General features: G+C 36.0%; 3 protein-coding genes, 1 long non-coding RNA gene and 2 pseudogenes across 7 annotated transcripts; 4 read left to right on the forward strand and 2 right to left on the reverse strand.

The window, feature by feature from the left end:
• The first annotated feature begins 14,407 nt into the window (after positions 1-14,407).
• LOC143589185 (F-box/FBD/LRR-repeat protein At1g13570-like) lies at positions 14,408-16,345 on the forward strand. Its single transcript, XM_077070018.1, has 3 exons — positions 14,408-15,239; positions 15,338-15,505; positions 15,606-16,345. The coding sequence occupies exons 1-3, from the start codon at positions 14,454-14,456 to the stop codon at positions 15,855-15,857; spliced, it is 1,206 nt and encodes a 401-aa protein (XP_076926133.1). The 5' UTR covers positions 14,408-14,453; the 3' UTR covers positions 15,858-16,345.
• LOC143589186 (uncharacterized) lies at positions 14,817-43,206 on the reverse strand. Its single transcript, XR_013145228.1, has 3 exons — positions 42,447-43,206; positions 27,442-27,656; positions 14,817-14,966 (listed from the first exon to the last, which is right to left on the reverse strand). It is a non-coding gene; the product is annotated as an uncharacterized LOC143589186 (long non-coding RNA).
• Positions 22,268-32,798, forward strand: LOC143589183 (F-box/FBD/LRR-repeat protein At1g13570-like). Of its 3 annotated transcripts, none has more exons than XM_077070017.1 (4): positions 22,268-22,328; positions 31,305-32,091; positions 32,208-32,375; positions 32,450-32,798. In XM_077070017.1, exons 2-4 carry the CDS (start codon positions 31,309-31,311, stop codon positions 32,705-32,707), a joined length of 1,209 nt encoding a protein of 402 aa, XP_076926132.1. In that variant the 5' UTR covers positions 22,268-22,328; positions 31,305-31,308; the 3' UTR covers positions 32,708-32,798. The 3 variants fall into 3 exon arrangements, with proteins under 3 accessions (XP_076926132.1, XP_076926131.1, XP_076926130.1); XM_077070016.1 differs by lacking the exon at positions 22,268-22,328 and adding an exon at positions 29,677-29,761; XM_077070015.1 differs by lacking the exon at positions 22,268-22,328 and adding an exon at positions 29,683-29,761 and having other exon boundaries at positions 31,324-32,091.
• LOC143589182 (F-box/FBD/LRR-repeat protein At1g13570-like) lies at positions 23,666-26,268 on the forward strand (annotated as a pseudogene). The gene is made up of 3 exons (XR_013145227.1): positions 23,666-24,665; positions 24,746-24,912; positions 24,995-26,268. The product of XR_013145227.1 is annotated as an F-box/FBD/LRR-repeat protein At1g13570-like (transcript).
• On the forward strand, positions 38,574-39,536 carry LOC143589184 (F-box/FBD/LRR-repeat protein At1g13570-like; annotated as a pseudogene).
• Positions 43,207-52,256: 9,050 nt separating the features above from the next.
• On the reverse strand, positions 52,257-55,742 carry LOC143589193 (WD repeat-containing protein 26 homolog). Its single transcript, XM_077070026.1, has 3 exons — positions 54,714-55,742; positions 53,389-54,012; positions 52,257-52,761 (listed from the first exon to the last, which is right to left on the reverse strand). Exons 1-3 carry the CDS (start codon positions 55,578-55,580, stop codon positions 52,558-52,560), a joined length of 1,695 nt encoding a protein of 564 aa, XP_076926141.1. The 5' UTR covers positions 55,581-55,742; the 3' UTR covers positions 52,257-52,557.
• Between the last annotated feature and the right edge of the window lie 16,347 nt (positions 55,743-72,089).

The raw sequence follows: 72,089 nt of genomic DNA on the forward strand, positions 1-72,089 counted from the left end.
GGCGACAATAGTCTATGGACCGACTACTTTACTTCAAATGTGGTGTTCCCTTATAGTTAGCTTAGACGTTGGTTCCGTAAGCATCGTGTAGTATTCTGTATTCCTTAGAATTGTGAACGATTTATCAGCCAAATAACTATACTTATAACAAGTAGATGCGATCAGTAGAAAGAGGTTTTCCGTATTCAAAGATGCATACGCGTATATTTGTCGGTTATTGTATGTCACGACAACTGATCAAACAAAGGAATAAACACAGATCGGTGACAGTATGATTGTTGAGTGTGAACAAAAGTTTCACAGGTATGTTGTCAAATATATGCTAAACAATATCTTAAAAAGCCTAACAAAAGTGACATCAAAAGGTTAATATAGGCATATTCAACGTTCACGGGATCCCAAAATGCGAGGAAGCATTGATTGTATGCATTAGGCATGAAAAAACTGCCATGTTGATTGGAAAGGGAAATATACACGTGGTGACCAAGGCGTCTGATCATAATGTTCGAGGTGGTTGCATCGCATGGCCTTCGAATTTGACATGCTTGTTTTGGAGTTGCGCGATCAAATAGTGACATGGATGTCATAAATAAGTCATTAGTATTCAACAAAGTGTTAGTTGGCAACACATTGCCATATAATATTACCATGGATGGCATGGTACACGATAAACAACACTACCTAGCAAATGAAATCGACCCTGAATGAGCCACATTTGTAAAAAGCTTATTGTATCTACCGAGCACTAAATAGCAAAGAATTAAAATTTGTCATGAATCCGTTAGAGGATGTCAAGAGGGTGTTTAATGTCCTCCAAGCCGATGACATACGACACAATGTCAGGGGGTGGGTGGTGGTGGTGGGGGGGGGTGGTGGAGCATCAAAATACTAACATATATATTGTTCGGATGCATAATAATGCACAAAAAGAAGATGGAGGATACAATGTAAACTAATGGTCGAATTATGAGAAGGATGAAAAAGAACTGGCAAGCATTTCGAAGATTGGTTAAGGTTTAATCGATTTTGAGATTTTACAGATCAAAGTACTCCATAAAACGCTCCGAGACGATTTAGTCTAACATTTGTGGTCAGTTAGAAAATAAGTTTTGTTTTTATAATTTACTTTTAATCTAATGTTGTTTTATTAATTATGTAATTATTTATTTTCTATTTGTAATTTTTTCTTTATTAATTTAAATTTGCATTTAAATTTTATTACTTTCTATTTTAATTTAAGTTATATCCTATTATTTAAAACTAGTTGGTAGACCCCACGTTACGGGGGCGTAAGCCATAATCACGTAAGTCGAAGGCATCAATTCAGAGGAGTCACACCTCAATTGTTGCGAATCACATTATCAATTGCAAAACCATATTAACATAGTGAAAGCAGAAGAAAGTGGAAAGTGAAATGTAGTTCTGGTACGATCACTCGTTAAAGAAAAACGTGAGTTTTAAAATCAAGAGGTAGATGGAACATGGGATTGGAAATAGTTGGTTAATTAATTGTAAGAAATAGTGGGTTAACTAATTATGAAAAATACAAAACTAAAGTACAACTCACAATGCACATGGTACAACTAATGATGCAGCACAATCTTTAAAATTGTTATATATATAATTACGAACGATAAAAAAATATTAAAAGTAATTTCAAGACGACATCGATAGTGTTGCATTTTTTTTTTGACAAATTCTTTATTAGCCAAAATCAAATAGTTGCAATATCCTATTTATCAAAACGGTTTGAATATGCCAAAGCCTGCTAGCATTCCCAGTTTGCTTCAATTTCTTCATTTTGAACATCGGTATTTTACTACGCAATACGCATCAACTCAGTTTACATTTATTCTTCCTACCAGCTAGAGTTCACCAATAAAAAGCGAAAAAAAACATGATCAAATTATAAAGCATACTTTGATTGCCTCTAATCAATTCAAACTCCAAATAGTCCACAAAGCAACTTAAATAATCGCACTCACAATTCCTTTCTTAGCCACACATAAGGCAAATTCTCAAGTCACTCTTTAAGATCAGTTCGGAATCTCAAAGCCGGCAACTTAACATCAAGCCAACCTAGCTTCAACCAAATCACCAATATTTTTAATCCATTATATGCCTTGATTAATTTGCGTATGTTAACTGAGTTTGAATAGTTTCTGATAATTAGTGTCACTAAAACCAGCGGCATAAGCAAATAAATATATAATAAGGGGGTGTTTGGGATTCCTTATTTTACTTCCTTATAACTTTTCATTAAGTTTATAAGGAACTTTTCCTTTCACAATACAAGCAATCCCAAACATCTTATTACTTCTCAAAGAGTTTATAAGTTATAAGTTGGTGAAAATAAGCAATCCCAAACGCCCCCTAAGCTTAGAGGATTACTGGTTTCTTATGTTGTAACAAACAATTAAATAAAGTTCATATGTTCAGCCACAACTCCTTGCCTAATGTACTTAGAAGATCGATCACTTACAACGTATTTTTAGTAGTGCCCAACATTTCTACTTTGATGGTTGTCAAGTGGCACTTGGAGTTCCCCAAACACTTCAGTAGGAAATCGTACTTAAACATGATCCCAATGTAGTGTTCGGAGGATCCCTTAGGGACACTTGGCTTTTCCCTTCGTGTGTGTTCCTTAGTAGTTACTTTGCTGGTTGTCAAGTGGCACTTGGAGTTCCCCCAAACACTTCAGTAGGAAATCGTACTGAAACATGATCCCAGTGAAGTGTTCGGAGGATCCCATAGGGACACTTGGCTTTTCCCTTCGTGTGTGTTCCTTAGTAGTTACTTTGCTGGTTGTCAAGTGGCACTTGGAGTTCCCCCAAACATTTCAGTAGGAAATCCTAACAAAGCATCCCAGTGAAGTGTTCGGAGGATCCCTTAGGGACACTTGGCTTTTCCCTTCATGTGTGTTCCTTAGTAGTTACTTTCCTGGTTGTCAAGTGGCACTTGGAGTTCCCCCAAACACTTCAGTAGGAAATCGTACTAAAACATGATCCCAATGAAGTGTTCGGAGGATCTCTTAGGGACACTTGGTGTTTCCCTTCATGCATGTTCCTTTGTAGTAATTACTTGATGTGTGTGATTATTGAAAATGGCTTATGTTAATGTATATGTAGACGAGAGTTGTGGGAAATGTCTGATATATGAAGCTGCATGATGTATCGTAAGCGTGGACATGGTTGGCAATGAGTCTCTATTAAGAGTCACAGTTTTCATGTTCACATTAAGAGCAAAAGACATGAATCAAGAGGTCATACTTAATGAGGACCAGGTGAAGATATGCGTCATATACTTGTTTGTTCATGTATCCATAAAACATGACTAGGTTCACCTTCAAACTTTTGAAATTTTGGCATATGATAGGAGGGATAACGTAAAAAAAAATGAAGCTCGAATGGAATGGAATATACCCAAAGGCTAAATGAGGAATCCGCTAAAGATATGATGTAGAATAAGGGCCACTCCCACACTAGTTAGTTGGCAAGTAAGCTACTACATGAGTACATGGTATCCAAACCTTTGCTATGGTTAAAAATTCATTGCAAAAGAATACATATAATCTTAGCTTAGAGCTTCTCCAATATATATCCCCATGTTCTTTGACGCGCGTGGAGATCACGAACTTGGAAGGCAAGGACCAAGCTGCCTTGTGGAGTTGATGTCCTGAACCTACGTCCGACTATGCAAACGAACGTCGGAGCACGCGAGGTGGGACTCCCCGGCCAGCGGCTATTTATCAACTAAAATAAAAAAACAAAAAATTCAAATTCCAAAAGTAGCAACGCCTAATTTTCTGTTTTCTAAATGAAATTTCTGTAAATAAAATCAATAATATAACACCCGTACACGCATATAAATATTCATTCCAATATATATATATTTCAAACTCATGCCGACAGTATTTCTCTCTAAAGCACTCATTTATTTGGGAAAAAAATGAGCTCTAGTTATGATGATACTTGCATATAGCTAACTTTGTCACGAATTATTACAACAAATGGTGTCCAATGACGTTGAGAAAATGTACTTGATGTGAAAGCATCAACAAGGATCAAGTTCTGGGCAATTAGCCGGAAACACAAAGAAATAAAGAGGGGGCGTGAAGATGGCGCCAATCGTCTATGGAACGACTACTTTACTTTGAATGCGGTGTTCCCTGATAACTAATTTAGACACTGGTTCCGTATGCGTTGTGCAATATTTCTTAGAAATGTGAATGTTTTATCTGCCAATTATCCTTTCAACAACAAGTAGATGTTGCGGGTAGAGAGTCTTTCTCCATTCAGAAAAGCATCTGCCCAGTTCTTCGTCTGTTAGGCTATGTGTAGTGGATGGACTACAAATGAGGCGATTTTTGCCGCGTGGCGCCTGATCAGCAAAGGAGAGTTTTTTTGTTTAGGGGTGTAATAGTGTAGTATGTATATATATGCTACAGATAAAAGACTAAAATAATAATATTCTTCAAACAAGAACCGACGACAAAAACACATTGCCCCCCCCCCCCCATTCACCCCTATTATCACCCGGGGCGGTGTTCCTGTTGGGTTTAATACGGGTGTAGCCCCGGCCCGTCTTGGGTTGGGCAGTTGAAGACTAGAAGGGTTGAATGGGTTGGCCACCCACTCAACTTTAGTGGCCCGTTTTATATTATTTCTTGTAACTTATTGAGAAAGAAATAAACCCTAGTTAGCCTCCCTATATAAACAATGTTGTATGTTGTAATTTCTTGAGCACCTCAATAAAAGAAGAGACACTGTTCGTTGCCCGTGGACGTAGGTTACACACCGTGACCGAACCACGTAAATCCCGTGTTCAACTTTACTTTATTGCATTATAATAATATTATTATTATTAATATTGTTTGAAGTTGATTTGTGTTTGTGATAAGTTCACTGCCGCCACCACTAAAGTATTAATATATTGCAATTATTAATTTGGTTTTGCAATTGTTGCTGTGTGTCCCGTGAGATATTAAGCATACGCCAAAAGTCAAGAATATTGTTGACAGTTGCATGTTGTTGGTTTGTTTGATCAAGATTGAACAAGACGCAAGCAAGTCCAGGTTCTAATTTATATTCGGTTCTAGTTTGGTTGTTTGTTTAATTAATTTGAGTTCAGTATTACTTCTCGTTTGTTTCCGCTGCACGTTTTTTTTTGTTTTATAAATCAATTAGAAATACCGTTAAGTTCTTAAGGCCCGAGCCGTTGTATTGTATTGATTTCTTTAGCCCTATCCGACTCCTTTCGGGTCAGCCGCGTACACGTAATACCTAACAAGTGGTATCAGAGCCAGTGTTGGCTCTCACTCTTTGATCTCCGGTATTATAGCTGATGAGGGTAAAACGAAAATCGAGAAGTTCGATGAACAAAACTTTGGATGGTGGAAGATGCAAATCACGGATTTGCTAATACAGAAAGATCTAGATGTGGCTTTGGAGGAACCGCCAGAAAAGATTACAGATGAGTGGAAAGCTATTGACAAGAAGGCAAAGTCAACAATTAGGCTTGCCTTGTCTATGAACGTGGCGTACAACATCTTAGACGAAACCACGGCGCGTGGAATCATGGAGGCGTTGTCAAACATGTATGAGAAGCCATCATCTGCAAATAAGGTGTTCCTAATCCGGGAGTTGGTAAACACACGCATGAAAGAGGGAGGTTCTGTTACCGAACACATATACACCTTCAATTCTCACCTGAGACGTTTATCATCGGTGAAGTTCAAGATTGATGATGAATTGCAAGCTTGCCTACTTTTGTCTTCATTACCGTACAGCTGGTCAGGAACAATCACTGCAGTCACCAGTTCAGTTGGTTCGGATGCCTTGACTTTCAACAAAGTTCGTGACCTGATTTTGAATGAAGATTCTAGAAGGAGGAATAATGGAGAATCATCAAGCACTTTGCTAAGTGCTGAAGGTAGAGGGAGAAGCAAGAACAGAGGAGGCAACAGGGGTTTATCAAAATCTAGGAAAAGAAGCAAGTCTAGACCAAGAAAAGATATTACCTGAATTGCCAGGAGAATGGGCATTTCAGAAGTCAATGTACCAACCCTCCAGCACCTCAACAGAAAAAGGAAGTAAAATCTACTTCGGAAGTAAATGCTGCTACAAATGAAGTTTCAGATGATGAAGCCCTAGTCTGTTGTGTTGAGAACACAGTTGAGTCTTGGATCATGGACTCTGGTGCGTCTTTCCATGCCACGTTTATCACAAAGAGCCTAATGAATGTTAGAACAGGAAACTTTGGTAAAGTCCGTTTGGCGAATAATGAGGCTCTAGATATTACCGGGATGGGGGATATCGACTTGAAGACTTCTTTAGGAACTACATGGAGTCTGAAAGATGTCAGAATAATTCCTGGGTTAAGGAAGATGCTGATTTCTATTGGGCAGCTTGATGTTGAAGGTTATAGTGTTACTTTCGGAGGAGGGAAATGGAAGGTCATAAAAGGTAACTTGGTAATTGCTCGTGGGAAGAAAAGGGGTACGTTGTACATGGCAGAAATCTCAGCAGGAGAGGTGAATTCAGTGGCTAGTGGACCGAGTCCATCATGTTTGTGGCATCGACGACTCGGCCACATGAGTGAGAAAGGTTTGAAGATACTGGCAGAGAAAGAAAAATTCCCTGATTTGAAAAAGGTGGAACTTGATACAGGGTTCTGTGAACCTTGTGTGCTTGGCAAGAAGAAACGGGTCACCTTCATAAAATCAGGAAAAAACACTTAAAGCAAAGAAGCTTGAGCTTGTTCATACTGATGTGTATGGACCAACACTAGTATCATCATTAGGAGGCTCCAACTACTACGTTACTTTCATTGATGACGCTACACGGAAGCTATGGGTCTATTTTCTCAAAAACAAGTTCGAGGTATTTGAGATTTTTAAGAAATGGAGGGCAGCCGTGGAGATGGAAACGAATCTGAAAGTGAAGTGTTTAAAGTCTGACAATGGTGGGGAGTACATCAGCAAGGAATTCGTTAATTACTGTGCTGAGAGGGGTATAAAGATGATTAATACCGTTCCCGATACGCCACAGCAGAATGGAGTAGCCGAAAGAATTAATAGGACACTGAATGAAAGAGCTAGGGCAATGAGGTTAAATGCAGGGCTTCCAAAGACCTTCTGGGCAGATGCAGTCAACACTGCTGCATATCTTATAAATAGAGGACCGTCAGTTCCTCTTGGATTCAGACTTCCAGAGGAAGTATGGAGTGGAAAAGAGGTTAAATTCAAACATCTTAAAGTGTTCGGTTGTGATGCTTACATTGGGATAAAAGATACATAGAGGGACAAGCTTGACCCTAAGGCGAAGAAGTGTACTTTTACAGGCTATGGAGACGCAAAGATGGGCTATAGGCTTTGGGATCCAGAGGCCAGAAAGGTATGTCGGGCTCGTGATCCGGTTTTTAATGAAGCAAGACTTTACAAAGATAGAAAGTCATTCACACAAGAAGTTGATAAAGAACATGTAGAGTTTGAAGATTCAAGTGAGAAGATTGATAGTCAGAGCTCAGAAACATCAGAAGAGGTTTTGGAAGAAACTGCAGATGAATTTGAGGATTTCTCTGACAGTGGGAGTTCAGAGCCTAATACTGAACAGTCTCCACTAGAACAAGAAATGATTACACCTCAGTTAGAGGTTAGGAGGTCTTCCAGAACCATTAGACCTCCTAAGAGATATTCTCCTTCTGTTAATTACCTTCTACTGACAGAGAATGGTGAACCACAGTGTTACTCTGAAGTAATGAGCTTGAAAGACTCGTCTCAGTGGGAGAAAGCGATGAGAGAAGAGATGGATTCACTTAACAAGAACGAGACTTGGGTTCTTACAAAGCTTCCGGCCGGGAAGAAAGCTCTTCAGAACCGATGGGTATTCAGGATCAAGGATGAAAGTGATGATACAAAAAGATACAAAGCACTATTGGTAGTGAAAGGGTTCCAACAAAAGCATGGGGTTGATTATAATGAGATATTTTCCCCTGTGGTAAAAATGACTACAATCAGACTGGTGCTTAGTATTGTGGCTGCAGAAAACTTACATCTAGAGCAGTTGGATGTGAAGACAACTTTTCTGCATGGTGACCTTGAGGAGGATATCTACATGGCACAACCAGAGGGGTTTCAAACAGTTGGTAAAGAAAGCATGGTGTGCAAGTTAAAGAAGAGTCTTTATGGGTTGAAGCAGGCGCCCAGGCAGTGGTATATCAAGTTTGATGATTTTATGGGCAGGATGTGAGATGGACCACTGTTGTTATCTCAAGAAATTCGCCAGTTCTTATATCATTCTACTGTTGTATGTAGATGATATGTTGATTGTCGGTTCAGACATGTCAGAGATTAATAAGTTGAAGCGACAGATGTCTGAAGAATTTGAAATGAAAGATTTAGGTCCAGCCAAGCAAATTCTTGGCATGAGCATCACCAGAAACAAGAAGGACAGTTTTCTAACTTTATCTCAAGAGAAATACATATGGAAGATTTTAGAGAAGTTTAACGTGAGCGATGAGAAAACCGCTACTCGAAGTACACCTATGGGTAGTCATATTAAACTTTCTAAGGATCAGTCTCATAGTACTGATGGAGAAAAGGCAGAGATGGCAAAGATTCCTCATGCATCTGCAGTGGGTAGTCTTATGTATGCAATGGTATGCACGAGACTTGATATCGCTCACGCAGTGGGAGTTATTAGCAGGTTCATGTCAAATCCAGGGAAAGCACATTGGGAAGCAGTGAAGTGGCTGCTTAGGTACCTAAAGGGAACTTCAAAGATGGCCTTATGCTTTAAAGGCAAGAATGCAATTCTTAAAGGGTTTTCAGATGCTGACTTGGGCGGATGTAAGGAGACTTATAAGAGTACTACGGGATATGTGTTCACTATGGGGGATACTGCAATCTGTTGGAAGTCTAGACTGCAAAAGAGTGTGGCACTCTCAACCACAGAAGCTGAGTATATGGCAGCTGCTGAAGCGAGTAAAGAGCTTGTTTGGTTGAGGACTTTCTTAGAGGAGTTAGGCAGGGAACAAACAGATTATCCATTGTGCTGCGATAATGAAAGTGCTGTGAAATTAGCCAAGAATCCTGTGTATCATGGTAAAACAAAGCACATTCATATGCGTTATCATTACATTCGGGGTTTAGTCAGTGATGGGACTATTCGGTTGAACAACATTAGGGGAGACAGGAATCCGGCGGATATGTTTACCAAGGTTGTGACCTTGGACAAACTGAAGCTATGTGTAGCTTCAGTTGGTCTCCAGGAATAGTGTTGAGGAGGTGGCGACGAACAGGTAGAAGACATGGTTTATATTGAAGACAAAAGATTACAGGTACTGGTGTGTTTACAGGTGGAGCAAGTGAAGACGTTCCGAGGCTCCAAGTGGGAGATTGTTGGGTTTAAGACGGGTGTAGCCCCGGCCCGTCTTGGGTTGGGCAGTTGAAGACTAGAAGGGTTGAATAGGTTGGCCACCCACTCAACTTTAGTGGCCCGTTTTATATTATTTCTTGTAACTTATGGAGAAAGAAATAAACCCTAGTTAGCCTCCCTATATAAACAATGTTGTATGTTGTAATTTCTTGAGCACCTCAATAAAAGAAGAGACACTGTTCGTTGCCCGTGGACGTAGGTTACACACCGTGACCGAACCACGTAAATCCCGTGTTCAACTTTACTTTATTGCATTATAATAATATTATTATTATTAATATTGTTTGAAGTTGATTTGTGTTTGTGATAAGTTCACTGCCGCCACCACTAAAGTATTAATATATTGCAATTATTAATTTGGTTTTGCAATTGTTGCTGTGTGTCCTGTGAGATATTAAGCATACGCCAAAAGTCAAGAATATTGTTGACAGTTGCATGTTGTTGGTTTGTTTGATCAAGATTGAACAAGACGCAAGCAAGTCCAGGTTCTAATTTATATTCGGTTCTAGTTTGGTTGTTTGTTTAATTAATTTGAGTTCAGTATTACTTCTCGTTTGTTTCCGCTGCACGTTTTTTTTTGTTTTATAAATCAATTAGAAATACCGTTAAGTTCTTAAGGCCCGAGCCGTTGTATTGTATTGATTTCTTTAGCCCTATCCGACTCCTTTCGGGTCAGCCGCGTACACGTAATACCTAACAGTTCCTTCCTCTTCCCGCCCCATTTTACCGCCCAATATGCACAACCTTAGCGTATGATACGACAACTCATCAAATTCATGAATACATATGGATTGCTGAAATAATGATTGCCAAGCGTGTACAAAAATTTTGCAACTATGTTATCTATTGATATTCTAATCAATATCGTAGAAGCCTTAAAAATTAACATCCAACCATTACTATAGGCACATTCAACATGTGACAGGATTCCCGGAATGCGAGAAAACTTTGATTGTATGCATTTGGCATGAAAAACAGCACTGTTCATCGGAAAAGGAAATATAAACGAGGTGACCAAGGCATCCCACCATAATGCATTGCGTCGCATCTCCTTTGGATTTGGCGTGCCCTTTTTGGAGTTGCATACTTGCATGATAACATAATGATATCGATGTTATAAATCAAGTCATGAATATTCAATGAAGTGTTAGTAAGTAAAGCACCGCCATGTAATTGTGAATGGCAAGGTATACAGCATAGGATAGAATGAAGCAAATGAAATCTATCCCGAATGGTCTATACTTGTAAAAAGCTTCTCGTACTCGCAAGACCCTAAAAAGCCAAGAATTAAATATTGTCTTGAATCCTAAAGAGGGTGTCAAGAGGGCATTTAGTGTCGTCCAAGCTCGATGGCACATGTTACAAGGTCAAGAAGGGGTTGAAGTGTCAGAAATTACCAGCTCGATGGCACACGCATGCATAATAAGGCACAACAAAAGAAGATGACGCATACGTTGTAAACAGATAATCAAACAATGAGGAGGATGGAATAGAACCGGCAAGTCATGAGGGAAGACTAGATTTAGAAGAACGGTTGAATTGGTTAAGAGATTCTACATAGCAATGTATTCCATAAAGCACTTCGAGACGATTTAGTCTAACATTTATGGTCTATTAGAAAATAAGTTTAGTTTTTACAATTATATTGTTTATCATCAATTATGTGATACTTTATTTTCTATTTATGTGATGTTTTCATTTTTAAAGTAATTTGATGACAAGAATAGAGTTTTGCATTTTTTAGACAAACTCTTTATTAACTAAAATCAAATGGTTACAATATTCCATTTATCAAAACGGTTTGAATATACACAAAGCAAAGACTATCCGAGTTTGCTTCAGTTTCTTTAATTTTGAAAGTCGGCATTTTACTATGCACCGACTAGCATCATACCAGCCCGCCAAGAAAGAAATAGATAATTCCGTTAGTGAATTGGGGTTATTCAACAATGTAGTTTACATGCATTCTTTCTACTAGCTAGAGTACCCAAAAAAAAGAAAAAAAATCATCATCAAACAACAGCGCATTACAAAATCTGATTGCCTCTGCAAGAAAACCGTATCATTTCGAAGCTGCCAAATAGCTCACAAAGCAAATTAAATAATCGCATCCACAATTCCTTTCAGCCACACTTAAATGCGAATTCTCTAGCCACTCTTTAAGATCAGATGAGAATCCCAATGCCGGAAACTTCACATCAAGCCAACCTTCAACCAAATAAGTAATCTTTTTAACCCATTATAAGCGTTCGCGCTCACTTTGCCAATAGCAACATCCCTCCACTTCTTTTGCTCCCATCGTTAGCGTTGATTGATTTGCGTATGAATATATAATAAGCACTGAGTGTAAATAGTTTCTGCATCAAAATGCTTTTAGATAATTAGTGTCATCAAAACCAGCTGCATAAAAAAATATATAATAAGCAGAGTTAGGGGATTATTGGTTTCTAATGTTGTAAGAAAATACTAAATAAAGGTCATTTGTTAAAAAAAAAAACGAAACCGGTTGACATATACTCAAACTCAGCCACAACTCCTTGACTAATGTACTTAGAAGATCTATCACTTACAACATACTTTTAGAAGTGCCCAACATTTCTACAATTTGCTGGTTGTCAAGTGTAACTTTAAGTTCCCCCAAAAACTTCAGTAGGAAATCCTAACATAACATCCTAGTGAAGTGTTTGGAGGATCCCTTGGGATACTTGGGTTTTCCCTTCATGTATGTTCCTTAGTAGTTACTTTGTTGGTTGTCAAGTGACACTTGAAGTTCTCCCAAAACACTTCAATAGGAAATCCTAACAAAGCATCCAAGTGAAGTGTTCGGAGTATCCCTTGGGGACACTTGGCTTTTCCCTTCATGTGTGTTCCTTGGTATAGTTACTTTGCTAGTTGTCAAGTGGCACTTGGAGTTCCCCCAAACACTTCAGTAGGAAATCCGAACAAAGCATCCCAGTGAAGTGTTCGGAGGATCTCTTAGGGACACTTGGCTTTCCCTTCATGTGTGTTCCTTGGTAGTTACTTTGCTGGTTGTCAAGTGGCACTTGGAGTTCCCCCAAACACTTCAGTAGGAAATCCGAACAAAGCATCCCAGTGAAGTGTTCGGAGGATCTCTTAGGGACACTTGGCTTTTCCCTTCATGTGTGTTCCTTAGTAGTTACTTGATGTGTTTATATATATTGAAAATGGCTTATCTTAATGTATATATAGACTAGAGTTATGGGAAGTGCCTGATATATGAAGCTACATGATGCATCAGAAGCGTGAACATGGTTGGCAGTGAGTCTCTATTAAGAGTCGTAGTTTTCATGTTCACATTAAGAGCAAAAGACATGAATCAAGAGGTCATATTTAGTGAGGACCAGGTGAAGATATGTGTTATATAAACATGACTGGGTTCAGCTTCCAATTTTGAAATTTTGGCATCGATTCCATAGGAGGGTGATAATGTAAAAAAGAAAAAAAAATGAAAAAAACTTAAGCTCGAATGAATGGAATATACCCAAATGTTAAATGAGGAATCCACTAAAGATATGATGTAGAATAAGGGCCACTACCACACTAGTTAGTTGACATGTAAGCTTCTACATAATATTTAAACTTTCGCCGTAATTAGAAATTCCATTGCGAAACATACCTATAATCTTAGCTTAGAGCAACTACAATGGGCTAAAAAGCCCAATCAGGTTCGGGTTAGCTTGAGGCATTTGGCTGGGGATTTTTTCATGTTGTAAAACACCTTTGTTCTTCAGATATTCGGTGAAGGATTTTTGGGAGTTCGCCTTTAATTCATACTTGACAGTAAGGCAAAAGAAAATATTGCTTCAACTAGGGATGAGGTTTTTTTTCCTGAATACTCGTACCTGTTCAGTACTCGTACGTGTCTATTGGGTACTGGTATGGTACCCAAATTTACTGATTAGAGGTACGAGTACTTTCGGGTACAGGTACGGGTATTACGGGTACTAATACCTGTTTAGAATATGTAGGGGTTTCTATTAGATTTTCAACACTCGTGACTTAACTTTCAAGCGGGATTTTCAAAACATAATATAGTAATTGAATAAGTTCATTCTCAATCTATATGTGTATATTCATATATTGTGTATTCGTATATTTTTATTTCATGTATGATGTATATGTAATTGTGTATATCATTAAATAACATGTATTAACTTTCTCTCTTGTTTTTCTATATAAATTAAGGAAGCAACAAACAAAGCAAAGGAAAAGGGAATGAATTTTAAATTATGGTTGATTTGTTTCATTTTTATTTTTTAGTTTTAATATTATGTTTTGGTTGCGGCATTACGGTTCTGGTTGTGGTATTACGGTTGTGGTATCATAGATAATTGATTGTTGGTACCGTACCGTTCCGATACCTAGTTTAGTGGAGATTTTTTTGAAAGAACAAGTGGGTACCAAAGCGAGTACCGTACCTAAAGTATCCACACCCGTACCAGTATCCGTAATAAGAATAATAAACAGGGGAGGGGAGGGGAGGGGAGGGGAGGTTATTAGTTTCATTTAAAATTAAATTGTTTAAACCTAGCAAAATATTCATTTTAGTTATTGGCCCAAAAATATTTTTCCTAGAGCCGGCCCTGACTCTTAAAGAATAATAAATAGGGGAGGGGAGGTCCGAGACTTGAAATTAAAGCGGCTGTTGTAGTCACAATCATCGGATACTCTTTCTGCTAATTATTTCTTTAAAGGTTAGAATCATATACGTGTTTTCATCACTTCTTTGCTGAAACAAATCATTAACCAACAAACAACGATGAATAATATGTTATTATTATTATTATTAAATTTACTATTATTGTTATGCCTACCTAATTTACTATTATTATTATTATTATTATTATTATTATTATTATTATTATTATTATGCCTAGCTAATTTACTATGAATCTGAATCTAGGGTTAAAAACTGGGGGAATTAGCCACCCTTCTAGGGTTGATGTGTATCTTTGTGTTAATCATTATAACAATGTATTTCATTTTCTTAGAATAATGGAACCGATTCACGCGAGACATATAACATCCGAGTTTGCAATAGAAGAAGATTTCATTAGCGGCATGCCTGATAATGTGCTAACTAATATTCTCGATCGGTTACCGTTACAAGATGCTGCGAGGACCGCTATTTTGTCAAGTAACTGGAGGTTTAAGTGGACTATGCTTATTAGCCAACTCGTATTTGACCGGAGGTTCTTTGAATATTTAAGAAAAACAAAAGCGGAAAATAATCAAGAGAGAGTTATTAGCAGGATTCTTCTTCAACTTAGAGGAGCCATTACAAAGTGTGTCCTCTATGTCGATGAAGAATTGGACGTTGACGATGAAGATGTCATTCACTGGATTTCATTCTTGTCTAGAAAAGGAATTAAGGACCTCACTCTTGAGGATTATAATGATACACCATTTAAGCTGCCTATCCATCTTTTCTCGTGTTTAGAGTTGAAACATTTGGCACTTCGTAATTGTTGTTTCAATCCTCCACCTACGTTTCATGGTTTTCCGAATCTATTGAGCTTAGAGTTTTATGGAGCGGACAGTGAACTTGGAGGGGTTATTACTCGGTGTCCTTTACTTGAGATTTTGAAACTAGAAGATACTTATACGTCATGCAAAGTAAAGATAGATGAGATTGCAAGGCTTGAAAATCTGAAAATATTATCTTTATCATTGCGTAATCTTGACACTACAATGAATTTTTCTAGTTCCAATACAATCATTGAGCTTCTAGGTTCTCTTCCAAAACTTCAACAGCTTGAGTTGGATTTTGAATGCGGCAAGGTAATCAATGCTAGATTGTGTTTTTGAAGTTTAATTTACAAAAAAATAGTCTCCTTTTATATATATATATATAACGGGATAACAGTATCTCCTTGTAGTTGATAGAAGCTGTTGCTAACACGGGGTCCTCTATTGCCTTTCCCTGCCTCCAGGATCTTACTTTACTATCCATAGATTTATGCAATGGTATACAGTTATCTTGTGCTTTTGAATTGATTAGGAGCTGCCCGAATCTGCGGACTCTTGAAATCATAGTAGGTAAATGTGTACGTATCATATCGCCCATCTTATAAATCTGCAGATTCTTGAAATCATATATAGTCTTGTATAGTTTTGCATTTGAACACTAGCTGGTTATTCTTGCAGGAGGCTGACCCCATTCCAATACCAGAGGTGGAATACAACATAACGGGGCTCAAGAGGTTGGAACTTAAAAATTTTAAAGGTTCAGAGAATGAAATGTACTTGATAAAGTACTTATTTGCGTGTTCTCCTTTGTTAAAAAAGATTGTTATTCATCCCTACTTTTCTCTTGCACCCGGTGAGCAGTTGATGTTTGCTAGGAAGTTGTTGAAGCTCCGTCGAGCCTCCACTTTAGCTGAAATTGATTTTTTCTAATTTTAGGAAGTTGTTTTTAACTTGTCTTTTGTTTCTACTGAATATATTATGGTAAAGCTTGGTTTGTTACTTTGAAACTTGAAAACTGTGTTTGTTACGTCTAGTATACTATGAATTAAGGTGATGTTTGGCGTCTTATTTTGGAATGGGTCACAATGCTTATGAGTTTGATTGTTAGTCTAGTATGAATTAAGGTGATATATGGCTTCTTACTTTGGAATGAGTCACAATGGATATGCTTTAGATTGTTAGTTTACATGGGAGAAAGCGAGGTTGGTTGGGCTACATGGGATCAAGTTTTGGGAAATTGAGTTCCGGGAATTTGAAAACTGTTGTTTACTGTTAATGGAGGTTAATAGGAGCAGGGGATTCCAGTTGTAATGATAATACTGTTTATGATTTAAGTCTCTGATGTATATATAGCAGGAAAGATGAAACTAGAGATTACAAGGACACAAGTTGTTTTTGGAAGCAGGTCAACAAAGTCAAAGTTGACTTTTTGGTGAGGATATATCACTACTTGTCTTATTATCTAGATGTTTATAAATAATTGGGCATGCAAAACGTGGGAATAGACCACTAGTTGCAGTTTTTATTTTTGGCTAGTTTTTTTTTTTTTTTTTTTTTTTGAACGGCAAATTTTATTATACCAAAACCAAACCTCTCCAACGAGAAGCTAGCAGGGGCGGTAAAAAGAACAAATTAACTATCAGAATACAAAATCGATCTATTCCAACTAGCCCAATCTATAACTAAACATTTCACTCTGTTTTTAATCCATAAAAAATTTAACACCTTTATCTCGCTCAGAATGTTAACAATTTTGGGCTAGTTATTTTTTTTTGCAAACCTTCTGTGGAATTTAACTAAAAAAAACAAGATTATAGTATATCAATTTAAGCCTAGAAGTTGTTATTTAGTTACTTTTTACACTAAAAATCAATTTAGTAACAAGATTATAGTATATAACAAAACAAAGATAACTCTTTAATATTATAGTTACCTAATACAAAATTCAATTATATATTTTCCTATTCTTAGTTATAAAAATAATGCAATTGTCATAAATTATAAGTAGCTCTAATAAGAGCATTAACAAAATATACTTTATATCTTATAAATCATTTTCAATTAAATAATATTTTTATTAATTTTATTATTTTATCTCTTTAATTCACTCACAACCACTCTAACAGAAAATTTTCAAATACACAATCCTATTTTATAAAAACCCTAAAACAATCTTAAGTGGGTATTTGGGATTCCTTATTTTACCTCCTTATGAGTTATATAAGTTACAAAGTTATAACTTATGACTATGCACTCACAGAGTTTAACTTTCCCAAACAACTTATAACATAAGTCATAAGAAGATAAAATAAGCAATCCAATCAGGGATAAGATCAGTACCGTACATGTGCTTGTACCCGAAAGTACATGTACCGAAAAGCATTAATCTTGGTATCCACACCCGCTTTGGTACCACTTATTTATTTTTTTTAAACTCCACTAAACTTGGTATCAATACATGTACGATACCAACAATCAATTATCTATAAAACCAAAACCAAAATACCACAACCAAAACATAATAGCATAATACCAAAATTAAAATTGAAACAAATCAACCATTATATAAAATTAAATGATGATGAATGTTGCTACTTAGTGATTGGAAAAAAAAGAGAAATGTGGTTTGATTAGAGCTCGATGGAAGGCTTAAGGATATCCCGGTAAAAACACTATCAGAGTTATGAGTTTTATAAATTCCAATAAAAAAACCCATACATAATCCTAACGGGTAGCAAGTACCCGTACCTGTACCAATACCCAAATATACATGTGTTTAAAATCTGGTAAATTTGAATACTCGTATTCATACCCGTTCCGAATAAACAGATACAAATTGAAACTATTAACTAAAACCGCAAATTTAGACAAACCACATGGACGAAAACCGCGATTCACTCTTCTAAGATTGTCTAGTAAAAATGAATCTATTCGTAAACAACTTTTTCCATGTCTGGACACTTGGCTGCTTTGTGACGCATGGAAGATCCATCTTTATCAAAGTTAGCCAATAGGAACTCCGATGATCTCTTAAAAGTGTTTAATATTTTTCATTGACTAACTTTTAAATAGAAAGTTTTGTCAACCCACTGCACCAAATCTTGCTAAGTGCAACCTTGGTGATCTCTCTTATACTCGCATAATAGTTTTCGTTGTTGATCAGTCATCGTGAATTTTTGAACACCTTTTAGTTTAAAAGCCATAGTTGATGTGATTTTAAAATTTATCATTTAACATTTATGGTGATCAATCTAGATCTATGTACACTGAACTTCACAAGTTCATTAATGTGTGAATGTACATGAGAATTTTGAAGGTCCTTGTTTCTATTTTCTTCAAATAGGTAAACTAAAAGGACATGAAAATTTTTAAGGTCGATGCATTAATTTGAGAGTTGCTCACGAATATAAGCCAACTCTTTAAATTAATAATGTATTAATTTATCGATATAATAATATTTCACTAAATTAATAAAATATTTCGGTCCCAACATTATTAATTTATAGAGGTACTACTGTAGTGGGCTTTCAGGGTGGGGGTTTCCCCAGAACAGGAGATTGTAGGCTGTAACATCCTAAATATTATAATGTTAAATTATAATATTAAATAAAGATTTCGTTAAGATTGTCGTGTGTTAACGTTTAACTAATATTAAAAATAGAAAGGATCATGGACTTAAAATGAATTAAGATGGTGGGATGGGCTTAGGTCCATGGGCCTTAAGGGGTATAAATACTCCCTTAAGACATCCTAAAACCCGAAATCTCATTCCATCCTTTCCATAATATCTACACACACTCCAAACACACACACCTTCCTTATTACATAAACGGCCAAGAGAGAAAGAAAGAGATCCGAGACCAAATCAAACTAACCATTATTAGATCTTCTATATATAAGATAGATCCAAGGATTTAAGATTCATAAACAAGCTAGCCGAAACCAAACAAACCCATAAAGGTATGTTCTTGATCTTAAAGTTTATGTTTTAATAAACGATTAGTCTTGAAACTTGTATCTAGAGTAGATCGGCTTTAAACGAACATTAAAGTTGAAAACTTGATGTTGTTGATGAAAGAAACGAACCCAAAATGGAAACGAATCGTTAGAAAGGAACCCTAAAAATCTAGTCTTGAACGATTAAGGTTTAAAGATCCAAACTTTATGATTTCCCGAGTCAAGTCTTACCCGAAAATGGTCACGAGAGCGCTTAAGGGGTAAGATAGCATCATGTTAAAGGTTATTATGTTAAATAATAATAATAATAATAATAATATATAATCATATGAAAAAAGGGCACTTGAAAGTCCAACTACTGTGCACCTAAGAAACCCACAGTGATCGATTACTTTGACCATCGAAGAATTCGATTACAAAGAAAATCAGGTACACATACACATCGATTACAATCTGAGCTCAATTACAAGTTCTGATCGAATGGCCACATCCGTACTCGCATACAATAAAATCGATTACACTGTGTACGAGTCTTAATCGATTACACTCAAGGTTCGCATACAAACCCTTACACTCGATTACAATGGAGTTTGATTACAAAAGAAACCGATTTCAGTGAATATATACGGAGTCAAATAGAATCCAGATCGATTACTTCTCATATGGGCATCGATTACATATAAACTCGATTACATTATACATACACACTCGATTACAATTGTAACCACTTACAAAAGTATTAAAATATAAGGTGCTACAAGAACTTTTCAAATATATAGAAAAATTACAACATTTCTCTCTTATTTACTCATAACACATTAAACCACTCACTAAATTATAAAAACTCACTCTCATAATTTAATGAGTTAGATGTGTGAGTTAGGGCCGTCACTTTTACCTGAAACCCAACCGGAACCCGAACTTACCCGAACCGAAAAACCTGAACCCGAGAAAAGACTAACCTGAACTCAAACCGTAATAATTCGGGTTTGATTTTTAAGTTTCGGGTCAACCCGAAAAACCCGAATAAACTTTTAGATTTGAAATTAAATATATTTTTAGGTGTAATAGACGTAGTCTTAGTCACTAGAGTTATTAGTTGCTGACCCTAATCGATTATTGTCATTCCAACTATTATGGATTGATTGTTTATTGTTAATTTATGTTTTCCGTTTATTACTAATAACAACCGTAGCTAAACAACCAAATTACGTCCAATTGAAGAATATTGTTCTTCTTTTGAACTATTTTATCAAGTTATGTTGGTTTATTATTTGATTATTTGTGTTACGAGCAAAGAATAATATGTTGTTTTAATTTTAGCATCGAAGATTTCTATTTTTTTTGTTTTTTGTTTTTTATGATACTCGAAACCCAATTAACCAACCCGAAAAAACCCGAACCCGAAAAACCCGACCCGAAAAACCCGAAACCTGAAAAACCGAACCCGAAAAAAAACCCTAGTGTAAGTTAGATGTGAAAAAGATAGTTTTGATACTCAAATAGTCATCTTGGTCAAACCTCATTGACTTAAAAAAAACCAAACTAATTGTTAATAATAAAAGCATTAAAATAATAATAAAAATAAAGATACAAAGGAGAAAATAAACAGCGGAGTGAGTGAGTGGAATCAAATGAAATGAAATGTGAGCGTTGAGTTGAGAGTCATCGGAGAGTGAGACTGTATGCTAATTAATTTCTTCATCTCGTTTTAAGGTTATTATTATTATTATTTGTTTAATTTCATCACTTGCTTTCTTATTATCTGTATATAGAAAGAAAGAAAGAAAGAAAGAAAGAAATTTGTTGTTTTGGTTAGTAATTTCTCAAAATAAGTCACTCATTAACCAACAACCATGATAATGATTATTATTATGATTATGAATGATGTGTAGCTACCTTTATATTGTCATTGAGCCAAATGTAATCATCATCACAGTATCTTATACATGAAAAATACCCATGAATTCAGTTTCATATCCGGAGTCGGGTTTTCCAACACCTAAAATCGGGTCTTTCAAAAACCTGATTTATACATGAAAAATACCCATGAAATACCGGCAGCCTCTTAGAAAATCCAATCCATACACGGAAAAAACCCGAAAATAGAGATTTTTCAATATACGGAAATAAGATATTCAAATACATGGTTCTATACCCGACCCGGACCGTTGCATATGATATATTTTTAGAGACAATAAACGGATCCGAACTCGAATCGGTTATGACCAATACCCAAATTTCCAATATCTAGTTATACCCAAACTCGATTCCATACCTGAAATCGGGTATTAAAAAAACATGATAAGCGTCCTAGCTTCAAAACAAAATAAGATAAGATATAAGTATAAATATAAAAAAACAAATGGAAATGAAAATAATTCACAGGGGAGGGGAGAGAACTACGCTGTGTTCCCGAGTTCATTTATAAAAAGAAATGTGAAGTAAAGAAAGTTTTCTCTTCTTTTCTTTTCTTTTCTTTTGACATCTTCTCTTTCTCTTCAATTTTCTTTCCTTTCAAATCTTTTTAATTTGGAAATATACAAATTCTCTTATTTATTTATAATATTCTCTCCCCTCCTCTCATTTTTCTTCTTTTAATGAAGAGTTAAGTGCCATTTTAGTACTTGTGGTTGGCCAACTACGCAATTTAGTACCTATTCTTTATTTTGTGCAAATGGCTACCTCAGTTTCACAAAACTTGCATTTTTAGTATTTTTTTCTAACCCCCGTCTATTTTTTCCGTTAAGTTAAGGATAATTTGATAACTTCGTTATTTTCTTTGTTTTTTTTTTCTTTTCTTTTAAACGCTTATATCTTGTAAACACAAAATCCACAAATCATAAAATCAAAATCCAAATCCTTAATCCCCAAACCCTTTCTCCATATCATCATAGGGTTTGAATTTTTAAGATATTTGGGGATTTAGGATTCAGATTTTGATGTTATGATTTGGGGATTTAGGGTTTACAAGATATAAGCGTAAAAAAGAAAAGAAAAAAACAAAGAAAATAACGAAGTTATCAAATTATACCTAGCTTAACGGAAAAAATAGACGAGGTTAGAAAAAAAGTACTAAACTCACGTTTTTTAAAATTTAGGTAGTCATTTGCACAAAATAAAGAATATGTACTAAAGTTGCGTAGTTTGTCAAACCACATGTACTAAAATGACACTTAACTCTTTAATAAAACTCGAAAACAAAACAAATATTTTTCATCTCTAACTTTCCACCTTTAAATGAAACTCGAGAAGACCGTGTTAAGGTCCGTGAAATTATTAACCTTTCAGCTTCCTTTCTTTTCTTTTGTCCGCCGGAAATAAAGAGAGAGAGAGAGAGAGAGAGAGAGAGAGAGAGAGAGTAAGAGAGGATTTTGAGTTCAGTTGTCACACACAACACAACACACTCATCTTCTTCAGAGTTAATCAGTTCTGCATTCAAAGGTAATTATAATTATTTATTCATTTCAAGGTTAGAATTATTCATGATTATTATTATTATTATTATTATTATTATTATGTGTAGCTAGCTTTATATTGTCTTGCCTTTGAGTCAAATGTAATCGTCTTTACTCGGTTGATACCAATCGTTAGGTTTTCTGAATCTAGGGTTTATATAATTTGGGGAAATATATCATCAATCTTTCTTTCTTTTCTAATAAATGATAGTAATATTGTTACTGTAATAATATTGGAGCTTAAAATGTCACTCAATTTCTCTCTAACAACTTTTATTTATTTATTTATTTATTTATGGTAGATCACTCTGTATGTATAATATGCAGTATTGTGTGACACTCTGTATCCACAACCTATGGTCTCAAATTAACTATTTATTTTGTTTTTAATTGAATTTTAATTATCTTTTATAACCTACCAAACGAACACAAACAAGGGTATGTTCGTCTTCGTTTGTTTAAATTTTAATGTTTGTTTATTTAAAATTTAAACAAATAGTTCACGAACATAATTAAACAAAGATAAACGAATTTCCTACCTAACAGTTCATGAACAATTCGCTGAACGTATGGTTTACAGGCTTAGGTGTCCTGCTTAAGGTTAAGTGGATATGATTGGGTGGTATAAAAACAAAATACAGATGTAAATATAAAAATAATAATAATAATAATAAACAGGGGAGAGGAGGTAATTGAAGGTCCGTGAAATTATTAAACTTTTTTTTTCTTACAACACACTCATCGGATGCTGTTTCTGCATTCAAAGGTAATTATAATTAGAATGTGTTTTCATTACTTAATTGTTTCTCTACAAGTTTGTTTTAGGTTTGGTTCATTACCACTCCATCATTAAGTCATTAACAAACAAGGATGAATAATATGTTATTATTATTATTATTACGTGTTTAATTTCATCACTTGCTTTCTTATTATCTGTCTAAACAAACAAAGAAATTATTTGTTGTTTTGGTTATAAATTTCTCAAAATAATCACTCATTAACCAACAACTATTATGTGTAGATAGCTTTATATTGTCTTTTTTTTGAGTCTTTACTCGATTGATACCAATTGTAAGGTTTCTGAATCTAGGGTTTATAAAATTTGGGGAAATAATATTGTTACTGTAATAATTATTTTTCATTTACTCATTCTAATGTTATCTATGCCAGCTTAAAATGTCACTCAATTTATCTCTTAACAACTTTTTGTTTAATTATTTATATATGCTAGATCACTCTGTATGTATAATATGTATTGTGTGACACTCTGTATCTACAACATATTGTCTCAAATTAAGTCTTTCGTTTTTAATCAAATTTAAACTATCTTTCATAACCTATCAAGCTTTCTAATCTAATGTTTGTTATGTGATTACTGCAATTTGTCATTCTTAATTGCCACTTTCTGTCCAACAATCGTCTCAACTTATTATAGAACCACCTTCAAGTATTAATTAAGTAATTAACGAATTAGTTTGTAACATCCATCATCTGTTTTGTTGTGTTTGTGATCCATATATTTCTGCTTGTTATAGTAATAATGGAAGTGACTCATAAAGCACCCAAGCTAATTACACCTGAAGAAAAAGAAGATTTCATTAGCAAAATGCCAGACAACGTGGTAACAAATATCCTGGATCGATTGCCAATACAAGATGCGGTGAGCACGAGTATCTTGGCGAGAAAATGGAGGTTTAAGTGGAATATGCTTAGCCAACTCGTATTTGGTGACAACTTCTTTGAATATCTATTAGAGACAGAGACAGAGACAGAAGGCAATACAAATAATTATGGGAGCATTATAAGTAGGCTTCTTTTTCATCTTAATGGTACCATTACAAAGTTTGTCCTCAACAACAAATTGGATGATGAAAACGTTAGTCACTGGATCTTGTTCTTGTCAAGAAAAGGAATTAAGGACCTCACTCTTGAGCATGATGGAATAACACCGTTTAAGTTGCCTACCCATCTTTTCTCTTGTTTAGAATTGGAACATTTGAAACTCTATAATTGTTGTTTCAATCCACCACCTACTTTCCATGGTTTTCCAAAGCTATTGAGCCTAGAGCTGGCTAGAGAAAACAGTGAACTTGGGGAGTTTATTACTCGGTGTCCCTTACTTGAGAAATTGATATTGTCTTATTCAGAAAATCTAGGCAAAGTTAAACTAGCTGAGATCGCAGAACTCAAAAATCTCAAAGTATTATCATTCTCATTGTCTCATCTTAACACTGAGACGACCGTAAGTTCCTACGATATCTTTGAGCTTCTGGGTTCTCTTCCAAAACTTCAAGAGCTTCGTTTGGATTTTAAAGGCTACAAGGTAATTAATGTTAAGTTGTGTCTGTAAAGTTTACTTTATAGAAACATAGTCTCATTTTTTTTCATTCTACATTTGTATAGTCGACCGAAGGTGGTGCCAAAAGAGGTTCCCTGCCGCCTTTCCTTCCCTCAAGGCTCTTAAATTATTTTATATAGATTTAGGCAATGGTGTGAATTTATCATGTGCTTTTGAATTGATTAAGAGCTGCCCGAATCTACAAACCCTTAAAATCTTAGCAATTCAACAGGTATGTATCAATCATGCTGTTTGTCGGATAATCTTTTACTTATATAGTTTTGCATTTGAACACTAGTTGGTTATTCTACCAGGAGGCTGACCCCATTCCAATACCAGAGGTGGGATACAACATAACGGGGCTGCAGAGTGTGGAACTTATGTGTTTTAAAGGTTCAGAGAACGAAGTCTACTTGATAAAGTACTTATTTGCGTGTTCTCCTTTGTTACAAAAGATTGTTATTCATCCCGGCTTTTCTCATGCACCCGGTGAACAGTTGATGTTTGCTAGGAAGTTGTTGAAGCTTCGTCGAGCTTCCGCTTTAGCTGAAATTTATTTTTACTAATTTTAGGAAGTTATGTTTTACTTGTCTTTTGTTTCTGTTGAATGAATTATGGTAAAGCTTGGCTTCTTACTTTGAAACTTCAAAACTGTGTTTGTTATGTCTAGTATGAATTAAGGTGATATTAGACTTGTTACTTTGGTACTAGTCACAATGGATATGCTTTATATGGGAGAAACCGAGAGGTTGGTTGGGCTATATGGGATCAAGTTTTGGGAAGTTGAGTTCCGGGGATTTGAAAACTGTTGATTACTGTTAATGGAGGTTAATAGGAGCAGGGGATTCCAGTTGTAATAATAATACTGTTTATGATTTAAGTCTCAGGTGTATAGTATATATAGCAGGAAAGATGAAACCGGAGATTACAAGGACAAAGGTTGTTTTTGGAAGCAGGTCAACGTTGACTTTTTGGTGAAGATATATTACTACTTGTCTTGTTATCTAGATGCTTATAGAGATTTGGGCCTGCAAAAGGTGGTACCAGTTCCACCTTTATTTTGGACTAGTTATAAGCCTAGAAGTTGTTATTTAGTTACTTCTTACACTAAAAATCAATTCAATAACAAGGTTATTGTATATAACAAAATAAAGATAACAGTCTACGCCACCAATGGGGGGATGGGCGTCTCCATCGACTGGTCACATGACCACATTTAGCGAGTTAAATATACGTGTCTTAGATTAAATGGGTGATGCTAGGTTTTGTCCCAAGATGGTGTTTCCCTGATAACGGGGCGGGAAGTTTATTGTGGTGGTCTAAGGATCAATCCAAAGTAAATGATTGTAGCGTTTTTCAAATCACTATGGGCTCAAAAATTATAATTTGTTCGATAGATTTTAATTTTTCTAAACTTTTACTTTCTATTTCTTCCTTTTCATGATTATATACATAAAACATGAATTCAATTTGTCATTACATTCAATCTATTAACCGAACCCATGAAACAAATGTTGACTATATCGTCATTAGAACATAGGCTAATATAAAAAGTTAAAAACCACCAATATGTAAACTCAATCATGAACATACAATGAGTAAATAAATTTACCACCGCTCGGGTTTGCCGACCAAATAAACATTGTCTTAAATGCTTCTTTTATACGTTAATCTTTTTATAAGTTATTTTGACGAATTATTTTTTTGGGTTTTAATGCTTAAATTTTACCAGTGATATCTATACCGTAAAAAAATGTGACCTCTACATACTGAATTCATGTCGGCTTATCGTCGAAACAATCAAATTTTACCAATGATGGGGTTTTGCCAGCTGCCCCGGCGCGAAGCACCAAGTGGAAAAACTAATTATTATATTCTATTTAGAATTTAGATTGCCAAAAAGAAAAAAGAAAGAATTAAAATAAGTTTGTAAAATATTAAAAAAGATGGGGGAAACTGAAGTCCGTCCATCGTCTCCTATTTAACACATTTTCAAGTTGCAATTACTCCATTTCAGCATTGAAGGTTAGAATATGTTTTCATAATAATAATATTTATTTCTGAAAACCACTCATTTTTCACAAGTGAAAAACGAATAGCCATAATATTGTTTCCAAGTGACAGCATCTTTACTCATACAAAATCGTTGGGTGGTTTGTAAATTCAATATCGAGTTTCTTGTATATAGTTATTGAACATATCTCTTTGCAACTTTACTGAAAAGAAATTATGAAATATTTATTTTTTTGATGGTTTATGAATATCTTATGGCTATTTATGTTTATGGTGATTAATTATATATTTCATTTTCTTAGAATTATGGAACCCATTCACGGGGAGCTTGCACCCGAAGATTTCATCAGCGCCATGCCGGATATTGTGACAACTAATATTCTGGATCGATTGCCTTTACAAGATGCAGCAAGGACCGGTGTTTTGTCTAGTAACTGGAGGCTTAAGTGGACTTTGCTTACCCAACTCGTATTTGCTGAGAAGTTCTTTGAGTATTTAAGAAAAATTAAAGGCGAAAATATTCATGTGAGAATTATAATTAGTAGTGTTCTTCTTCAGCTTAGAGGCGGCATTACAAAATTTGTGCTCAGTGTAAACGACATAGTTGAATATGAAGATATTAGTCATTGGATCTTGTTCTTGTCCAGAAAAGGAATTAAAGACCTCACTTTTGTGTATCGGAATCATTATCCAACACTCAAGTTGCCCATCCATCTTTTCTCTTGTTTAGAGTTGAAACATTTGAAACTTATTGAGCTTGGATTTGCATGTGAACTTTGGAGAAAACACTCAACTTGGGGAGTTTTTTACTCGGTGTCCCTTACTTGAGATTTTTAAATTGAATGATGTTTTTTCTAGTGGCAAAGTTAAACTAGTTGAGATTGTAAAACTTAAAAGTCTCAAAATATTATCATTATTTTTGTGTGATCTTGACACTAGGATGATCACAAGTTTCAGTACAATCTTTGAGTTATTTTTGTGTGATCTTCTAGATCATACAACCCCTCTTATATTATAAAGTGACACCCACTATAAGCCCACCAAGGGCCAAGCATGAATAAATTTAAGAAAGGATGTAATCTAAGTAGGGGTGAGCACGGTTCAGTTATTGGGTGAAATCCAAATCGAAGCCGAAGCTATCGGTTATTTTAGGATATCACTGATCGGTTTTTGGTTATTTGGTTTCGGTTATTTTCGGTTTTTTTAATTGTGAGTAGACATTACAAAAAAAAAAAAATAGAGCATCTCATGTATATTGAATTCAAAATACAAAAATAGGCACGCGTTACGTGGAACCAAACAAATATAAAGTTGTTTGAGTAGTAGAGTTTAAAATTCAACAAAGTTCTTAATAAAAAAAACGCTAAAACTTTGGCTCAAATCTTCATTCATTATCTTATTCATCTTCAAAGTATAGACTCAATCTTCATCATTCATCACCGTCAATGGTAGATTCTTTTAATGTTTTGTTTCCAGTCATAACATTTAAAAAAAAAACATGTAGAAAACATAGGTTCGATTAATCGGTTCAGTTCGGATTTTTTCAGATTTTTTAAAATGGATAATTGAATCTAAACCCAAAATTCGGTTAACTAAAAATTTAACCTTCGGTTCGGTTTTTTCGGTTATTAGGTTTCTGTTCAGTTAATTTCGTATTCTGCTCACCCCTAAATCTATGCATTTAAGAATGTAAATAATTTTACCTCAATATAGATATAATTTAAACATCAATGAAGTAAAATAACACATTAGACAATCAAATTGATAGCACTTAGGAACTCATTAAACATCTCTTTAATGAGTATGATAAAATTATAGAATTAGATTTAGAGTGTAAAAGTGACAAAGATTGCTTTAATTGGTTATTGAATATTTTGTTTACCAGATTTAATATTAACAAAGCCATTAAATATTCATGTTCCCAAAATGATTTCTTTCAAAAATTTGAAAGTTACTTTAAAACCATCGGGAAAGAACAATTTACGAGTAAATAATTTCAATGTAACATTTTGGGTCAGCCCATGGCAATGAAGATATTAGATAAGGGTAAGGTTTATGGCTTATTTGAGTTATTTCCTCTTATTCGTCACTTGTAACGTCAGCTTTTTCTGACATTGTGTCTTTTTCGTCATTCTTTAACGAGGAAGCGGGTGTTTAGGATTCCTTATTTTACCTCCTTATGACTTGTTTAAGTAATAAGTTATAAGTTATAGAGTTGCAACTTATGACTTATACACTCACAATCTTAAACTTTGTCAAACACCATATAGTTTATAACATATATGTTATAAATCATAAGAAGGGAAAATAAGGAATCCCAAACATCCCTTAGTTTTTTTTTACTTTATTCATTTTGATTTATATTGTGAGTTATGATTACAACACTCTTCTCATACTTACTCATTTTTGTTTTCTTTTGTATTTTAATATTTTCCTAAATTTGATTTATAATTCTTTGATTAAATTTTGTTTAGGAGATTGTATTCATTTAAATGAGAGATGTAAACCATGTAAGGCTAAGACATTAAGTTTTCATATTTTATATGTTTGTGTCATTTTAGCTAACGACGTTGGATTTTTCAGTTTTCTTAAGAACGACTTTCTTGCATTTAGACTATCGTATTCTTTAAATTTGGAGAACCCCGATGCTCCACTTTGGTCAGAATATGTTGTCTTAACCAGGCTCACACTGGCTTCAGAGTTTGACTTGGTTGTTCCCCGGGAAACCATATTGCCGACTGCCACCACAAGAGCGGAACTCTCTGGCGTAACATACGGTGGGATGAAAACCCGAGTAGGCTCAGGTTCGAACTGACAACCTTTGCACAAAGCCTAGCTCAAATACTTCGTTATCAATATCCATCCAAAAGTGACACAAGTGAATCATTCATACTAGCTGGATTTTGCAGTTAAGCTGAAAAAGAGTAAATAAACAAAACAGGGGAGTGAGTGAGTGAGTGAGTGAGTGAGTGAGTGACGTGATTGAGGGTTTGGTGATTTGTGTTCAAAGTCATCGGCCAACACTTTATATGTTTGTGCTGCTGCTAATTTCTTCATTTCATTTCAAGGTTAGAAGTAGAATCATTCATCTCTTTCCTTTACTTTACTTTACTTTACTTTACTCGATTGATTGATACCGATGCTCAATCGTTAGCTTTCTGAATCTAAGGTTTATATACTTAATAATAATTTGGGGAAATATATATATATATATATGTATTTTGAACGGCCAACTAAGTAACGCCGGATAATCCGTACGCGCCCCCCAATGGTTAAAGGTAGCCCAAGCCGGCCACTAGTCCGGAAAGACGAATCCCCTAGCGATCCACCTATTGAGGGATTCACCGGATAAAACCCGACCCCCACGCCCGCCAAACGGCACGACAGCGAGGAGCCGGTAAAACCGGGTGAGATCAGGACTCGAACCCTGGCAAGCTAGGGTCATCCCTCATTGGTGATAGTGAGGTTTGACCGAAACCTCTCACTAGTACTATCAACAACTTTGATTTATTTATTTATTTATTTATGGTAGCGCACTCTGTATGTATAATGTGTATTGTGTAACACTGTATCCACAACCTATGGTCTCAAATCAACTATTTATTTCTTTTTGATTGAATTTAAATTATCTTTTATAACCAATCAGGCCTTCTAATCTGTAAGGTTTGTAATAACATTGCTGCAATTTTTCGTTCACCTATCTCAAATTTTTCATACCCAAACCCGGAGCCGGGCATTAGAAAAACCTGATTTGTGCACCTCTAAATAGGGGTGTTCTCCGGGTTCGTTTTTCGGGTTTCGAGCTTTTCGGGTCGGGTTCTTCGGGTTTCAAAGTTTTAAATCTTAACCCGAAACCAACCCAAATCTCTCATGGGGTTTTCGGGTTCGGGTTTTTTCGGGTTGGGTTAATTGGGTTTCAAGTATCTTAGAAAACAAAACAAAACAAAAAACTAAAAAAGTTTAAAAACTTCAAACTAATATTAAAACGACATATTCTTCTTTGCTCGTAACGCAAATATTTTAATTAATAAACCAACATGACTTGATAAAACAATTCAAAAGAAGAATAAAACTAAGTAACTAACTCGAACCATAATCTTCTTCAATCGGATGTGATTTGGTTGTTTGATTACAGTTGCTATTAGTAATAAACAGAAAACATAAATTAACAATTAACAATCGATCCATAATAGTTGGAATGACAACAATCGATTAGGGTCTGATTTTGATAACTTTAGTGACTAAGACTAACCCTAAAAACATATTTAATTTCAAAATTAAAAGTTTATTCGGGTTGACCCGAAACTAAACCCGAAACCAACCCAAGTTACTTCAGTTCGGGTTCGGGTTAGTCTTTTCTCTGGTTCTGGTTTTTCGGTTCAGGTTAGTTCGGGTACGGGTTTTTCCGGGTCGTGTTTCATTACTTTTACTCACACACAATCATCGGATGGACACTGTTTCCGCCTTATTAATTCAGTCAAAAGGTAATTAGAATAATCATGTGTTTTCATCACTTGTTTCTGTAGAAGTTTGTTTTAGGTTTGGTTAAAGCTTTCGAAACAAATCAAGCTATGCTAGCCTCTAGTATGGAATTTATGCGTTAATGATTAGAGACATGGAACCGATTCAGGGGAGACATGAAACATCCATGTTTGCACCAGAAGAAGAAGAAGAAGATTTCAATAGCACCATGCCTGATAATGTGCTAACTAATATTCTCGATCGTTTGCCATTACAAAATGCTGCGAGTACCTCTATGAGAAAGTGGAGGTTTAAGTGGACCCTTCTTATTAGCCAACTCGTATTCGATGAGGACTTCTTTAGCTATTTAATTACAAAAGCTGAAAATCATCCAGAGATTGGCAGGATTCTTCATCAACTTAGAGGAGCCATTACAAAGTGTGTCCTCTCACTAGTAGACGACGAATTGGATGTTGAAGATGAAGATGTCATTCACTGGATTTCATTCTTGTCCGGAAAAGGAATTAAGGACCTCACTCTTGAGCATTTAAATGAAACACCATATAAGTTGCCTACCCATCTTTTCTCTTGTTTAGACTTGAAACATTTGAAACTTCATGATTGTTGTTTCAATCCTCCACCTACTTTTCATGGTTTCCCAAACCTATTGAGCTTAGAGTTTTATGGAGCGGACGGTGAACTTGGAGGGGTTATTACTCGGTGTCCTTTACTTGAAATTTTGAAACTAGAAAATGCTTATGCGTCATGCAAAGTAAAGCTAGATGAGATTGCAAGGCTTGAAAATCTGAAAATATTATCTTTATCATTGCGTAATCTTGACACTACAAAGAATTTTTCTAGTTCCAGTACAATCATTGAGCTTCTAGGTTCTCTTCCAAAACTTCAACAGCTTGAGTTGAACTTTCTAGGCTGCAAGGTAATTAATGCTAAATTATATTTTTGAAGTTTAAAATTTACAAAAAAACATAGTTTCTTTTATTTATTATTATCGTTATTTTTTAATAATATTATGATAACATTCTTTTCTTGTAGTTGATAGAAGGCGTTGCTAACAAAGGGTTATCGATCGCGTTTCCTTGTCTCATGGCTCTTAAATTATCGTGCATAGATTTACTCAAAGGCATGAAGTTATCATGTGCTTTTGAATTGATTAGGAGCTGCCCGAATCTGCAGACTCTTGAAATCACAGCAAGTAACAGTGTGTGTATCTTTCTGCTCGTCTTATAATCTCATGTATAGTTTTGCGTCTGAATACTAGTTGGTTATTCTTGCAGCATGCTGATTCACCTTTGCAGCTAGACTACAGTACAACAGGGCTGTTGCAGCTTCGAAATGTGACGTTTGAATGTTTGACAGGCTCAGAGAATGAATTACGGTTGATAAAGTATTTACTTGCCTCTTCCCCTTTCCTACAAAAGATTGTTATCCGGCTCCGCTCGTCAAGTATGATTACGCCGGATGAAAAGTTGAAGTTTGCTAGTAAGTTGTTGAAGCTGCATCGAGCCTCCCCTGTAGCTGAAATCGATTTCTAATTTTAGGTGTACGTGTTGACCTCCTCTTTTAATTCCTGTATGAATTTGTCACCTCGTTGTGTAAGTGGAAATGAACATGTGTTTGTGTTAGTCTAGTTCGAATTAATGTAATCTTTGGGTTCTTATTAATTTATGATCTCGCTGGGCAGTGAACAAGACTGAAAACGACGACTAGTAAAAATATGAACCATGAACCGCACTGGAGTGCTGCAAATGGTTAATATACAGGTAGACTACATTACAACGATACAACGGGGTTGTTACAAGTTCGAAGTGTGATGTTAGAATATCGAAAAGATTCAGCGAATGAGTTATGTTTATATTTTTACGGTTATTAAGCCCTTATTAAAAATCCAAGACTCGACACTAATTCATGGTTAATCAAACCGTTCAAGCGACTGTAAAGACCCAAATTGTCGCGTTTAAAAATTTCGGTTTTATTCGTTTTACCCAAAATCAGCAGGTTTATGTGCTTTTAGAAACTACTTATTCAAAACAAACTATGAAAGGATCTGATGCAGGAGCATTGGGATTTAACTACAAAAATCAAGGATATCTTAATTTTGAATATTTTATTATCTTTATTTAGTAACTAGTTTTTATCCCTCGTATTACGGGAGTTGTTTTATATTATTAGTTTCTAATATTTATATATATTTTTTAATTTTAATTTTATTTATTGCATGGAAATTAATTATATACCTATGGTTTGATGATAAAAAGTTTCACAACTAAATGAGATGTTATAACCCGGTTTAAAAGCTATATGGTTTTGGTGAGACCTAAGACCCGTTTATTTTTTTTACCATAAAATTGTTTTTTAATTATAATAATATCTTTTTAAAAAATCAGATATTAATTTTTAGTATATCCTTATTTTATAGGATTTTCACATCAATTATTTGGTGAGATTAATTTTTAATTTAATGAGATGTTATAACCCGTTTAAGGGTTATCTGGGTTTGGTGAAACTCATACCCGTGAATTTGGGTCAATTGTTCATTTACAAATAAAACAATCTGGTGGCTTGATAAAACGTAGAAATCAACCAGAGAGCTTTTAAATGTTTCGTTTATATATCTTATAGATTATCTTTATTTTGACTTATATGTGTGTTCTGACCTTTCAGTAATTAGTTTAGTTTTTGATTATTAAATTTAAAGTTATGAAACTTGCTTTGTTGAACCCTTGGTTTGACTATAGTCATTGATTATCATATTTGTTCTTGAACCGTTTGATTATTACTGTGGATCCGGTATCAGGATTTCAAAAACAGCTTATCAAAACAAATGATTAAAGGATCGTAGAATAGCAAATTGGGAAAGCGCACATTAATGGGGTTGTAAAGAGAAAAATCTGGAAACACTTGTCATGCATGGCTAGCTCAACAAGTTTGAAAGCCTAAATCAAAATTAGATTTTGTGGCCCTTTCATGACCATTATGAAAAAAGAATTAATAAAAAAAAACGTTTGCTACAGGTTTTTAACTCATGCCCTACAACTTATCAATAGCCAAGTTTGCCACCGGACCGATACATAATATTAACACTGTATTCTTGAGTTTTTTTATTTAAGAGTTTGAAAAAGAAAAGATAAGAACAATTTTCTTTTATCATTCTTGAGTTTTTTTTTAAAGAAAAGAAAGATAATGAAAAGAAAAGTTAGGGTTTTTTTAAACTTTTTGTGAATGAAAAGTTTATAGCCCATTATAATATTACTAATTTACCGTATCTCAATTCTCTTTTCTCATGTTGCTATAAGGACATAATTGTAAAGTTACAACTTTTTTCTTATCTTTTCATTCCGATCTAACTCAAGAATGTAATTAACACTTTCTTTTCGTTTCTTTTACATAAACTCGAGAATGTATTTTAACTATATAATTTATTTTCTTTTCTTCCTCTATCAAATCTTATTATTTCTTTTCCTTTATTTTAAACTTGAGAATGCAATGTAAGTTTACTTTGCCACTATAATATAGCTATATATAATGCTTTTTTTGTTAGATTTAGAGGCTTTAGTTAAATATGGGTCTAAAGCTCTTGCCTGGTTTTTAACTGGGCCACAAATCATGGGAGTATCATTTGATCCGTCTTGATATTTTTCATTCATAGAGGCGTAAACAATTCGAGTTAAACCCAAGTTCTAGTAAGCTTAATATTGGCCGTTTTGATCTCGCCCTGAAAACCAATTGAACATAAAGATTAGTATAAATAGAACATAAAGATAAACAAATGAATAGATGAACATGGGAGGGCTAAATTAGTATTTAATAACCTAATCCTAATTACCCAAATTGTTATCAGTGGGCCAGTCTTTTAACCAAACCATAACTAAGTGACAGGGAGCTTGGGTTTCTCAATGGAGACCCATATGAGTGGCTCAATTTGGAAGAATGGGATCTTTATGATCTCCAATTCAGGGCAACCGGGTTTTGCCACCAACGGACCTTCGAGCGGGTGGATTTTCTCCGGAATCAAAGATAACTTGGAGGCGTTAAGGCTCCGTATGGCTAGGTTCAGCAGCTGTCGGTGACCTTTAGCCATTGGGTCACTCCGTACAGAGGACCTAGACATTCAATATTTGTTGGTCGTTCAAAAATTATTATTATTATTATTGCTCTTACCTTTTTTATATTAATTTTCACAAACCGAGCTACATCTGGATAATGGGTAAGCGAGCAACAAGCTGCACCGCTATTCCCCTTTTGAATCGCAAAACCTATTCTACTAAATATCAATCCTCGGTTCCTCGGGCTCTGCGAGTCACTGTGGATCACCTTCTGCACCCGCTCCAAAAAGTGAACTGCCTCGGGATCTAGGGATCCAAATGTGTCGAAGGCAAATGGAATGAACACGTGCTGATTCTCTAAACACGCTTCTCATGCTTAGCAACCTTCATAGATTCCGCCCTCAAAACCGCCTGCCCGGAACAAAGTCACTGTCTCTTAGCCCCACCAACGGGGACACCCCAGTGAGGTCGAAACACGCATGCTTACCCCTTGCCCAGCCAAACACAATAACGTCCGCAGGACGCAAGGTAGTTATTTCCTCTCACGGATCAGTAAGAAAGTTAACAGCTGTCTCTTTCTTGACTTTTCTTGACTGAGTTATTATTATTATTACTACTAGGTTAGTATCCCTGTCTCTTTCTTGACTTTTCTTGACTGAGTTATTATTATTATTATTACTACTAGGTTAGTATCCCGTGTGATACACGGGTTGGATAAATTATATTTTGATTTTAATAAATGAATATCAAGATTTATAAAGACGAATAAATTACAAAAGAAAAAAATCATGATAAAGTTATCAAAAATCTAAAAAAAATTGTTTAGATATAATTGTGCATGCCGCCTAGCTGGTAATACGGAATTATATAAGAAAATAATATCATTAATCAAATATTTGATTCATAAATAGTATAAAAAACAAATGTATTAACATGTTTTTCATATAAAGTCTTTCGGGATACATCACTACGCAAAAGAAACTTTATCCTATTGAAAAAGTTGTAGTGGTGTGTCTGCTTATGCTAGTAACATTAAATTATACATGTTTGATTTACAAACAAAATATGAGAAACTATCAAAAACATGATCTGATAATTATAATAAATAGACAACCCAATATAATCTTAACAAAAAAGTTGCTCATGCTAGACGATGAAATACAAATGATTATCCATAAATGGATGCATCTATTTATATTGCGGATAAGTTAGTTACACAAATAAGAAGTAATATATATATATATATATATATATATATATATATATAGGGTAAGGATCCTAAGAGAATCCTTTACAAATTGAGAACTTTGAGAACCATTTTGGACCACTAAAAACACAATTAAAAAAATTATTTAAAAAAATCATAAAACAAAAAAAAACAAAAATTTTGAAAAAGTAAAAAAAAACCAAAATTCTTATATTTCATTCCGGTTTCATTAAAAAAATAAAAAAAATTAAAAAAAGTCGTATTATACACATATGTATAATTTTATATAATCTATAGTTACGTAATATACACATATGTACAATATCATTTATCTTAAACTATACACATGTGTATAAAAAACATGTAAATGTACATATATGTATATAATTTAGCTAAACCGAGTTTGTTTTAATTATTTTTTTTATGAAACCGGGATGTTAAAATAAGAATTTTGGTTTTTTTACTTTTTTCATTTTTGTGTTTTTTTTATTTATGATTTTTTTTATTTTTAGGTTTTTGTGGTTCAAAATGGTTCTCAAAGTTTTCAATTTCAAAAGGGTTCTCTCATGATCCTGATCTTATATATATATATATACATATACATATAACACCGTTTTGTTTATGATATAAAAAAGACAAATTATTACACAGTTCATCAGTTATATCAACAAAGTAGACATGTTCTACAGATGCATCATTACCGGTTCTCAAAATTAGTCATAAGCGAAACATTTACATCGAATTTATCAAGTTTGAAAGTCTCATAAACTTTTTACCCAATTTGAAAATTACATGGGAACCCTATGGGTTCAGAGATCCATTGATATGAGCAAATTTAACATAATCATCAATAAAACACATATATAGTAATAGAAATTAGAAAATACTGTTTAACAAATTCAATAATATTGTAAAAAGTTTAAGACGTTAACCTAGATTATCATATATTCAACCAAAATAAAAAAAAGTAAGCAAATCGTAAACCTTAGAGGTTTATTATCAACTTTTGGAGAAATCATGAAGTATTTACCAATAAATTGACGTAACTGAGATTTGATATATGGAATAGCATGAGATTATGCATTGATTTCTGATTCTCCAAATACGATTTCAAACTGTAATTTTTTGTGTCTGACTTCATTTAGGGAGAAAGTCAATTACGTCATATATATGATTTAGGTAGGCATGAAAAGTTAGCATGTGTGATAAATTATATGGAAATTAATATAATTTTTTTATATAACAAAGGGTTGGTTACGGGATACCCATTTATCAATTTTGATTATTTTTTTTAAAGAAAAATAGTTTTAATGATTGTAAATAAAAACTTGCAAAATGACACAAATGTAGACATATATACTCTCTTTCACTACATTTGATTATATTTTTAATGCATGATGTATAATTGTTTATGTGATTCTCACAATTTTCTACTTCAAATTAGTTTTGAATTGGACACTTGTATATATAATATGATAAATTATAAAGATTACTGTCATATTGAAATAATAAAAACTAAGCACTGATTCTTTAAGCTAAGTTCTTTAATCTTATTTTTTAAATAATAATGATGATGATTCATGGAAGAATTATATACACTCATGTGAGTCATGTCCAGTGAAGATATTTTCATTCTTGGAGTCTCAAAAATTACAATAATATTACCTTACAATGTTACACAATTATTATTAGTTATTACTAAATAATTAATTCATAATATAAGGGACACATTTAAAGAAAGAGTCGGTTACAAATCTATTTACCAATTTTAATGATCATTTATTTAATAATTAAACAAAAATTTGCCAAGTGACATAAATATGGTGAATTAAGTGCCAAGTTGCACAAATGAATTTTTTTTTATTATAATAGTAGATACACGATGAGAAAACTATGCAGAGTTAAAATAAGCCCAAAAGGAAACCATGGGCCATTAATCATTCAACCAAAACCTTTATAAACAGCAAATCAAAATTAACCTAATAATCAAACCACGCACCAACCAACCAAAAGTAAGAATTCTGATCGGAAGATTAAGGTAGTTTCAACTTTCAGGGTTATAATTAATTAAATTAATTAATTAGTTTATGTTTTGTTAGAATCGTTAGGTTTGTGAATCACAAATATAAGGCTTTAGTACTAAAAAAGTAAACAGGAAATTTAAGGTTTTGAGTATGTTTATGAAAGTCAATAATATTTTTTTTATATTCCATCTATTTGTTTTCTTAGAATAATGGAGTTGATTCACCCAAGACATAAAACGTTCAAGTTTGCACCAGGAGATGATTTTATTAGCATCATGCCGGATAACGTGATAACTAATATTCTGGATCGATTGCCTTTACAAGATGCAGTGAAGACTAGCGTCTTGTCAAGTAACTGGAGGTTTAAGTGGACTATGCTTAGCCAACTCGTATTTGATAATGACTTCTTTGAGAATTTATCAAAAAATAAAAATAAATATGGGAAAATTATAAGTAGGCTTCTTCTTCATCATAGAGGTGTCATTACAAATTTTGTCCTCTCAATAGACTATGACTCCTATGCGGATGTTGATGTTGAAGATGAAGATATCAGTCACTGGATTTTGTTCTAGTCTAGTAAAGGAATTCAGGACTTCACTCTCGAGCGTTATAATAAAACACCATTGAAGCTCCCTTCCCGTCTTTTCTCGTGTATAGAGTTGAAACATTTGAAACTTCATAATTGTTGTTTCAGTCCTCCACCTACTTTTCATGGTTTTCCGAATCTATTGAGCTTACAGTTGGATGGGAGTGACATTGCACTTAGCGGGGAGGGTATTACTCGGTGTCCCTTACTTGAGATGTTGACACTGGATTGTATTCGTTCTACAAGCAAAGTCAAAATAGATGAGATTGCAAAACTTGAAAATCTCAGAATATTATCTTTATCAATGTGTAATCTTCCCAATAACGAAAGTACAAGTTTGAGTACAATCTTCGAGCTTCTAGGTTCCCTTCCAAAACTTCAAGTGCTCGAGTTAAACTTTGTAGGCTGCTTGGTAATTAATATTTACTACCAAACTGTGTCTTTGAAGTTTAATTTACGAAAACATAGTCTCGTTTTTTCATAATCTGATAACATTCTTTTCTTGTAGTTTATAGCAGCTGTTGCTAACAAGAGGTTCTCTATCACTTTTCCATGTCTCATAATTCTTAAACTACCATGCATAGATTTACGAAGCGGTATTCAGTTATCATGTGCTATTGAATTGATTAGGAGCTGCCCGAATCTACATATTCTTGAAATCGTATCAGATAAATTTGTAAGTATCATGTTGCATGTCTTATAAACTCGTATGCAGTTTTGCATTTTAATGTTAGCTATGTATTCTTGCAGCATGAATGCATGATGCCTCAACTCCTCAGGTAGTACAATACAACGAGGCTATTGCAACTTCAAATGGTGATGTTCTTTTGTTTGAAAGGCTCAGAGAATGAATTATGTTTGATAAAGTATTTACTTGCATCTTCCCCTGTCTTAAAAATGTTTGTTGTGCGTCACAACCCAGACTATTCTGTTACGGAGGATGAAAAGTTGGTGTTCGCTAGGAAGTTGTTGAAGCTGCATCGGGCTTCCCCAGTAGTTGATATCGATCTATCGTAATTTTATTTGTTTTAAACTTCTCTTTTATCCTGAATATTTGTGTGGCCCTATTGTGTAATATGCTCTAAACAAACAAAAAATGATTTAAACAGTTTGGGTATAAAATCCCTGCATCAACGGACATGATGGTGCGGTTACAGTCTTTTAGAAACATTTAACTATATGATGAGAGTATAGTAGTATGGCATTGGCTTATAAAAACAACTGATGAAAGGTTTGTTCACAAATACATGATCTTAGTTGATTAATAATTAAGAAAATGTCAATACAAATACACAAAAAAATCTAGCATAAATTTGGTACAAAAAATTCAGCACAAAAGACGTATTAAAAGTGTGTATCCACAAATGATTTAGTACAAAAATATTAAACAAAAAAAATATAGTACAAAAGTGTTGTATATTATAGAAAAAAACATTTTTTTTTGTTTTTATTTTGTTGTTATTTTTATATAGCCAGAACCTAAATCAATGATTAAAAAAAATCCTCGATTTATGGTGCATTATTATTTTAAATAATGTCGTATGAAAAAGTTATAAGCGGTTGAAAAAATAACGAAAGTAGTCATCCTTAGATAATGTTTCATGCTTAAAATTGTTATGATATTGATTTGTTTATGTGATTTTAACAATTTGGAGATTGTGTTGTTTTGGTTAATGTTGAGAGCCGTCAAATTGAAAGTCGGAAACGTGAATGGAAAAGTTCAGACTAACCTTTATAAGTTACGGTTCCTTAAAAAACATATATTTTTGGGCATTTTGGTTCTGTTTAAAGTTATTTTTTATATACAATTTTTTACAAAAAATAAAAATAATCATGCCCTTATCAAGGCCATGCCCTATACACCGGTCGAGCATTGTTTGGGATCGAAGATGGCTCTGAGTTTGACAACAAACATGTAGATTTATGTGGCCTGACTGCTATTAACGATTTCGTTTTTTCAATTATGTACTTCAACAGTTCAGTTTAGTATTTAACCATTACTAATGGTTTGGCTTACAGGTTACCCCAAAACTCGTAAAAGAAATCTATAAATAAAATTAATAATACTTTTAAAACCGAAAAAAAAATATATGATAATTGTTAACAGTTAATTTATAAATAAAATAATTTAAAAAGGTTCAAGTTAAATAATTGAGTTTATAAAATAAAAGTGGTGAAGAAAAACAAAAGGAAAGAGAAGTAAGGTAAATAGTATAAAAAACAAAAAATAAAATAAAATAAAAGAGTGTAATTTTTCAAACTATTAATGGGCCTGCTCCATAATTTGTAATTTTGCTATAAATTAAGATAGAAAAGAGAAAATCAAAATCAGTCATATTAACAAAGTAGTCCGCCGAAAATAATTTGATCGAACACGTTCTTTGTTTCAAGGTTAGAATTAATCATATGTTTTCATCAACTGCTTGCTTATGTAGAATATACAACGATTATTATTATTATTATTATTATTATTATTATTATTATTATTATTATTATTGTTAACTTAACTAGATACCTAGGTTTGCGAATCTAGGTTTTGTAACAAGATTACTGCAATACATGCAAACTATGTGTTATATTGTGTGACACTTATTCAAGAATCAAGTATTAATTACCTTTGTAAATTGAACTATTTTAAATCTCTTATAACATTATGTGCTTTGTGTTTTTGATCAATATCTTTCTTCTTGTTAGAATAATGGAGGGGACACATATAGCACCCAAGCTTGCACCACAAGATTTCATTAGCATCATGCCTGATAACATGCTAACCAATATTCTGGATCGGTTGCCATTACAAGATGCTGTGAGGACCAGTATCTTGGCGAGAAACTGAAGGATTGGGCTATGATTAGCCACCTCGTATTTGATGAGGCATTCTTTGAGTATTTATCAAAAGAAGAAGAAAATAAAAATAATTATGGGAGAATTATAAGTAGGCTTCTTCTACTTCATCTTGGAGATGCCATTGCAAAGTTTGTCTTCTCCATAGATAAATACAATTTCTCCAAATCGGATGTTGAAGATATTAATTACTGGATTTTGTTCTTATCGAGAAAAAGAATAAAGGATCTCACTCTTAAAAATTGGTCTAGCACATTAGTGAAGTTGCCTACCCATTTTTTCTCGTGTTTAGAGTTAAAACATTTGACACTCTAATTGTTGTTTCAATCTTCCATCTACTTTTAATGGTTTTCCAAACCTACTGAGCTTAGAGTTGCGTGGAGAAAACACTGAAATAGGGGAGTTTATTACTCGGTGTCCCTTACTCGAGACTTTGAAAGTTGATTATATTATTTATGCAAGGATAGTAAAACTAGTTGAGATTGCAAAACTTCACAATCTGAAAATATTATCTTTATCATTGCGTAAACCTGACACTATGATGGATGATCATAGTTATAATACAACTTTTGAGTTTCTAGCTTCTCTTCCAATACTTCAAGAGCTTGAGTTGAACTTTTGTGGTTGCAAGGTAATTTACAATGCAAAACCGTGTCTTCGAAGTTTAACCTTTTTTTTCTTAATCTGATAACATTCTTTTCTTGTAGTTTATAAAGCGTGTTATTAACAAGAGGTTCGGTATCGCCTTTCCAAGCCTCAAGGCCCTTAAATTATTAAACATATGCTTAGACGATCGTATAAAGTTAACATGTGCTTTTGATTTGATTAGCATCTGCCCGAATCTACAGATTTTTGAAATCACGGCAAGTAACGGGGTATGTATCCTATATACGGCTCATCTTATAATTCATATATAGTTAATTTTGTATTTGAATACTGGTTATTCTTTCAGTATGCTCGCCCATGTCCACCAGTAGGCTACAATTCAACGGAGCAGCTGCAGCTTCGAAGTGTGATGTTTGAATATTCGAGAGGTTCAGAGAATGAATTATGGTTGTTAAACTATTTACTTGCATGTTCCCCTTTCTTAAAAAGGATTGTTATTCGCCCTCGCACTGACATTACGTTTTATGAAAAGTCGAAGTTTGCCAATAAGGTGCGGAACCTATATCAAGCTTCCCCTGTAGTTGATATCCATCTTTCCTAATTTTAGTTGTTTTAAACTTGCCTTTTATTTCCTTCATATTTATATTAAGGTGACATTTTGCTTCTTACTTTGGAATATAAGATTGTTATTACAATCATGGAATGCAGAACATTGTATAAATTTGTTACTTATGTGGTGATGCCTTGAGTTATCTAAGTGAAACTTGTTTTTTTAATTATGCTATTTCCTTTACAATTGCACTTAGTTTATGGGTATTGATTATGCATAATCATAAGTAATTAAGTTAACATTATCATGTGCATATTTTAATTCCACACACACTTTATGAGCTTTGAATGTGTTTTACTTGATGTTCTTTATGCTCATGATAAAGTTAGAATATGGGCTCGATCGATATGGATTGCTATTTAGTCGCGCACATAGCTTAAGGGACGAGCTTTAACCCAAATCCGGCTATTTTAAGTAGAAATCTTGTAAATATCTCAAGAGTTTTGATGTAACAAAATCTTTTCAAATCCGGTCATAAATGTAGCTTGTTTACACCGATCATTTCTCAAATTCAGCCGTGCATGTAGCCTTACTATAATTCTACTTCTTTATTCATCTTGTTATTAGCAATGTGGTCCATTTTGAGTCGCACACAACACATCGGTGTATTCGGCCCCTGAAGGCTATTCGAAAAAAACTTGGTAAAGTGAAGACTGAATATAACCTTTACATAAGAAAAACAGTACTATTATCACTACTAGAAAAAGAGATGTTTTTCTACAACCGAATTGTAGGAAATTTGTTGGAAAAATTCAGTTTCTAACAATTTTCTAACAAAAAAGTTGTTGGAAAAACACATGCTTGAAGATCGTTTTCAACCGTTTTCCAACAACTTTTCTTACAAAATTGCTACAAAAACATGTGGTTGTAAACTTTCTACAACTTTCCTACAAAAACTATTCATAATTTTTATTAGATAATATTGTAGCAAAGTTTTAGCTTATTTTTTTGTTGGAAATCTGTTGGAACTACTTGTCGTAGGAAATTTGTAGGAAGTTTTTGTGAGAAAATGACTAGTTTTCTAGTAGTGTATAATAAATCTTGTCATCAAGAATATACATAACTAGTTTTATACCTGTCAACTGTTTAACGTACCACATAACTAGTTTTATATCTGTAATCATGTAATGAATCGTCGCATTTGAGTTTTTACCATATTTTCTAACTTTTTAATGAATGAGAAAAGTAGAGATGTATACTGATTCATAGTATATGGAATATTTTTTTGTTCAAGTTATACACAACATAATGATTTTGTTGATGCAATATTACACCAATAAATTTTTATCTCTCTTTTTATATTCTCAAAAGGAAAAAAATTGTCTAGGTAGCTTTCTATGTACCCAAGGGCTTATAGGCCATCAATGGGTATATACATTTTTCAAAGCGTTTGGAACAGCCCACCCCGAGTAAACCTTACTAACACGGGATGTCAAATATCCATACTGATTTTTGTCTGACTCAAAACACCAAGGAGGGATCTTACATTATCACACGAAAATTGTGTTTTAAACAAAACTTACATCGAGCGTAGATAAAGATAAGGGTGTCACAACAGTATATTCAGACTTTATAAAACACCATATTTTAAAGCTGATTAGAGGCGGTTAGGATTATGTCATCCACATAAAGAAGCAAATAAGGGACGTGATTCTCGTGGCAGTATACAAAGAGTGACGTACAAGCTGATACGAAAATTATGGGATTCGGTAAAAGTTGATAAACGATTATACCACACACGTTGTACATAAACACTTCTCACGTCACCCTTTGACTACGGGAGTCTTTGTCATCATGTTCAAATACAATGATTCGCTTCTTCGAAGACTTGTCACTCATCAACTATATATTGGCATTTCTCTCCAAGACCTATTTGAACCCTCTCTTAGATACTTCGACATGTTTTTCACGAGATGTGCTAAAAGCTACCTTGAGACAAAATCATCACGAGAAATTTCTAAAACCGAGTCTAAAACAAGACATTGCCACGAGAGTTATTTTAATTTGATTTTAAATTCTAGTTTTGTATCAACTTAGAGATTTTGTATACATTTCCAGATTTAGTATTAATTTTTAGATTTTGTATTAATTTTCTTTCCTGATTTTTTTTTAAATTTCAACATATAATTATATTTAATTGTTTTTATAGGAATTTAATTACCAACGGGTAAGTCTATCGGTAATATCTTAAAGTTTTCCTTGGTAAACCATCAGTAATAGTGTATACTCCACTAGACTCTTGTAGGCAGGGGAGGCCTTGAGGGTGGGCAATGTGGGCGCTCGTCTAGGGCATGTGTTTTTGGGAGGCACGAAAATTTTGAAAAATTCATATATAATATACATATTTATAATGCCTGAACACTTTATAATCTATTTGGTATGTCATAAACTCATTCCAATATCATTATTTTGCTAATTGTTATGTTTATTATTATAACTTTAATCGTCGTTAAAAAAAATTAGTTTAAAGTATTTAGTTCGTTCAAGATTAAAGGGCATAATTTTCAGGCTCAGGCGGGGTACGTGAATTTTCAAGGACGACCCTGCAAGCAGGCACCAGAGAAAACTTGTCTAGTGTAAAAATAGATTGTCTGCCCAGAGAATAGTTATAGGTAATCTCTAGCAAATCTGTCCATTGTTAAACCCTCACTAATCACGCGGCAAACAATTTAACAGGCCCATATAACTAACATACCCTCATCAACGAATACTCGTCGGTAAGGACTTTCAATGACGGAAGCGTCAACGTTACTCATTTGTTTAGTAGCGTGTTCTTTTATGTAAATGTGAAATAAAAACGTATTTAGCACTAGCTAGGAAGCCTTGTGAAAATTAGTAAAGTGGTGACGCGTATAACACAACTAAGTATTATTTTACATTCTAAAAGACTGTTGTTTTGCATGTTGTTTTGGGTAACACATGGTTTTAGTAGTGAGGAGGTTGTGACTTGTGAGGATCCCTTATGTTTCACTAAAAAACTAAAATTCCGCTGGTAACACGTCACGAAATTTAAATGCTTGTGAACTACATGCGAAAACTCATTTGCTTATATTTCAGTTAGTAACATTCATGAGTTGGAATCTAAAGTTTGTTTCATGTTTTTTCTAGTATCACATGTTTTAGCAATCTTAGAGGTTCACTACATGTGATGAAGCCTTGTGAAACTAGTGATCCCATATGGTTCATTAATTTACAATTAACATGTAATTCATGATTTTGTGACATGATCCCCTAATATATATACTTAAACTTATGCTAATTAATTCATACTGGAAAAACAAAAGATGTCTCATTCAAGCTCTAGTAAGAAGCTACACCAGGCGAGAAACAAACCGCAGCCCAAGCTCCAAAATGACTCTGAATCAACACATGATGAAAAGCCTAAACCATCCACAATGGAACCAAAGACTGCCGATAAACGTAAATCTATTGGGAAAATTAAGATGTCTGAGTCTTCAGAGAAAGTTGAAGATAAGCATTGTGTGCCAAAGCTCAAGATCTCGCTTACTAGAGAAGAGATTGAAGAAGATTATTATGGTATGACCGGAAAAAGGCTTCCGAGGAACATGAAGAAGAGAGACAAGAATGTGCAGAAGGAACTTGATGTAAGCTTTTTACAAATAATTCACCATGACATATATATTCCTTATATTTTTTTAACTTCTCAAGGTTCTTGTGCTATATGTGTAGGCTCTCTTTCCGGCGGTTAGATTGGAGGATCATGAGAAAACTGATAATCTGCCGAAGCGGTTTTAGTAAGTACCTATAGTACTCTCCTTGACGTCGGTTTCATCTTGATTTTCTATAATTAACAAATTTTGTCAAGAACTTGAAAAAAGTGGTTTTCAAATATTGAGAATATTTTTTCTATAAATCTTGCTAGCTAGCCAACAAATCTTTAGAATGTTGCAGGTTTAAAGAACGCAAATCGTGATCGGTGGTGGGAAAATGTAATAAAACATCTGTTATATATGTTGGATTGTAAGGTGTTTGTTTTAACTTTTGTTGTCGAATAAGAGGTTATATGACAAAATCACAACCTTAAGTTATGAATGCCTCATTGCCTCATGTCATTGTAGATGTAAACTTTTTTGGTTAAGGGTATGTCCGTATGCATTATCTATTTATATATCTTTTTCTTTTTTCATACTGACAATTGAATAATAAAATTAGTAAACTATAACTAATTCATAGTATAGGAAAATTTTTTGTTCAAGGTGTACACTAACATAAATGTTTTATTTGTATTTTATTTTTTTACACTACCAAAAAGAAAAATAAATGTATAGCTCTCTATGTATCAAAAGGCTCGTAGTCAAGAAGTATCAAGGTATATACATAATGATCGTCCTACACAAGTGGTTGCGCGCGGTTGGTTATGTGATGAACAAAGCCAGGTTTGAATTTAGAAATAAGATTAGAGGGTGTGTGATTATGACTATGACAATGACTATAACTAATTCATAGTATAGGGAAATTTTTTGTAAAGTTAGTAAACTATAACTAATTGAATAATATAATTAGTAAACTATAACTAATTCATACTGCAATTGAATAATAAAATTAGTAAACTATAACTAATTCATAGTATAGGGAAATTTTTTGTTGAAGGTGTACACTAACATAAAATTTGTATTTGTATTTTATCTTTATACACTACCAAAACGAAAAATAAAAATAAATGTATAGCTCTGTACATACGAAAAGAGGCTCGTAATCTAGAAGTATCAAGGTATATACATAATGATCGTCCTACACAAGTGGTTGCGCACGGTTAGTTATGTGGTGAACAAAGCCAGGTTTGAATTTAGAAATAAGACTATGTGAATGTAAATAACTCAAATAAATAAATTAAAGCATGGGAATAAATTTATATTATTATTTTTTTCTTACTAGTTATTATTGATTGTTGATATTAACTATATAGGTTATTTGAGTTAAGTGTCATTTTAGTACCTATGGTATGGTCAATTATGCAACTTTGGTATTTATTTTTTATTTTGTGCAAATTGCTACCCCAGTTTCAAAAAACTTGCATTTTTAGTACTTTTTTTCTAACTCCGTTTATTTTTTCCGTTAAGTCAGAGATAATTTGGTAACTTCGTTATTTTCTTTGTTTTTTCCATTTCTTTTAAACGCTTATATGTTGTAAACGCCAAATCCACAATCATAACATTAAAATCCAAATCCTAAATCCCCAAACCCTTTCTCCATATCCATCATAGGGTTTGAGGTTTTACGATATTTTGGGATTTAGGATTTGGATTTTAATGTTTTGATTTGGGGATTTAGGGTTTATAAGCTATAAACGTTTAAAAGAAAAGAAAAAAACAAAGAAAATAACGAAGTTACCAAATTATCCCTAATTTAACGGAAAAAATAGACGGGGTTATAAAAAAATACTAAAAATGCAAGTTTTTTGAAACTGGGGTAGCCATTTGCACAAAATAAAAAATATGTACTAAAGTTGCGTAGTTGATCAAACCACATGTACTAAAATGGCACTTAACTCTAACGATTATATACCTTCTATTTAAGAAAACAAAATCAAAAGAAAATATTTAATTCCACAAATAAACCGGTTAATTGAACCTTAAACAACTCCGACAAATATTTTTTTCTCATTCCTCGCCTTCTAGATACACCAAATTTTAACGAGACAAACGGCATGGAAAACTTTTTCTTTCCCTTTAGGCAACCGCGAATTTGTATATAACTCCGACAAATCCCAAATACAAGAGGAGCATATTTGCGGCACCTTACACTAGAGGCGGGCAGATAAACCGGTTAACCGAACCGACCGGAAAGTCAAACAGAAACCGAACCGGTTTGAAACGATTATGTATAAACCGGTTTGTAATTTTGCTCCACCAAAACCAGTTCCAAACCGAACCGAAACCGATTGTAACCTGGTCAAGAAACTGTGTGACATCTGCCCCGATCCGACCCGACCCAGGTACCCGTTTCTCTGACCCGATCTCTTTCTTTTGTGATTTAATATTTATTTATACTTATATTTTTCTTCTTAATAATAATAATATATTTTTTTCCTTCCCGCCTCTCTCTCTCTTTCTTTCCGCCGTCCCGTCCCTCTTCTTCTCTCTTTCCGCCTTCTTTTCCCTCTTGTCGCCGTCCCGCCCTTAAGCCTTGAACCCCTCTTAACCTTTTTCTGTCCTTTGTTCCTTCCCGCCTAAGGTTGTCTGCGCAGCTCCAAGCGCCAGACCCCTTACAAGAAAGCCTGCGTGAAGACCACCTGTTACTGCAATACGCGAGACGAACTGTCCCCGCAGCGCGCTAAGGATTTTAGTTCTTCCCGCGACGCGCTAAGGAATATAGTTCTTCTCGCGACGCGCTTAGAATTGAAGTTCTTCCCGCGGCGTGCTTAGAAATATAGTTCTTTCCGCGGCGCGCAAATGTTGGTTCTGTCTGCCTTCGCGCTCGCGCACTCTTGACCTTCTCTGTCTGCCTTCGCCCTCGCGCGTGCGCTCGAAGCCTTCTCGCGCTGTCTTGTGTCCTTTCTGTTTTAACTTGCTTGTTTGCTTTTGATATCTTATCTTTTGTGCTGTTGACCTAACCTGTCTTATGTCTGAAAAGCCACTTTTGGCGCAGCATGCGCACCAACCCCATTGGTTGACAGAAAAAGTGACTGACATTATCTTTTGAGATCTGCTTTTCCATGCTTGACCAGTACCTTTATCTGACCCTCCCATGCCTGTTTACTGTTCCCTGTCAGCTTTATCTTGCCCCCTGCAGCTGCCATATCTTTTGCTTTTGGAATCTTTTACTTTTTGGAGATCTTTTCCCCTTTTATAGGGATTGTGTTCCCTAGGGTTTCTCTATAAATAATAATGTTATTTTCCTAACACTACACACACAAAGCACTTAATCTCTCCTGTTCTCTCTTGCTCTTTGCTTTCTCTGCCGTCCTCCTCTCTGCCTCCGTCTTCCTTCCTGTTCTGCCCTGCTTTTCCGGTAATATATATTATATATAATAATTTACTTATTAATTATGCTAACTTATAATCAAGACTTAAAACAAATCATTAAAACAATAATCTTATTTATAGGTTAACTTGTGCTTGTTTAAAGTTGGTTCTTGCTTTATCTTACACCGCATCGTTTATCAAGTGAGTAATCTCGTACCTAATCCCTTTTTATTTTTAATGTTTTGGGATGTTCATGTGTTCGTACAAACTTGAGTCTTAAACTGGTTTATGAACTTTAGTCGCGCAGTATCCCATGTGTTGAGGACGTTTACTTGGCTGTTTATTTGTATGTGTGTATCATTAACCGCTTTGTTCGGCCTATTCCGAAGTTTTCATGGATCCATTAGATGAACACGGGAGACCTATCGTTTACGGTTTTCTTTGTTTACACTTGCACAGATGTTTTCTTGTTTTTGTGCTCATTTGGGAGCACGGATTGAACTATGAACTATGATCTATTTAGGCTTGATCACAATCTGATTACACCCTTGTTAAACACCAGACATACACGTGTTGCGCGCAGTGTTTATTGTTATCTATTATTATCTATTAAACTTGATTTCTCACCAACACGCAAGTGTTTGACGTTTATTTTAACACATGTTCAGGTTTGCAGTAGCTGTTTTGGAGTTCGAGGACACGTAGAAAGTTTTCTTTATTTTGGACCTAGATTAAAATGTATCAAGACAAGTTATTGCTGTTTTATTATTATGATTTATAATATATTGATTTATGATGATTTATGTTATCTTATGTTTACGTTGCGCGTGCGCGAATGAATATATTTATTAAATATTGACACCCAATAGTGTCACGAGTAATGAAACAATATGTGGCGCCCCGATGTATAATCCGCCTTTGGTCGGGGTGTTACAAACTGGTTTCAACCTGAGCATAAACCGGTTTTGACAATTGTTGACCAAACGAACCGGTTCCAACCAAAACCGAAACCATTAACTTCTTGTTTACTAGTTTTCACATATAATATCCAACTATGTTTATCCTGCTGATCATATCTAACAAGATTCTTGTTTACAGTTTTGTGCTAAGAGATAAAACTGTCATTATTAACTTATTATTATAGGAATCTCTTAATATCTTATTTTCTGTTTTTATTCACACACAAGCCTACATAACCATGTCCAAATTCATATCAACACCTCTTCGAATCCTCCGATAACAATAACCTTTTCATCGATCTGTCATAACGAAAACGTTTCAATGGCTAAGGAAATGATCAAAGCTTCTGCCAGAATCTCGAACAACCATGAACACCACCACCGTCACCGTCAGTTAACCAGCTTGAAGCCCAAAGTTTACATTACTCACTCATCAAGCTTCAAGACCCTTGTTCAAGAACTCACCGGGAACAATATCGTTTCAGCCATCTCTCCACCACCACACGAAGCTGACACCCGTGGCTCGTATATTAAACATGAAGACCGTCGTAACACTTCTGTCCTAGAAACCGGGATTCAGATTGATCTTCTTGATGTTGTTTCGTTTGCTAGTTTGTTTGATTAACCAAATGTTTTCAAGATCGTGTATATATCCGTTACAATCTTCCATTGTATGACTATGATCGTGTATATATATGCGTTGTAAAAGGAATTTAAATATGAGTATGAGATTCTTATTGTAATATACTAAACTAGTTTTTCTACCCGGCACGTTGAGCTGGGGCAGCTGACAAAACCCCAGCGTTGAAACCCGGGAGTTGGTAAAATCCGAGCGTTACCACGATGAGTCGACACGAATTCGGTCGGTACCGGCTGCGTTCGTTACAATATATATTAATTTGAGGGTTAAAAATCCCAAAAATCATTCGTCAAATTAACATATTAAAACTTTAACATATAAGAAAACAAAGTATTTAAGACGATGTTTATTTGGTTGGCAAACCCAGGCAGTGGTAAAACCCAAGCGTTGTCAATCCCGAGCATTGAGGTGGTAACTTGACACGAATTCGGTCGGTTTTGATGACGTACCTTACGGTACCGGAACTAAATAACGGAAAATATATATAACTTGAGGTGAGCCCGGGGGGGGGAGGGGGGTTGGTTAGTAGAGTTGTCGGTTATGGGCTTTAAATAATGCTGCGAGATTGCACGAACTCGGTTGGTTCCTTTTAGATTTGTTATAGCCTCAAAACTAAAACAAAAAAAAAAACAGTTTTCATTACGTTTATTATGGTAACTGAACTAAAAATGGTCGCCGACCAATACGGTGCCGCCAAGTGACCTAATATGTCAATTGCGGCACCAAACTTGTTAATTGTATATAGTAATAATATTTAGGTGACATCCACATACCAAAATCAACTAAACATGAAACAAACCGCAATAAAAAACGAGCATTTCAAAATATCATAATAAAGGAAGCCCGAGTACGAAGTATTTACATGAACTCAATACGAAGAAAGATAAACGAGTAACGTGAGTTCTTGGTACCTCTCTTAATTAGGAGTATGAAATCCTTAAGTTGCTCCATTGCAATAACTAATGCGACTATTAGAACCGGGGCCCACATGATTTAAACCCCAAATCCGTATGGTTCGGTCATCACTACCCGAGGCCAGCATATGTGGGTTGACCGGGTTCCAGCTCACACAGTTTACAGCACCCGAATGACCTCTCAATGTTTCAATAAGCTCTCCGGATCTTTTGTGCCATATGTAAACCTACACGCACGTTATAAAAGTTAAGGCGATTAATAACAAAAATATATATTCAGCAAAAGTCGATAGAGCGTTTTTTAACAAATGCCCGGTAAATATATATATATATATGGTAAGGATCCTAAGAGAACCCTTTGGAAATTGAGAATTTTGAGAACCATTTTGAGCCACAAAAAAAACCTCTAAAAATATTATTTAAAAAATTATAAAACAAAATATTTTAAAAAGTAAAGAAACCAAAATTCTTATATTTCATTCCGGTTTCATAAAAAAAAATAAAAAAAAAAACACTTCGTATTATACACGTGTATAATTTCATTTAATCTCTAATTACGCAATGTACGCATATGTACATTATCATTTACCTTAAATTGTACATATGTGTATATAAAAAACATGTATGTACAAATATGTACATATTATACATATGTGTATAATTTAGCTAAACCGAGAGCTTTTTTTTTAATGAAAATGATAAATTAGAAGTTCGGTTTTTTTACTTTTCGTTTTTGAGTTTTTTTTTTTTTATGATTTTTTAAAATTTTTGGGTTTTTTGTGGTCTAAAATGGTTTTCAAAGTTCTCAATTTCAAAAAAGTTCTCACATGATCCTGATCCTATATTATATATACCTGTGAATCTTCACTGCCACTGGCGATAAACGCTTGCTGAAATCCACCAAAGCAGGCTCTAACAATAAAACGAGAACGTTTATGACCCTTGTACTTTGAAACAAGTCGAGTTTCACCATGAATATTCCAAAGGTGTAACTCTTCATTCGCAAGACTAACCAACAACTTATTATCCTCGGATAATGTAAACGAAACTATGGTTTCATCCTCTTTGATCCACTTTTCGACCCCTGAATCTTTGTCAAGAATAAGTATCACATTATCCTTAAAAACCGTTACTACTTTCCCATCAACCGTCATTTGTATGTCCGAGATTTTAATAGTTTTTTGTCCTTCAAAGCAGTCTTTCTGATTTCCATCCAAATCCCACATGATTACGGTTTTATCCGTTAAACCCGAGATAATATATTTTCCATTTGGACACCAACTGCAAGAAACCGAACCGACAAGACCTTTTTCATAAACTTGCAGACATTCACCCGATGAAACGTCCCAACGCCTGATAACTTCCTCTAGACCACACGTTAAGATTTGATTATCACACGGGCTCCATGAAACACTTGAAACGGGCTTTTGGTGTCCCGTTAATCTATGCTTCAACACGAGTCTACCATCCAGATTAACCTTTAACAACAAAAGATAGAAGATATTAATAGGCCACATAGTTAAACAGATAATTAAACTTTCTATAAGCCTTTCCGTAGTTTTTTTTTTTTGGGGGGGGGGGGCGATAAATAATTATCGCCTGCTATCCATGTTTGTTTATTATTATTATTATTATTATTATATGTGTGTGTGTGTGATATAATATATATATATGGCTACAACACCTTTACACCCCTAAAACAAAAACCCACCATTTGCTGACTGGGCGCCACATGACGCAAGTCGTCCAATTTTGTAGCCCCTCCACTACACACAGTCTAACAAATTTGTAATTCTTTTTACAAAAAATTGCATAAATGGTCCCTAGGGTTTTACCATATTGCAAGTTTGGTCCCCAGATTTTAAAAATAGATATCTTAGTCCAAACATTCCAAAAACGTGCAACCCTCTCACAAATATTTGGACTAACTTTGCAATTTTAAATATGAAGACCGAACATGCAATATGGTCAAAGTCAAACCACAAGAACCATTTATGCAATTTTCTCTTTAACTATTAACAAACGAAATAAAACGGATTATGTAAACAATATCACTATAATAATCTAAATCTTTGAATGAAATGAGTTAGCTAAATAAAAGTGTGGCTGTTCAAACAAAAGTATCTTGATTTATAGAATAAAAAATGATTAGCTAAATAATAACAAAATTTTATATTACCTCCCAAATAATTGCAGAACAATCACTAGACGACGAAGCCAAATACTTCCCGTTTTTAGAAAACTTCAAGTACCAAACTTCGTCACGATGATCATGCAGAATCTGCACGGTTTTTGCAGGAGCACTATCTTTTCCACAACGATGATCACTGAACAACGAATTTTCACCGAATAAAGAATTATGAAACAAACAGTTAACATGCTGCGAGTCAATAGCTTGTTCTACTAATTGCAGCAATCTTTTATCCGGTGTCATCATTGTAGAAGGTAATAACTTCTGTAAGTCCTCAAGTAGCTTTGACCTGGCCTTTGACTTGACCAAATTTTGACCATTGTTGACCAGATATGAACGGGACAAAACGAGGGAAGAAAGCTCTCGGACCCTGATTGTGTTTACCGAAAGAGGTTCTATTTCGGTCCTTAATGTTTGCAAAGCGTCCGTAATCTTTTCATCGTCCAAAAGCTCTAAGAACTTCTGTTGTAATATTATAAAGCATGCTAATTTAATAACGGTTTCGTCTACTATGCCAATCTTATGCAAAGAAGCTAAGCTTTCGTCCCAACAACCGTCAAGAATTTGTTTAATAAAAATCGTAACTTTGGATGAATGCAAAGGTACTCCTGATTCTTGTTCAAGATAAGCAGCGGTTTTATTATACCCGAGAGAGTATAATGCTTCGGTTATGATCCGAACAAACTCAGCCTTTTTAACTCCTGTTGAACCGATTAACTCATCATTTACGGTCCGGGCCAGTGAAGAACCCATTGAGCGAGATGAAGGGTATTTTAGTAAATTTCCGTTTGAAAGATCGCTATAGGATGGTTTCAAACGTTTTGCAGGCGGTTCTTCATTTTTTACACCTCTCATGAATTGCCAATCAATCCATATGAACACAGAGATTTTTTAGCTGCAAATAATTTCCTGAATAAAGAAGTTAGAAAGTAAAATAAGTTAAATAACACCAACTCGAGTATAAAGTGTGTAAATTTGCGACACGACACGAAAACACAAACCAAACACGAAATTCGTGGGTTTCGGTTTGGTATAAACGGGTTCGGGTTAGTTTCCATTTAGCTAAACAGGTCGGGTTTGGTCAAACCGATGACTTTGCGGGTTGACCCATTTATTTTACACTTTTTTTAAATGTGTTTTGTGTAATAAATTAAACTGGTTGGGTATCTTATGCTAAAACTTAAAACTAAAAAAAATACTGTAATAATTTTGACACAAGATGTTATAATTAAATTGTAATTATTTTATATAAATTTTTTATGTAAAATTATATATTTTTTAAATCGGGTTAAACGGGGCGTGTTCGGGTCAACCCACAAACACGTTGTTCATGTTCAGGTTCGCGTGTCTTGCAAGATTTTCAGGTTCGGGTCGGGTTAGTTTCAAATACGCGAACCCGTTTAGCTAAACAAGTCGGGTTCAGGTCAACCCATGGGTTTGTGAATTGACCCGTTTTTACCCATTTATTTTGCATTTTTTTTTATAAATGTGTTTTGTGTAATAGATTATAAATTAGTTGGGTATCTTATACCAAAATTTTAAACTAAAAAGAAAATTGACATAAGATTTCATAATTAATTATTTTAAAATGTAATTGCTTTATATAAATTTGTATTTCTTTTTGTTGTAAAAATGTAAATTTAAAATATTAATACGTGAAAACCAAAAAATAAAAATAAAAATAAAAAAATTGGGTTAAACAGGTCTTGTTCGGGTCAACCCACAAATAAGCGGTTCATGTTCAGGTTGAAATGTCTTGAATATTTTCGGGTCCGGGTCAGGATAGACGGATCAACCCGCAAACACGGCCAATTTAACACCCCTAGATTATCAATGACATTATTAAATATTAATTCCTTTGTTTCATTGTTATAAAAATCTTTACTTGTTAAACTTCCAAATGCATACAACTCCAAACATAATAATAACAATAATAATAATAATAATAATAATAATAATAATAATAATAATAATAATAATGTTAACTGATCATCAAAAATTAAAACCCTTAAATTAAAAAAAAAAAACAAAACTAGTGCATCAAACTTATTATTATAACTTTAATTAGCTTCTAAACTTAACACAAATGTTAATCAACAAACAACATACAAACACATCAGTTAACAAATTAAAGTTGGAATATAGCATAAAGATTAAAAGATGGAAGTGGGTTTTGTAATTGAAGGTTTAGGGTTCGATACCTGACTGCAGGAGAAGAAATCGGTACAGTTGTTGACCACTGAATTGAAAGATAATCGCATTTCAGTTTGCTTTTATAGAGATTGAGTATAGGCTCATAGGCCAATTGGGCTTATATAAATTCTTAGGAATCAATCGAATCATATACAAATTTAATTATAATTGTGTTCAATTAATGAAATGATTCGGGTTGACTAGCGTGTGTTGGTTGAAACGTCACGTCAGTGTCATATAGTTAGTGAGTTTTAAGTAAGAGCATGTATAACGTGAACCACACGTCGGGTCTTGAGACGTGGCGCATGACCATTGGCGGACCCAGAAAATTTTTCCTCAGGGACGAAAATTTATTGGAGTCATTTGTTTTTCGCCATATACTAACATTTTATTAATCTGGTTCAGGTATGCTTATATAAACAAAAGATAATAAATGTTATATTTAGTAATAATAAATCAAAAACAACTCGGTACAACCACTTTCTCATGAAATCATATTATCACACTTACTAAAAAAATAAACTAAAATAAAAAAAAGTTGTATTGTCAAATCATTTACATGTTTTTGGAGGAAAGTAAACATATAATAAAATATTAGATTTAGGTTAAATAGTACACTTTTACGTGGGTTCAATACCTTAACTTTTTTTATTATTTCTTTTGTTATTGTCACTTTAGCCTTCTTCTTCACTCAATTTGAATCAGAGTTACCATGATCGAAAACTCTTTAGTGCTTCATATTTCTTCTTTACTTTTCTCTTTAGTTGCAGCTCATTTTATGGGGTTGGTTTCCAAAGTTTATGGAAGGTGATTACAAAATATCATGGGGACGCTCGAGATTGTCACATTGCTATTACACAAAAGAAAACATTTTAGGGGGGGGGTGCCCACCTTTATCTGCACGTGACACCCCCCCCCCCCCCCTCCCCAAATTCTCTCCCCACCACTACGCATGGTCTAATGGAATTGTTTGATGATGGTGGTGGTGTGGTTTGGCGATGAATTAAGCGTTATAATAGTGTTGAGGCGGGTTGGCCCCTCCATAACGACATTAAAAAAGACATAAAAGGTTCACAGTGAAGTGTGGAGCTTGTCATATATGATATATGTTAATTGTCAAGATATATACTTCCTTTTTTAATAAATAACTTTTTGAAATATTCCACGTGAGAGTTTGTTTAAAGTTTGATAATACAAACTCAACTGAACAAACTTTTAGCTACAACATTGAAGTTTGCGTCTCCTCAAGTTTGTAGGTGACATATGTATCCAAACCTAGGTATTTGTTCCTTGTTGTGGATACTCTGTTGTAGAGACATAATAATAAAACATGGCCATATCGACTAAGCCATTATCCCAAACGAAATACTCACCATCAAGGAAATCCCATCTTTTGCATCTTACCATGAAAGAAAGATGGTACATTTGTAGTCAATAAGTCGTCAAAAGCACCAACTTTGATCTCGACAAATCCAGTCCCATAGACAATAACAACAAAAGGGTAAACCATATACAAAGCACAATAAAGATTATAACGGGACAATATAAGTTACCAAATATGTTTTGAAAAGCCAGAAACTACATATTTGTATATGTGCATACATAGTCCCAATAGTGTTAATGAAATACTACTAAAAATTCACATATTTTGTATATGTAAATAGTCTTGATAGCTTTAGGTAGTAGTGAAACACTTAATATGGACACCATGTATGGTATAGGTTGGGAAATATTTTGTATATCCAAGGGTCCCAATACTTCCAAATAGCAGTAAAAACTTAACTATTGTATATCTTTAGACCATGTGTAGAGTGAACGGGGTTAGTTCATAAAAAGTGATGTCATGTCACTGTCACATATGTGAAGGCACATTTACCAACATTTCACTAAAAAACGTGTAGTGATACGGCTGAAAATTAATAATAGTTTAATATTTTTTTATATAAAAATGTTAGTAGGGTATTTTAATTGGATGGAACAAAATGTGGCCCTACCCAACTACCCATTCCCCTTCTTTAACGTCCGCCATTGGAATGACGCCTCTCTCCTTCTCCTTGTAATGATGTGTAGCGTTAACCTTGGTGACATGGTAGTGAGTTTAACACTCACTACACATGGTCTTAACTTACAACGATCATCCCATGCCGCAATGCGCAATCATAATTTCTCGTTTTAAATAAAATAGAAACTTCATGTTCAAATTACAATTATAAGTTATTTACAAACTTAATACATGTAGGTCAACCTAATATAACAACAGAAGACCAATTTCATTCTCTTTTTGTTTCATTAATTACTCCATATTTAGCAAACACTTTGGTTTAATTGTATGAAAGTGTATAGTAAATGTATTTATTCTCAGGTAGTTTAAGGTTCTAATTTAATTGAGAACATTAGTATAGATTTATAATAGTTTGATGTCTTCCTTCTAAAAATATGAAAAAATAATAAATGTTAACTTATGGATGTCACCCGCATGACCATATGTTGAAAATCAACACGACCAAATTTTTAAATAACATTTCATGTTATTAATGTACTATTTTGTTTTCACGTCACTATCCGACCAAAAAAATATCAGCCTGGAAATTATGATTTGCTTTACAAGTACCTAATTTTTATAACTAAACATATTTTCACACGTGTTAGAACTTCATTAAAAAGAAAAGTTGTGTCTAAATCTTTTAAGAATAAAGCAAATCAACACTTATGTTACTTGTATTATGGTTTTCTTTAATGAATAATATTAATATTAATTTGACATTTTGAAATTTTAGGTGGTATGTACATGTTACCTTAGAACGAGAAACAATTTAAAATTGATAGTATGGATAACATGTGTTTATGTCATCAAGTTGTATATTGGGCTTTATTTATGCAAGTTTAGTTTCGTACAACAAGCTTTTAAAGTAATTCGATACAAATCTATTTATTTTATCAAAATTTGTATAATAAACATTACAAGACTTTTAATTGTTTAAACATGAGTTAAATATAAGAAATTAAACACTTTTCAATGTTTTTTAAACTCGTCCCTTCTATGTTTTTATGACGTGCATCAATCATGTTAGGTTAACGGGTTGGTTAGCAAATTGTTTTTTTCAACCCACATACGACCTATGTATCTATTCGTGTTAAATACATCAGTCATATTTCGCGCACGTTTAAAATTATGTAGCACGATTCATTTTATCATTTATATGAATGTGTCAACCGAGTTAGTGAACTGTAATCAAGTTGTGTGCGTGTTAATCTTTTTGATGAGTTGATAAAACAGGTTAAAAGATAATCAAACAAATTGACAAGTTGATATGTTTAACATAGGGACCAAACGAGTCGAGGGTCTCGTAAGCTTTTGAGATCAGATTGATATTAAGCTGGAAAGGACATAAGCCCGAGCAGTTGAGGACCCATGATTTTCTACGAATGGGTCGGGTCCATTTTTTCAGTGTTCATTTTTTCGGGTTAGTTGTTGATCGGGTCAAGACGATGAATATAACTATTTTACTTACCTACATGAGCAACCAATCTTTCCTTTTTGTTCCATTCATGATATCCATCGGTCATGCATACATATTTTTTTTAGGCAAGGGATCCTCCCACACCACCCATGATCTTCACACACCACTTTTTTTTTCTATACAGCTCGTATAGGGCTATACGGTCGTATAGCACCTGAATCGTGTCAGTTTGTGATGTTGTCGGCCATCGTTTATAGTGTCTCGTATAGCCCTATACGGGTCGTATAGGCCAATATGGGTCGTATAGGCCTATACGGTCGTATAGAAACTTTTTTTTTAAATGATGACCATATATCTAAAATATGTGATTTATATGGGTCGTATCTGGCTCGTTTATCTTAACGGGCTTAAATGTTAAGCTCAAGCTTAGCTCGACAAAAGCTCATGACTGTTTGTGGCTGGTTGACCCAACTTGTTTATTATTAATTTTTCTAAAAAAATTCGAGGTTTTTTTAATATTCTAGGCATATTTGTAGCTTACATATAATATAAATTTTACTTTCAGCCTAATATTGTACTCAAATTACTGTCAGCCTAATCTTATCAACCATCATAAAAATCTTTCTATGTTTTAAGCTTAGAGAACTGAAAATCAGTCTATACGGGTCGAATAGCACTATACAGCTCGTATAGGCTCGTATAGTCGTTTTCCGATAGTGATTAAGGCAGTCTGAATGTTTCTGCAAATGTTTTCTATACGGTCGTATAGCCCTATACGACCGTATAGGTTTTTATGACTTGTCAAAGAGCAATACAAGACATTTAATGCCTATACGGTTCGTATAGGCTGCAAAAAGCTGTTTTTTTATCCCCTTATCAATCATTCGTACCCTATACGGCGGTATAGGCCTATACGAGCCGTATAGACATGTAGAGGGTGGTGTATGAGGATCGCATCCTTTTTTTTATCCTTTTCCTTGATCAAGTACCAAACCAAAATACTTCATTAGTATTTACACGATACTCTAACCAATATTGAAAGTCTTTAAACCAATCAGGATTAAACGGGTCTTAAGTTACCACCTAAAGGGGTATGCACCCGCCTTAACATCGAGCGGGGCGGGTCAACCCACAAGATATAGACAAGAGGCTTGAAATCAGGATGTCAGGAAGACAAAAAGCCAAAACCTATGCGCGTGGCGCATATCACATATGCTCACGCATATCACATATGCTCACGCATCACATATGCTCACGCATATCACATCTGCGCGTGGCGCATATCACATATGCTCACGCATATTACATATGCTTACGCATATCACATGCTCACGCATATCACATCTGCGCATGAAACATCTGCGCGTGAGAATAAAGAGAAGACCTTGCGCATCCCCGGGATAGGCGCATAAAGGACAACACAACAAATGAGACAATAGTCTAATCCAAATCAGGATAAGGACAACCACGATTGTACTCATCAGACAACCTTCCAGAAGGTATCTTTTAAGGAATAAAGAATGTGCTGATGTTGACAGCTGCCAATGAAGGGTGGACAACTCAGCAAAACCCATGTGCCACCACGTGATGGCACATGGGTCAGGTAAAATACCTTGGTCAGAGAATAATCAATGAAAAAGCACCAGGTGTCCTAAGTACACGTGGCGCGAAGCAATAGGAGGAGGCCAAAAAGACCCTAATTGGGTCTGAGCCCAATCATTGAAAACCCTAATACTATAAATACCACACCACCTCCACAGTTGGGGTCAAGCAAGGAATATATTCTGAATCCTTTACTCATTTTCACATTCTTATCTTCTCCTGCAATATCTTATTCTCACACCGGAGGGTTACCCCAAAGAGGACCCCTCTGTCCCTTTCTGAGGGGTAAGCTCACGGTGCTGTTTCGTTTTGTAGGTGGAAGAACTCGTATCTCGGAAAACCATCGGTGATATAGCACACTCATACCCGAGGAACGTAGATCGAATACAAGTAAGTCGATCCACGCTTCTTCATTGGCGCCATCACCTGTTACAACGGCAACAAAACCACTATTTCATCAGTTTTCTCTCTGAAAATCTTCACCATGGTTTCCGGTGTTCGAAACAATGATTAAGTTCTGGAGGATAATGAGCTTGAGGATGTTAATGAGGGACATCAGGTTCTGAGGGCGCCGCGTGACACTGCGCGCACCACCAGTAACCATCCCTTCAACACAACACCTCATAGCCAAACTGAAACTCCCCCAGACGATCTCACGTTCCAAAATCTGACTGGTACAAAACAAAAAGGACCAATGGGTCCGGAAGTTGAAACCAATGACCCTAAAGAATGGCTCATAAACGAACAACGGCGTTTAATGGACAAATACAATGAGCTGGTAAAACACAAAAAGTTAGCCGACTTAACACAAAGGCTCGCATTTGATAAACAAACCATTCAGGGAACAACAAAAAAGGCGCGCGCGCCGGAAGACGGTCATTCTGTTCACACCGAACACGCTGATATTAGTGATGAGGAAGAGGTGCAAGCATGAGGAAGACGCGAGATACTCATGCAGGAGGTTCACAGCTTCGCGCACACATGAACATAGCACCTGGAGCCAAAGCTGATATGGATTTATACACGCCATACAACCCACAAGCGAAAGCGCAAGTGGACGTAACCACACCATATAGGCCAGCCATCTTGGTAAAACATTCAAAATTCACTGAGCGCATTGCGAAGGCTCCCATTCAACACAAACCCAAGATGCCAAGTGGTTTAGGCAAGTACGATGGTACAACAGATCCAGATGATTTCTTACAAGGTTTTTATAACATTGGAAACTTAGAAAGCTGGACGATGCCAACATTGTGTCACATGTTTGCTCGCTGCCTCACGGGTGCAGCGCGTGTCTGGTTCGAAAGCTTGCCGACAGAACAAATCGATGGGTTCGAAGAGCTATTGGAAAAGTTCCAGGCTCACTTTATACAGCAGCGCAGACACACGCGCGACCCCGATGACATCATGCACTGCGTACGCAGAAATGATGAAACCATTGAAGACTACATAACTCGTTTCAATCAGGAATCTCTTGCAATTGGAGGCATCACTGAACAACTCTTGCGCGTGGCCTTTATACAAGGTGCGCGCAGTGATCAACTCCGCAGAGCTCTCGTGAGCAGAGAAGGCATGCCAACCACTTGGGCTAAGCTTATGGAAGCATCGCGAGTCTTCGCGCGAAATGAAAAACAAATTGCCCAAGACAGAGCAAGAGATAAAGGGCATCGAACAGAAGCACCACGCAACAATGAAAGGAGGGGCAAACAAAACTCCGTATGGTCCAGGTTGCAACAAACCAATTATTCTCCCGCAGAAAAGCAAGCGCAACAAAGTTCACCCCCACTCCAAAAAAAAATTCTTAATCGCGGAGAAGGTGACAAGAAGGAAGGTGGCAGAGAGCCTAACAGACCTTTACCAAGAATATGGACTCCCCTCACCAAAACGCCTTCGCAAGTATTAAGCACAGAGAATGTCCAGTTTAAAAGCCCCAGGCCATTACTCCATAAGGGACCACCGAACAGTGGCAAATATTGTGAATTTCACAAATCCACAGGGCACAACACCGATGCATGCCATCATTTGAAGGATGCAATCGAAAAGGATGTGAAATCAGGCAAGTTGGCTCACCTGGTAAAAAATCCAAGACCAGAGAATGAACAACCAGATGGAGCCTCAGCCAGTAAAAAATTCAAAAGAATCTGTGTAGCTGAAGGAAGAAAGCAAGGGCAAAGATCGAGGAAGAGAAGCGCGCAAATCCAAGGGGATTGGCGCGAGCAACAAGTAATCTTTCCAAGAATCAGAGGAGGCCCGTCTATCAGCAGTCATCTAGTCATCACTGCACACATCGCTCATTATGAGGTGTCAAGAGTCCTGGTGGACACCGGTAGTGAGTCAGACATCATGTATGAGCAATGTTTCAGGAAGTTGGATCCAGAAGACCAAGCAAGGCTCGAAGTTGTGAGTGCACCAATCTCGGGTGTCTCAAATGAAATTATTCACCCCCTAGGTCAGATACAATTCGAACTAACTATGGGGGATGAGAAGCACAAGCGAGCTGAAATTGTCAACTTCCTGGTCTTGCCCACCACTTCATGCCATAGTATGATCTTGGGTAGAGGAACGATTGCCCAATTCAACGCCATACCGTCACCAGCGCATGGCGCGTTGGGGTTCCCAACACCAACAGGAGTAACATTTGTGTATCGAGATCATTTATGCGCAGTAACAAGTATACCTCGAGAAGGGAGAATGAAGCTTCCAGTGGCAAACAACGCGCCAGAGGAATGGATTCTCAACCCAAAATTCCCAGAACATACAATCACAATCGGAGCTACGATATCAGATGACACAAGAGTGAGAATGAAAAGATTGCTCACAATGTATATGTCAGTCTTCCCGTGGCAACATTCTGATATGACTGGGGTTCCGCGAGACATGGCGTAGCACTCTCTTAACACATTCAAGTCTGTAGAGCCAATTGCTCAAAAGAAAAGAGTCATGGTAGACGAGAAGGCAAAGGCCATGAATGAGCAAGTAGAAGATCTACTGCGCGCGAATATGCATTGATTTCGAAGACCTCAATAAAGCGTGTCCAAAAGATTGTTACCCCCTCCCAAACATTGACGCGAAGGTGGACTCTGTGGCGCCATTTAAGCTCAAATGTTTCCTGGATGCCTATAAGGGCTATCACCAAATTCAAATGGCACCGCAGGATGAAGACAAGACCGCTTTCAGAACTGACAAGGGTGTTTTCTGTTACACAAAAATGCCCTTTGGTTTGAAGAATGCAGGAGCCACTTACCAAAGACTCATGGATGCAATTTTCAACGAGTAGATTGGAAAAAATTTAGAAGTCTACGTGGATGATTTGGTGATTAAAAGCAGGGAGGAAAAACAAATGCTCAAAGACATCGAAGAAACCCTTCGATGCCTAAAGGAAGTAAACATGAAGCTCAACCCGAGCAAATGCACATTCGGCGTGGAAGAAGGGAAATTTCTCGGCGTAATGGTCACTAAGGATGGTTTCAAGGTGAACCCAGAGAAGGTGGAGGCTATCCTCAGCATGCCCTCACCATCCACCATGAAGGAAGTTCAAAAGTTGAATGGTAGATTGGTATCAATTAACAAGTTCCTAGCAAACCATGCAAGCAAATCTACCCCATTCATTAACACATTGAGAAATTGCTTAAAGAAAAGCCAATTCAAGTGGACGCCTGAGGCCGAGCAAGCTTTCAGTGAGATAAAAGAATGTCTGATAAATCTGCCTGCGATCACAGCTCCACTACCTGGTGAAACTTTAACGTTATACCTGTCAGCAGGAGAACGCGCCATTGGCGCAGTATTGTTGGTGGATCGCAAGGGAATCCAAACACCAATTTATTATGTAAGTCGGGTGCTGACAGATCCTGAGACGCGCTACGCCATCATAGAAATGTTAGTTTTATCACTAACGCATGCGTCGCGCAAGCTTCACAGATATTTCAATGGTCATCCTATTGAAGTCCTGACTGGTTACAACATCCAGCAAGTCTTGCGGCGTCCCGCGCTCTCAGGAAGGCTGACAAAATGGGCGCTGGAATTAGGGGAGCACACGATCACCTATAGGCCTCGTCCAGCAATCAAGGGACAAGTCTTAGCTGATTTCATCGCAGAAATCCCTGAAGGAAAAGTCGAAGAGGCTCATCGCGAAGTAGACCCTCCGCAAGCCAATAATGAAGAAAACGTTTGGAGATTATTCACTGATGGAGCTTCAAACAACGAAGGGTCCGGCGCAGGCCTCAAACTGGTGGATCCAGAAAATCATGAGTATACCTACGCAATCAGGTTGGATTTCAAGAGCACCAACAGTGAAGCTGAGTATGAAGCCCTGCTGGCTGGTTTGCGCATCGCGCACAAATTCGGAGTTAAAAAGTTAGAGGCTCATGTAGATTCATACCTGGTAGCAGCACAAGTCAATGGCTTTTATGATGCCAAGGAGAACACCATGCCTCTGTATCTAGAGCAGGCGAAGAAACTCACCGAACAATTTGACTTTTTCAGAATCATACACATTCCGCGCAGTGAAAATAAGTCCGCCGACGCGCTAAGCAAAATGGCATCAACCAGCTTCGATCATTTTGGCAAAGATGTCAGGGTGGAAGTAATGAGCAACCCGTCAGTGGGAGCGAAGTCTGTTCTTGTAATTCATACAACACCTTCATCATGGATAACTCCAATAATGGAATTCTTGAAGGAGGGAAATGTACCAGACGATCGCGCACAGGCGAGGAAGATAAGACACAAGTCGCAGAACTACGAACTGCTCGATGGTACGTTATATCGACGCTCTTATCTTGGACCACTCATGAAATGCCTAGACGCTGAGGAAGCAAGCTATGTGATCAAAGAGATACACGAAGGAATATGTGGAATACATGCTGGCCCGCGCATGGTGGTCGCCAAGGCAATGAACGCAGGTTACTATTGGCCAGGCATGTACTTGGACGCGTTAAAAGAGATCCAAAAATGCAAAGCGTGTCAGAGCTATGCGCCAAATACCATGCGACCAAAGAACAACTTGATTCCGGTGACCTCTGCATGGCCTTTCCACAAGTGGGCAATCGATATTGTGGGTCCCTTGCCGCAAGCGCCAGGGCGAGTAACGTTTTTGGTAGCGGCAGTAGACTATTTCACAAAATGGGTTGAAGCCAAGCCACTGGCAAAAATCACAGCCGAGGCAATGAAGCAATTTATTTGGAGCCACATCGTATGCCGTTTTGGCTTGCCCATGAAAATCGTGAGCGATAATGGCAAACAATTCACTGACAGGAAGATATCCAGTTGGCTCAAGGAATTGCGCATCAACCAGGTCTTCACTTCAGTATACCACCCTCAAGGGAATGGCCAAGTGGAACGCGCGAACCAGAGCTTGCTGAATGGGCTGAAGAAAAGGTTGGAGGGAGAGTCCCATGCATGGGTCGAGGAGTTACCTAATGTCCTGTGGGCGCACAGGACATTAAGCAAAACCAGCAATAGCGAGTCCCCGTTCAGCCTAACCTATGGAACGGAGGCTATGATTCCAGCAGAGATTGGATGCCCATCCTATAGAGTGCTCATGATGAGTAAGACGGATAATGAGCAAGAAAGGAGGTTGGATCTCAATTTACTTGAAGGGCGCAGAGAGACGGCTATCATCAGTGAAGCCAAATACAAGAAAAAACTAGAAAAATATTACAATCAGCGCGTGAAAGAATGCCACTTCAAGAAGAATGATTTTGTCCTTCGAAACAATGAAGCTAGTCGCGCGATACTCCCGGGAAAGATGTCTCCCAACTGGGAGGGACCTTATCAAGTCTCGGAAGAATTGGGAAAAGGCGTATACGCTTTAAAAGATTAAAATGGAAAGAAGATCACGCGCACATGGAACGCAGCACAACTTAGAAAATGTTTCATGTAAAAGTTGTCAAGTTTGTAATCAAGGCTTTTTAAGCCATTATGAATAATGATACGCGCTATTTTCTCTTAATATGCATTTTATTACCTTTTGCATACATGTTTCACACTTCCTTTTATTAATTTTGAGCAATATGACAACATTGTATTGACATCAAACTAAAAATAAAACGAAGTAAAACATACATGCGCGAGCTTCAAGCTCAAACGCGTTAACGAGTTTTAACTCTAAAACGTCAGGGCCTTAGCCCAATAATATGAGCCTTAGCTCAGGGCCTTAGCCCAATAATATGAGCCTTAGCTCAAATTACTCATAGCATCCATCCTACGTATTGCGCAGCTGGACCATAAAAATACCTAAGCACAACTAAGGCAAAGCACATGCCAAAGCATAGTTGTTAAGGTCTCAGGTCGGGGCCGCGCATGGGATTATAATGGATATAAGCAGAGTAACACATACTGACATGTAAAGGCTAAAAAACTCATTCATAATTCCCTATAATAAATGCACGATAACGTCGCGCAAAAGAGGAACAATGAAATGCTAAGGCACGTGTCAGCATATTCAGAATATTGCAAAATAACTTGAAATATGACAACTGTTAAGGATTAAATAAAATAATTTCCTTACAGCCTTGTCCAAGTTTCAATATGTAAGCATACCTTATATTCAACGAGCACAAACATGCAATATAAAGAGACGAATTGGGAATGCGCAAGATGCGAATAAGGGAAAAACAAAATTTCATTCCACAAACATAGAAGTTTACAAATTTACAAATGATGAGGTAAAAACTACAAATACAAAAAAAAAAATAAAAAACAAGAAGGGCTTTTCAAGTCTCTATATCAATATCAGCCTCTTCATCGTCCTCATCATTACTTCCTCCCTCAGCATCTGGCGCAGCCCGCTCCTCGTCATCTCCAAACTTACCATAATCAAGATGTTCGTCTTGAATATAGTCGTCTTCTATTATGATAGCGTCAGGAGTAGGTCCTTTGGCCACGCCAGAGCCGCTAGCAGAGGTAGCGTTGCCCGCGCCATCATCATTGCCACCAGTCCCTTCACATTCATCAAGTAATTTCTTTAAAGCGCCAAGATCGGGCTGGTCAGCAAGCGCAGCTATCTGCAAGTCACAAGGAACAGTATGAGTACAAAAGATTATGAAAATAAGTCAAGTAAACTCATTAAGGTTAAAATACCTGCTCAAGGATGGGAATTGGAGTATTCAGGTACTTCTCCCCCACCTCAGCCATGTCAGCGCAGACAACGTCGAGCTGATAAGGGTAGTCGAATGGATTCTTCTTTAGCATGCCATATTCATAACCATCCTTAAACCCTTCAGCTCGACCCACCAAGCGCGACGCCGCATTACAATCCATCACAAGGGTCTGAAACTCGTCTGAGTATTTCATCGCATAAGCGCAACGAGTCACACCCTGTGAAATCAGCCATTGACGGTCCTGCGCGAGGGAAGAAACAGACGTCTCAAGAGCAGGGATCTGAGAGTTTAACAACTCAACAGTTTCCTTGGCTTGTTTTAGCTCTTCTTTGTCAGACGCCGCTGCCGCCAAGGCTTCATTCTTTTCCGCTCGCGCAGCATCGAGCTCTTTCTTCAGGCGCGCAACCTCACTCTCCAATAAAGATTTGTCAGTATTAACCTGCGCAATAGTTTGGTCACGCGCCTCTGCTTCCAACTCCAGGTCACGCGCTCGACGCGCGTACTTGGCCGCGTCTGCCTCTGCCGCTTGCAGCTTCTCCCGCGCAGCTTGCAGCTCAAGCCCGCGCTTCACAAAAGCAGCGTTGGCACTTGCCCCGTTCTCGCTAAGTTCTGCTTGGAGTTTCTCAGCCCTCTCTCGGGCATCAGAAAGATTCCAAGTAGAAATCTTAGCCTTTTGCTTGGCCTCCGCAAGGGCATCACGTACCTTTATATAATCATTGCGAAGCTCTTGGGAGGCAGCAAAGAACGCAGACCCAGCAAAAAGGTGGTCATTAAGCAAGTCCACGCGAGCGCGGTCCTCTTGAAACCTCCTTTCAGCTGGAGGAACAGAGTGAGCCCAAAAGTCTTCACATACGCCCATGGATTGGAATGAGCTCTCTTCAGTGATATTCCAGCTCGGGCGGTATATGTGATCGGCTCCCTACAAACACAAAGCAACGCAAAGAAAGGTTTTAGTTATCTAAACACTAATTTGGAAGTCTGCACAGCGGAGCAAAATAAACTTATACCTGCGGAGAACCGGCAGAAAGGTTAGCGCCAGCTGGTGAGCTCCTGCCCGCCCCATGAGAAAAAGGCTGCGCCACGAAATCTCGTGGCGCTATAGGGCTTACGCGGCCACCATCAGAATCTTCAAAATTAACCTCCTCATCATCCTCTATAACAGATCTCTTCTCCTGCGACTTGGAAAAATCAAAAATAGTCTCACGAGGAGGGCTGCGCGCAGGAGGAGGTGAGGGAGGTCTTGACGCTGTTAGATCAGCGCGTAAAATAGTCTCCTGCTCCTTAGTGATCCCAATGAGAGGAGATTCAGTACTTGTTGGAGCAGGAGCAGAACTAACGGCGCCAGCGCTAGCAGTGCCACTAGCAGCTTGTGTGCCAGCTATAATTCCTATTAAAAACCCAACAAGGAGAAATGATTCATGACTTGAACTAAAGGAAAAAATCAGACAATCAAAGCGCAATAAATACCTTGGCGCACCGCAGTCCGCGAGTTAAACATCGCCATGAAGTCCATTTTCCCCCTTTTCGAGGGTAAAACAGGGGACTTCAAAACAACCTTCGGCGTAGCCTCGGCACCTTGATGCGCCTGAGGTTGAGCCACCAACGTTGCCGGCTCTACAAACATTTGAGTGAACAAAGCTTCATTAATGACTATCATAATCACGCTCATAAAACCACAAAAATAAACAAAGTATACCTGTTGGAGAAGACGAAACAGCAGGCACAGCACCGCTTCCCTTGTCCGCCGCGCGCAGAGACGAGGTGGCGGCACCATACCTCGTGTGGACGGGAGGACTGCCCACACCTTGAGGCAAAGAAGACGAGGAAAACTTGGAAGTAAAACCCTTGGTTTTCTCAAGTCCCTTCGCCTGAGTAGGAGGAAGATTCTGGGCAACAGAGGCATCATCTTTTTTCTGTTTTTTACTGGCCCCTGCGCCAGTTTTGCCTTTAGCCTTGCGCTTGAATTTTTGCGTTTCAGCTTCTTCCTCCTCCACTTTCTCTTCCACAAGCTCCAAATCATAATTAGCGAGCGCATCTACAATACGCGCAACAGAAATGTTAAAACCAAATTTGGTACTCTAAGGGCCTAAGCACAAATACAAAGGCTTACCAGGCGCATCGCTGTAAAAACAAAATTCTAAATCGACAGGGATGAACATATCATCGAATCGATCAGGGAAAGCAACTTCCCCAGCGCTCAGCGCGACAGAGCCACCTTCCGTATGCTCGTCATAGGCGGCGTGGATGTATTCCTTGCTTTCTGCATAAAACAAGACAAGTGATCAGCAAAACGAATTATACTCGCGCAAAATTAATGCAATGAACAAACAACCCACCTGAGCCATCAACATGGATGACAGGCTCAGTCTCGCTGTCAATCCACCTCTTGCTCATGCCAACCCCCACCAACGCTTCCTCGCAAATTTTCCTGGCGGGGGATGGTTCAGCAGATAACTTCTTAACCCACGCGCCAGATGGATTCTTAAGAACGTCATCATCCACGGGCGCGGAAGTAATCGCGCGCATAGTCATGCGGATGGGAATCACACCAGCCTTGATATAAAAGAATTTTTCAGCCCAGTCATGAAGGCTTTTGAAGGAAACAGTGCAGCACTTAATCTTCTGACTGCGCGGTGTGAATGAGAACCAAGAATCTTGGATTTTCGGCTTATAAAAATATTTAAAGCGCCGAGGGGTGGGCTCCTCCCGCTGAGCTTTGCACATGAACTCAAAATGAGTCATGCGCACTAGTCCACAGGGATGAACTTGAGTTATATGAATCCCGTAAAACTAGAGGAGCGCACTTATAAACCTCGTCATTGGAAGACGAAGATTACAGTGGGTGAAAAAATGAGAGTATAAAGAGATATAGCCGGCGGGAGGATCCGCCGCCGTTTGCCCGGTCGCCGGGAGCAGACAGCCATACTCAGGGAGAAAACCCTGAGAGGCGACGAGATTATCAAAGTCAGATTGTTTCAACTTGCAGGGAATCTCATCCCATCTCTTCACCG

Source organism: Bidens hawaiensis, unplaced genomic scaffold (assembly GCF_021521415.1).
Source record: "Bidens hawaiensis isolate Kalapana, Puna unplaced genomic scaffold, B.hawaiensis_p1.1 tig00037265_1, whole genome shotgun sequence".
In the NCBI taxonomy this organism is placed as follows: Eukaryota; Viridiplantae; Streptophyta; class Magnoliopsida; order Asterales; family Asteraceae; genus Bidens; species Bidens hawaiensis.

Bases quoted from the DNA above. Each gene is read 5' to 3' on its own strand.
- LOC143589193 (XM_077070026.1), bottom strand. From the start codon at position 55,580: ATGAGAGGTGTAAAAAATGAAGAACCGCCTGCAAAACGTTTGAAACCA. The intron at 54,013-54,713 runs GTAATATAAAAT...TTGTTGTTAAAG, and splicing joins GTTCTGCAATTATTTGGGAG to GTTAATCTGGATGGTAGACT. The intron at 52,762-53,388 runs GTATATATAATA...ACGTGCGTGTAG, and splicing joins GTGGCAGTGAAGATTCACAG to GTTTACATATGGCACAAAAG.
- LOC143589183 (XM_077070015.1), top strand. From the start codon at position 29,723: ATGTTTGTGCTGCTGCTAATTTCTTCATTTCATTTCAAG. The intron at 32,092-32,207 runs GTAATTAATGCT...CTTTTCTTGTAG, and splicing joins TGAACTTTCTAGGCTGCAAG to TTGATAGAAGGCGTTGCTAA. The intron at 32,376-32,449 runs GTGTGTATCTTT...TTATTCTTGCAG, and splicing joins AAATCACAGCAAGTAACAGT to CATGCTGATTCACCTTTGCA.
- LOC143589185 (XM_077070018.1), top strand. From the start codon at position 14,454: ATGGAACCGATTCACGCGAGACATATAACATCCGAGTTTGCAATAGAA. The intron at 15,240-15,337 runs GTAATCAATGCT...ATCTCCTTGTAG, and splicing joins TGGATTTTGAATGCGGCAAG to TTGATAGAAGCTGTTGCTAA. The intron at 15,506-15,605 runs GTACGTATCATA...TTATTCTTGCAG, and splicing joins AAATCATAGTAGGTAAATGT to GAGGCTGACCCCATTCCAAT.